Raw genomic sequence first — 72,089 nt, forward strand, 5'->3', positions numbered from 1 at the left:
ATTTTAAGGACACATTATAACATTATAAACATAAAATAGTGTATGCAAAGGAAGCCACCATCAACAGCTGTACATCAACCCAGCAACAAGAGGTATTCACAGTACTTTGTGGAACTGTGAGATCAGTCCTCGTGTGGTGGAATGGCTTTGTGTGTTTTAAAGGAAAATTACACCACCAAATTTACATGCACTCAATAATCTGATCAAAACCAGATTTATGCAGTTATGTGATCACAAACAGCCCGCTCCAGTTTCTTAGATCAGAGTAAGGTCTAGAAATCTGATTAAGAAATCCGATAAAGAGGCTGGATTTTAGCTCAGTTATCAGATTTCTTAGTGCATGTGAACTCTTACTCTGATTTCTTTCAGATTTCTCAGCGCATGTATGAAAAGTGACTGCAGTACTGGAAATAAGCAAGCAACGTTGCCATGAGACAGCAGCAAAACACTTTTGGAGCAACATGTTCATATTTTAGTGTGGGCGGAAAAAAAGCCACGTCTTCTGAGAGCTTATTAACTGGTTGCAAAGTAGAAATCCGATTATTGTCTGACGTATGTAAACCCAGAGTTTCCCCATTATCTGATTACTCAACTGCATTTAAACATGTTGATTAGATTCCTGATAAAATCTGATTTTCTGCAGTTATCGGATTATTAAGTGCATGTAAACATATTCATTGAATGAAAACAGGGATAAGGAGAGGTCAGTTGGCGTTATACAAATGTATAATGTTAAACAGCTCGTTTTCAGTTGTTAATTCGGTGAGAAGTATTCCTTTAACCAGTGTTCTCTGGGTTCCTTTCTTGAGGCCTAGCCTCACAGGGCCAGACGTCTTAATAAAATTAAACATGTGGGCTAAACAACTTCTGGTGCTGGATTGCAGCTAAACCCTCTAGTATGTGTCCCCCTCTTAACGCTACCCCCACATTGTTCTTATGTCAGGAGTACAACTGATAACACAAGCAAAGCAAGCTACCTAGTGAAAGCTCGTTAGCTAACAGCTGTTTCTCTCGTGTAGTGTTTACTACACACTTTGGAGTTTCTTGGGGGGTTTTGAGCCATGCTAACTTACATTACATCCATGGGCTAACGACAGGCTTGCTGTCATAGACTATTTCTCAGTCTTCCACAGACGTTCTCATTACAAGATCACGTTTATCCCCACACAAAACTAACTTGAACCAGCGTTATACACAATGAACTCCAGTGCACAGGTGTCTTGAACTGGATTAGAGGAAAATGTCCCACTGTCTTCAAAAATCATGAAGCAATGTGGTGAGACGAGACTCTCTGGTGATAAATTAAAGGAAATGCTCAAACAAAAATAAAGGCACACATTCTAATGCATGTCTTTCTGTGATTTGCCCATTCTGAGCTACTGTATAGAGGGACCAATAAAAAGGGAAAATTGGGTCAAGCCTTAGATAAAATAAAAAGGTGAAAAGCTTAACCATAAGATGGAACAAAACAAACAAAAAAAAAGAAAAGGCATGAAGAATGAGTTCCTTTTGCTGAACATGTTGCACTTTGTTGTTTTGTGGTGCTCTCACACAGATCAAGATTAGGTTTGCCTGAGGAGGGTTGCATGTGTGTGCATTCACTACATCAGTGTTGTCCCAAAGGTAAGAACAACTACCCACAAGCAAGCGGTCATTTACCTGCTGGGCATTTGGACATTAGAATACAACTACATAGCTTCTTACCACTTTGTACCTCACCCGACAGTCGTGGTTTTCTATAACACTTGAATTCCTCTCCCCAGTTCCCCTCCTACCAACGCAGTCTCCTTCCTTGAAAGTCAATCAAAGCCCTCTCCAACCCCGACTGATACTATGTCCACCTCACCCCAGCGTGGTCAGCTTATCAATAAGGTCATCGATGGTGTACACCATCAGCTTGATGTCGTCCTTCTCAGACATTCGGTGGTGGCCGTGTTTGCGGAGTACGACGTCCACATCGTTGCTGAGCACACGTTCAGCCACCTGCATAGAGACATGCCATGGAACATCAGCATCCTTCAGGCCGTGGATGAGGCGCACAGGGCAGGCCACTGGGATTGGGCTCTGAAGGATGCAGTGGTTCTCTGCTTCCTTTAGAAAGTCTAGGCTGAGCATGTACGAGCCTTCCTCGTTGTACCGGGTGGGGAAAGACCATGAGCCACGCTCCTCAATCTCCTTTCTCATCTGCAAGAGGGCAAAAGAGGTAACACACAAACACGAGATCAGCGTTTACTCAGCAAGACTTAGATGCCTTCACAGCTAGTTTTTAGCGTCTTCCCTGCAATTTGACACTGTGTAAAACTCGAGAAACACTAGTGAATCATTTTAGATAGAACAAGTAGCAGGATTAATGTTTAGGCACCACAGTCATAGCAGGAAATCAGCCAAAAGATTCTCATGCAGATGGGTATTATAACTCAGTTGGTAAAGAGGATTTAGGCAATTACTGGCTCCTTGTGGAAGTAATTACAACATACTGCATACAGATAATGAAACAATATAACCAAGAACTTCTGCGCAAAATCTAACTGCATTTTTTCCAAGAAAATTGTTCTGGCTTTTCAACTCCTGTCATTGCAAGCCACATTTATCCATCCATGTTGACTTTAATACAAATTTGGTCAAATAATGTTGATACGCTGAAACTGACCCCAGCACATTTAAAACGCCTTCCAGTACAACCAAAAACCCTCCAGCACTAGTAAAACTAAACTAAAAAAATCTAAAAACTAAAAAAATCCTCCCCATGCAGAAGGTCACTGAGCACAGGATTGATATCTTCCTTGCAGACAATCATGGAGGAGGCACATGGTTGTGGTCCAGACAAAATGAAATGCTTAATAGCAATATGTACAGGTCAGTATGGACACAGTAACCATCTTCAACATAGCACAGGAACAGATAAACAGTTCGTAATTGGTTGCCACTGAACACGCTGGTTTGCAAATTCTGTCCCACATAGCAATCGGATTTCAGTCCAACTAGCCAGTGATGCACTGGACTACGTGTAAATACATGTAGCTGACATCAGGAAACAATACAGATACCAGACACATGAAGTAACTAGGTGTAAACAGGGTCAGAGTGACATCAAGTGACACTTGCAGTTTTGTCCTAAAAGTACACAAAATATTCACTTGTTTACATTTGTGTAGCAGAATGTGTGGCGGGACAGTGGGACTGGAGGCTGATACACAATGCTGTGGAGGCTGGGTGGGCATGCTGTAGGCCAATGGTGCAGATTGCATATGCCAAACCCAGGCAAGTGCGGACAAGGACCACAGCCCAAATGATATGTGCAGGCTGCCATGACATAGTTGAAGAAGGTGAGTGTGATAAATAAGGGCACTAGGTTTTTGCACGCAGGTGGGTGTGGTATGTGGTTGAGTGGCATTAATAATTAAGCCTATGCAGACCTCTATAGACAATACATAAGTTCCCAGCTTATTAGGTACCTTACATTCAGACAAACAGCATAGTCCAAACGGCAGGCATCACGTGACTTGTGTGCAATGCAATCAGTTCCACATAATTCAACATTCTTACATAATGCAGCATCTTGTAGTGAAGCGCAAAGGAAATGCAAGATGGATTACTAGATGGATGTGGCTAATAAACTGCCAACTTAGTATAGTAGATGGAACTAATAAATTCCTGCATTTTAAGTTAAGTGATACTTTTTTAAGTGATACTTTTTTAATCCCACAACCGGAGAAATTACACCTCCACATTTAACCCACCCATGAAGTGAAACGCCACATACACACACACTAATGAAGACACACACTAGGGGGCAGTGAGCACACTTGCCCAGAGCGGTGGGCAGCCCTAACCACGGGGAGCAATTTGGTGTCTTGCTCAAGGACACCTCAGTCATGAACTGTCGGTGCTGGGGATCGAACTGGCAACCTTTCCAGTCACAGGGCCAGTTCCCTAACATCCAGCCCACAACTGCCCCATTTTGAGCCGTGATGAAGCCCAGGTAAGTGAGTGTCTCTTCAAACCTGTTCTCACCTCTATCGGCAAGGTGTTGAAGGCTGTCACAAAGTGATCGGCAGCTGTGGAAATGCCCACCAGGGCAGCGATCTTCTCTGGCCTTGCCAGAGCAGCCAGCAACATCAGCCAGCCTCCCATACTGGAACCTACCAGTATCTACAGTAATGAGAAAGTCACATTAGGAAGAGAAAGGGTGGACACACTGAGGACCCTATCTATTAGAGTGCTGATTTGAAATCAGGTTTTAATATAAGATTGAAAGGGTCGTGATACCCAGTCAGCATATTTCCTCAGAGATGCTTGAAAAATATGCACTTGACTTATTCTGTAGTTTACTTTTATTTTACCAGCCAAGTGTGATACAAAGTTCTAAGATGCTAAGTTCAGGTTTATGTATGTGTATGATTATTGAAGAGCATTGGCAGCTTTGGAAGCCATGGATCCAGACCACCAATCTAGCTAGTCTTCTCTCTATAGTATTTTTTGGAGACTGAGCACAATGAGTACTGAGAGTTCCAGCTTGCCTACCAACATGGCAACATGGTCTTCTTAATGTGACCTGCAGCAAGTTATGTCCAGCTCTCTACTGCACTTGCCCACCCTATATAATATGATCTCATGTACCATATATTTAGCAGCAATTAAGTAAACATGGAATCTGACTGGACTTCTGCCTGAGAGCATTTCAGGACAGCAGATCAGTGCAGCTATTTAGAAAGCTTGTTAGTAGGAGTGCTGATCTAGAGTCTGTTTTGAGGACTCAAGTCACTATAAAGAAATAAGCTGATCTGGGAGTAGAACACAGCCAGTCCAGCAAATTCAGTGAACGAACACACTCACTACCTGAGACTGTTAGTTCCTCTCTTACCTGAGGCCCTTCCACCAGCTCGTCCAGCACATACAGGACATCCTTCTTCCATGTACCGATGTTGTAATCGGTCATTTGCCCTTCAGACGCCCCACAGCCTGTGTAGTCAAACCTGAGTGGTTCCAGACACATTTATCAGACAGGCACGTATCTACCTACTGAACTTGGCTGCTTTGAATGATACGTTTCTCTAATAACAGATTAAATCCAGACCAAGGCAAGAGAAAAAAAAATATTAATTTAGTCCAGGACTGGGTGGCATGTTCTGCATAGCTGAAAGGGTTAAGATGTAAATGATGAAAATTGATGTTCTAGAGTGCCCATACCTGAGATCTACTTTTTATAGTGGACAGGTCATTTGAAACTTATTTTAATGCACTGCAGAGGCCTATATTGATATTCAGCATTACAGGGAAAACAACTGAAAAATTACACTACCACTATTGTCAGCTAGGTTTCTGACGTCTGGAGTTAATTGTTTCTGTGCATAGTTTGAAAATGCTTCCTGACATTCCCCTTCCTTCGGAAGTGCGACTCTTCTGAAAGAGTCAGTGTGGTGCTACAAGAACTGGCTATCGATAAACGAAAACTTTCTAGATTGCTAGAGAGGCAAACTCACAGCAGTTTAGGTGGGCTGTGGCGTAGTTATGGTAACAAGCAGTAAAATAAAGAGACATTGGCCACACTTCCCGTCAATTTCGGTGACCTGTCTGCCACCAGACACAAAAAAGTATTGAAATTTGATAGCCTGTAAATAAAATGGCTATATGTGTTGTAGTCATGGTGACCCCTGGTTCCCATCACCACCACTGTAAAGAAATCTGAGCCTCTAAATTCAACTATTGCACAGCAAACCCCTCTGAACAACTTGGTTTACACCTTAACTACTGAATTATGCAGAAATTTTAAAAAGCAGGTGAAATTCCCCTTGTAAGGAAGTGCTGATTTAGAAACGCAATAACAGTCTAAATTTGGTAATGAGACTGACTTACTTCAAGGGTAAAGAAAATGGTCCTATACGTCATGAACACTCAAAGAACCCTTTGATCAATTAAAGGGATTCTTCAGATGTGCTTTAGATGGTTCTATATAGCACCAAAAAGGTTCTTTCACTGTTACAAGCATGAAATCATAATAACAGAAGAACCCTTTATGGTGAAATATAAAACCTTTTTCAAAAAGGTTAGAAACATAAAACATCCATAACCATTTCATGACGCAAAGGATTCTTAGAGTGTTCATGGATCAATAAACAACTAAACAGCTCTTGAACAATCATCTTTTTAAAGTGTGTATTACTTAAGTAATACAATGTCATTTCAACATCCTGCCCTATCCAAGTTATGCAGAAGTGCAAAAGTAGAACCAACAATGAAATTTGTTGTATGAACACACACACACACATATATATATATATATATATATATATATATATATATATATATATATATATATATATATATATATATATATATGTATACACACACACACACATTAATCCTCAATCAATTGAACAGCAACAAAAACAGTAATTTAACAGAGTTAATACTGTAAATTCTGATCTAGAACGCTGACTACCTCAGGTAGGAGTGACCCAGAGACTTGCAGAACTCTTCCAGTGCTTCTGCCTTCCGACCGCCCATGTGGGAGGCAAAGCCGGGGAGGAACACCACTCCTGGACTCTTCCCCTTCAGCTTCCTGTAAGCCAGCCTGGGTAGGTCTGGACGTGTGGCATACTGGATGGTGGTTTTATGCCTGACTCCTGCACAGAGGAACCACAGTAACTTAGGGTCAGTCCATGTCTCCATGTCACTGCAGTGCCGTATTCATAATCTGTGAACAGGGTGACTGTTTAACCCAAGGCTATCTTAACCACTTGAAGAGTTGGTTCTTCATGGGTTCTTTAGTAAAGAAAATGGTCCTATATGGCACATTTTTAAAAAGACTGGAATGCTGAGACCTTGCTGCTGAAAGCCATTTGTTGGTGACCAGCTAAAAACTTATTTGCATTTAGAAATAAGCCATGAGATCACAGCATCTTTAAGATAATTAAAAAAGGGGTTCAAATGTTTGACTTCAGGGATCCTTTTCACTGTGTGAGTGTACGATACAGAAACTGGAGAAATGTACTGGATTGTTGGATAGCTTTAGTTTGCAGCACAAACTATTTCACATAAATCAGCAGGTCTATGCTCCCACTAGAGCAGACTGATTTGGGGGAAACATCAGATTGCAATTTTTCTGACCAATATTGTGCTTCAATTGCAGTAATTTTCTAGAAATTAATTTCCAGGCCTGTTTTTTTTTTGCCAAGAACACCAGAATATCCACTTTTTCTGGCATGAAGTTTAAACAGAGTGCATGAGACTACTAGTTAGTTGTGATGTCACATATACAGAACATGGGTGTTTTGTTGCTTCTGATTGGTCTGATTTATCTACAGCTAGCAGACAAGCTCTGTGTTCTTAGTTTAATTTTTATCCATGTATTATTTATTACGCAAAAAAAAAAAAAAACAGCTTATGCAGTTTGAAAATTGCAATTTCAAAATAAAAGTGATTCTTTCAACTCTACCTCCCACCCCACCACCAACAGCCTCATAAGTAGACTTTTTAGGCTAGTAAAAAATAATAGAAACCATTAAAAGTTTCTGCTGGGGAAAAAAAAAAACAGTAAGAAGACCAGTAAGAATTCCAAGCCAGCTTATCACTGTTGTTGGAAGAAAACCAAATATCATATCTCCAAAATGGTAACTTAACAGGAGAAGGAAAAAACATACTTCTTTCTGATGTCTTTCCTAGTCATTTTGGACCATTTCTTTTGATCCATTCTTCATGAAATTTACATACATTGTAAAGACCAACAGGCCTTTTCACATTATGCCAAACACTGAAAAACGAATACAGGGTTTTCTTCTGACAGCAGCGTTATGCTGGTCAGGTGCTGGTTTATCAGGTCACCCAGCATAGTCACGATAGGTGACCAGCACACCAGCAACCAAAACACAGCGTAGTGTTTTTTCTACCCAGGTATTGAACTAGATTTCCCATATTTTGGCCTTACACGGATATATACCTTCAAATTTGTGACAAAACTGTATTATATACGGATAAACACTAAGAGCTCACACTATGTGAGCTAACTAGTTAGCTAAGCTAGGTTAGCACCTTTCAGACACTCCACTGCTCCCTTACTCAACAGCTAAAGGGCTAACTTGCTCCTGGCTAAGCTGAGGCCTGTCTGGGTTCACTCACCCTCCTGCACACCTGCTCTCTCACTCCTTCGAGCAGTTAGCATGTTTTTTTTATTAATAAACTCACTGCAGCACTCCTCCTGTCTCTCTGTGTTTGTAGCGCTGAATGCTAGCTCTCAGTGATGAACCTTTCCGCTTTCCAGCGACTCTGATCAATCGGCTCAGCTCCCCAATACGAGTCGACTCTTTCGGTTCCCAAACGGGGGCGCTTTCGTGCTATTTCCCCCCCAAAATGAGCCAATTTAGCGATCATGTCGATCATTTCTTATTAATAAAACACTGCTCTACCCAATAATTTACAGAAATTGCAGCATGTTTTTAAATCACATCTAGTTTCACTGAATGAATTTCATGAGACATGGACAGACAAAACAAACAAAATGCAGGTAAATCCATCAGCTAGCCATGAATAGAGGCAGGGAAAAGTAAGAAAATTGAGTTTTGTTCTAGCGAACTTAGAAAAAAGAGAGAAAGAAATCGACTCTTCGATGCGAGTCGACTCCCAGAGTTCAAAGAGTCGACTCGTTCGCGAACGACACACTGCTGGTAGCTGATGGCTTCAGCGTGTTTCTGATCCCGTGTCAGCCGCTGGGAGATTACACTGAAAAATGGAAGGAGCGGTAAGACCGGACAGCTCATCAGCTGCTCCTGACCAAACCCAGAGAAAACGTCCAGAAAAATGGGTTTCGGCATTATAAATAATGTGAATGTGTTACTGAGGCTTGCCTGTATAGCTGGTCGTGCCCACCGAAGCTCCTTCACAGCCCTTACGCGGCTATGCTGCTGTATTCTTTCCATATTTATGTAAAACATCATTATTTACTATTATTATTATTATTATTATTTCAAACGCATCTAATGCCCGGCGTGTTGAACAGTCTGTACACCCAACACGCACTTAAATACACAGAGGTGGTTCTTCACTAAAGTCAATAGTCCTATTTCACAAACAACAGAAACAAGTGCTACTGCTGGTTCTTGATAGTTTGCTAAGCTAATGTTTCTAAAGAACCCTTTTTTTGCATGGATGAGTTCTATATAGAACCATTTCATGCTTAAATGTTACTTATATGGTGAAACGGTTCTATAACACTGGAAGGGTTCTTCTATTGTACCCTCTTAAAAATGATGGTTCTTCATGGGTTCTTCAGTAAAGAAAATAGAACCAGGAACACTCAGAGAACAGTTGTCATGAATGAATGAATGGTGAAATGGTTCTTTAGACTGATGGAGAGAGCGTTGTGTAGGGCTCTACACTGAACCTTTTCGAAAAATTGGTTCTACATAGCACAATTAAGGGTTCTGCTATTGTTATGATGTCAACTTAAATTTCTAATCACAGAAGAACCTCTTTTGGTGCGACGCAGAAGCATTTTCAATAAGGTTCTATATAGAACCATATAAAGCACATTCCCCATCAGTATGAAGAGCCATTCCACCATGCAAAAAAACAAAAACAAAAACAAAACATTTAAGCATGAAGTGGTTGCCTTTACTAAAGAACTCGTGAAGAACCATCCGCAGCCAGACTCTACTGGGTCTTTCTGGTGGTCTTTCAGAACCATTTCACAATATAGAAACCATTTAAGTATGACATGCTCCTGTGTACCACTCACAGGTCTAAAACAGAACCGCTGCCTTTAATAAAGAACCCCCGAAGAACCATCTGTTCTAAGGCTGTACCTACACCAGACTGTCTGTCTTTACCCTCTGGTTTTACTGGGTGGATCTGCAGCCCAGACCGAGATGCGCCCTTGAGTTACTCCGCCACTCCCCCCACTGACCGAGCGGAGCCCCCGGGTCTGTCCGCGTTAAACCCCCACCACTCACCGGCTGCAGAGAGCGAGCGGGCTCTGAGCATTAGGAGGCTGCAGGACTGTCGGAGCACCGCGGACGCCATGCTGCTGCTCCGCGCTCTACGGAGACACCACACCACGCCGAGGACGAGCCAGCTCTCCTCTAACGGGAGACGGTGGTGAGGTTAGTAGAGCCTCACCTGATCCTGCTGCCCTCTGCTGTGGAGGAGGAGTACTGCAGCCAAATCGCTGACAAACAGGCTGTAGTACTCGGCTCGGTATGGAGCCCTGTTGGTGACATCCCATGTAAACAAAAACAATGCGTGGTCCTATATGAATAAAAATAGTACGTGGCCACAACTTATTAAGATGTGGGAACAAGATAGTTAAGTCATGGCCATGACTTGCTGAAGCATGAGAACAAGATCCTAATGCGTAGGTAAGGTGTGGGAACGAGACCCTAATGCGTGGCCACAACTTAGTAAGGCGTGGGAACAAGATCTTAATGCGTGGCCACGAATTAGAAAGGTGTGGGAATAAAATAATTAAGTCATGCCCACGACTTAGTAACGCGTGGGCACGAGATCCTAATGCATGGGAAAGACTTAGTAAGGCACAGGTATAATTAAATCGTTGCCATGACTTGCGAAGTCATAGACCCGCATTATTTTTATTTATACAGGATGTCACCAGCAGGGCTCAACTCAGTAAGGCATGATATTGTTCCCACGCCTTCCTGAGTCGTGGCCACACATTAGGATCTCGTTCCCATGTCTTACTAATTTGTGGCCACACATTAGGGTCTTGTTCCCACGCTTTACTAAGTCGTGGCCATGGCTTAATTATTTTTTTCCCTCACCTTTCTAATTTGTGGCCACGCATTAGAATCTTTTTCCTACGCCTTACTAAGTTGAGGCCACGCATTAGGATCTTGTTCTTATGCTTCAGTAAGTCATGGCCATGACTTAACTATCTTGTTATCTATCTATTAACTATCTGTAATTATAATTGTATTAGTCCTCTGATTACTACCACAATAAATCACTCTCTCTAAACTGGTCAAGTTTCTATTGCTCTAAAAACTGCTATAATTAAACCACGGCTAAAAAAATTCTCCCTCAGCCCTGATGTCATTGGAAACTACAGGCCAATCTCAAACCTCCCTTTCCTCTCCAAGGTCTTGGAGAAAACAGTTGCAGCCTGTCTTCTGGATCATCTCAGGCATAATGATCTTTTTGAGAAGTTCCAATCAGGTTTCCGCTCTGCCCACAGCACTGAAACTGCCCTGATCAGAGTTACAAATGACCTATTAATGGCAGCAGATACTGGCTCCCCTTCACTTCTTGTCCTCCTGGATCTGTCTGCAGCATTTGACACTGTTGACCATGGCATACTTCTGAACAGGCTCTGTTGCATCATTGGCATCAAAGACACTGCATTGGACTGGTTTAAATCATATCTAATGGACAGAACAGAATTTCTTGAGCTTGGGAAAGCCAGATCTCAGACTTACTCAGTGACCTGTGGAGTTCCTCAGGGATCGGTCCTTGGCCCCATCCTTTTTATTCTGTATTTATTGCCACTGGGCAATGTTATCAGACGCTATGGAATTTCTTTTCATTGCTATGCTGATGACCTACAACTTTACCTGAAAGTTGGCTCTTCACCATCATTACTGTCATCAACTTCTCAGTCAGCAACCCCTCTCACACAACTTACTGACTGCTTGGAGGAAATAAAAGGTGTGGTTGGCTCATAATTTTCGTCAGCTGAACAGTGCAAAAACTGAGGTAATTTTGGTTGGAACCCAACAACAGATTCGGCTATCCCATGTTTCCAGAATTACACTCTTTGGACAAGACATTTCTTTATCCTCTACAGTCAACAACCTGGGTGTTAAACTGGATTCACAACTCACCTTTGATAGTCATATTAAACATATTTGTAAGACTGCCTACCATCAGCTCAGAAATACTGTCAAGTTGCGTCCTATCCTCAGTCTGTTTGATGCTGAAAGACTGTTCCAAGCTTTTGTGTCCTCAAGACTGGACTACTGTAATGCTCTTCTCTTGGGGCTCCCTAGTAAGAGTATTCAGAGATTACAATATGTTCAAAGCAGTGCTGCCAGGGTCCTGATGAAGGTACGCAAAAATGAGCACATTACACCTGTTCTTCAGCCTCTTCACTGGCTCCCTGTGACTAAGAGGATTGAATACAAGGTTCTCCTCCTTACACACAAATGTGTTCATGGCCAAGCTCCCTCTTACTTAAATGAACTGCTAGTACCACAGACACATCTACGAGCCCTTCGCTCTGTGCATCTCCACCGTCTTCTTCCAACCAGAACAAACCTTGGTACCATGGGTGACCGTGCCTTTTGTTCTGCAGCTCCACGCCTTTGGAATGCCCTGTCTGACCATCTGAGGAAGCCTCAGACAACTGATTGCTTTAAAAAGGAACTAAAGACATATCTTTTTAGGAGGACATATGGACAATAAAGTATCATATTTTATTAGTATTATTTGATTATTATCTTTTGATTAATGTTTTATACTGTGAGCACTTTGAGATTTACTATAAATGAAAAGTGCGTTATAAATCCAATGTATTATTATTATTATTATTATTATTATTATTATTATTATTTGTTCCCACATCTTAATAAGTTGTGACCACGTACTATTTTTATTTATACAGGATGTCACCAGCAGGACTCAACTTAGTAAGGCATGATCTCGTTCCCACGCCTTCCTGAGTCATGTCCACGAGTTAGTTATATCATGCCCAAGCCTTATTAAGTTGTGGCCACACATTAGGATCTCATTCCCACACCGTACTACATCATGGCCCAGACTTAATTATCTTATTTTCACGTCTTATTAAGTCATGGCCACGCATTATTTTTATTTATACAGGATGTCACCAGCAGCGCTCTGTAGCTCAGAAAGAAGTCACTTCCTTAAACGTCCTCCTGATATGGAAGTCCAGAGAAGCCGAGAGGTACACACTACAAATGATGACAAAGGTTCTATGTAGCACCAGAAAGGGTTCTTCTGTTGTTACAGGCTTGATAATCTGATAACAATAGAAGAACCCCTTTGGGTGCTGTATAAAACCCTTTTCGAAAGGTTCTATATAAAACCATCTACAGAATATTCTCTATCAATCTGAAGAACCCTTTCACAATGCAGAGAACCCTTTAATCAAAGGGTCCTTTGGGTGTTCATGTTCATCTATAGAACTATGTTTTTTCTTAAAGAACCCCTGAAAAAGCATCATTTTTAAGAGTGTAGTTATAATTTTTGGTATGGTTATTGTTATCCTGAGATCATGACTTAATTGTCTTGTGATCACAAGATACAGAAGTTGTTTCCTCAAGATCTCACAATTTATTTCCCTGCTGAAGATGACCATTTGAAACCATTAGGATTATAGCCTAATGGTTTTGCCTTCTTAATTGGCTTAATGGTGACCACTAGTTTCCTGTAGAACATCTTTAGATCCCATTAGGAAATGATCAAATGCATTTAGAGTCAGTCATTATTCACCTGTTAGACCATTAGGATCCTTTACAATGTGATATTAACCCATTAAAGCCAAAACACATTATAAAACACTCAGCGGTTTCTGGTTTCGGTTTGGTTTGCTCAGCAGGTTTGTCTTGTGATCTAAAGAATGCCGTGATCTTGAGAAAACAACTTTCGTTATCTTGAGATCACAAGAAAATTAAATAGTGGTATTGAGACAAACACTTTTGTTTTCTTGAAATCTCAGCATAAATTAGGATACGGAGAAAAAAAATTGTTATGTTGAGATCAGAACAAAAATAAGTTGTGGTACTGAGAAAAAAACTTTTGTCTTTATGAAATCACAACAAAAGTAATTTGTGGCACTGAGAACAAAATATTTTTTAATCTTGAAATCACAACAAAAATAAGTTGTAGTACTGAGAAAAAAAACTTGTTTTCTTAAAATCACAACAAAAATAAATAGTGGTACTAAGAACTTTTGTTATTTTGAGATCACAAGAAAAATAAGTTGTAATATTGAAAAAAAAAGATTGCTATTTTTAGTAATTTTTTTTTCTCAAAAACGTTTTTTCTCATAATTTGACCCCCAGGTGGATGATAAATATGAGTCCAGAGAGGCTATGAGGCAGCTATGATTTACTGGACTGTTATCTTGAGATCATGACTTTAAGCATGCAAATGGTCCTGTATAGAGCTCTTGGTTATATATATATATATGTATGTAATATACATATTTGCCTAGCTAGGATTGGGCATACCTAGTTTAAAAAGTCCCAGAGTATAACGTGATCGGTCAGCAGATGGCGCTACAACCCCAGTGGCGGGCCAGTTGGACCCTGTCGCCTGAATCAAGAGGGCATGTTGGCGGACTATGGAGCCTATTATTGTGGCAGGAGACAGCAGACAGCGATCCACAGACCATCTCCAGGTAACTGCTTCACTTTGACGACATTTAGAGTGCACTACTGCTGAGTGGACGAGTCTTTGTGTGTGGTCTGGTGACTGGATGATTGATAGACTTGCATATATGGGTAACATTGAAGCGCTGCTGATTTGGTGGCATGGCTGTGACAGGTGGCACCTTATTGAGACCAGCTCTGAAATGCAGGTTGAGCAACTTAAAGCTGGCATCTTTCCTTTGAAAGTGGCATCTGGATACCGTAATAAAACCAGGCTTCTGAAGGGTTAAAGAGTGGTTTAAAAGGAGTTTAGTAATGGTCATTAATAAGCAGTTATAAGGGGTAGTGACCTGTTGCTTGCAGGATAGTGAGCCCACATTCATCTATAGTGTTACACGTCAGATGTTGCTGGTTGCTGATCTTATTTGTCGTCTCCATCGGGCAGCATTTGACCTGACACAGTCTTCACATATCCATATTCTTCTGATATAAGAGCTGTTTGTAATTGTGAGTCATTCTATGACAGCGTCCATATTCGTGTTTACAGATATATTACACTTGAAAAGCATGTTAGGGTTACAATGTATTTATATTTTAAAACAATAAGTTATTTTAACTATTACACCTTCTTCAATTTAGCAAATAGTTTTTAAATCAATTATATAGAATTCCAAGCACCACAGAAGAGCTCCTCCTCACAGTCATGTGTAAAGGGTGAAGCCATATTTTGAGGGACAAAAACACGTTTTTATGCCATTTTAACTGCAATAATCTATACATGACTATGAAATCTATGATTTAAATGAATTGCACGTAATGGAAGGTGTTGTCCCCAGGAGTCATGTCACGGGCGTTACTGCGTAACAAAAAATCTCTTATTTTGAAATAAAAGTCACAAAACCCATCTGTGAAGTGAAACACCACATACACACTAGTGAATACACACACACTAGGGGGCAGCGAGCACACTCGCCTGGAGCGGTGGGCAGCCCTATCCACGGTGCCCGGGGAGCAATTGAGGGTGAGGTGTCTTGCTCAAGGACACCTCAGTCATGGACTGTCGGCACTGGGGATCAAACCGGCAACCTTCCGGTCACAGGGCCAGTTCCCTAACCTCCAGGCCATGACTGCACCCCCCTTTTCCTTGTTTTCTGAGGACCTGTGAAGAAAAGCACTTGGTGAGTCCACTGTGTCTTTCAGCTTTCAGACATTTTCACATTCAGCTCATGATTTCATAGAGAGCTTTTAGTTGAAGTCACTGGTGTGACCTACTTTATTCTGAGGTAGTTGTGAAAATATAGAATACAAATTAAGATCAAGATTAAATTACATGATTGACAACATGTGGCTTGATGCTCTGTAGCAGTTATTTTGTAAAATGTATTTTTCATTAAAATGCCTGTGGTGTTACCTTTCTTATGTGTAACACCAATGAGGATTGGTAACACCAGTGACTCCTATGGACAGATTGAAAAAAATGGACGTTTCCGTAGAATGACCCAGCTGCTTATTGATGTGTTATGTCGAATTATGTTGAACAGTCAATAATGATATTCTGTGTTTTCCTGATGGGTTGAAGGACTCTAATGGTTTAACAGCTCTTAAGACTGGTTCCAGATGTATTTAGTGGTTTGTTAATAGGTTTTAAAGGTGTTCTACACAAAACTAGTGGTCACTAATAGTAACTAATGAGCCAATTTCTATTAGAAAGTAAAGCAAATCAGGTTTTAATCCTAATGGTCTTTCCTCAGCAGGGATTGTAACCTGTACACATGGTTCTTCAAGGGTTCTTTAGTAAAGAAAATGGTTCTACATAGAACCATTAACACTCAATCAACCCATTTTGCAGCATGAAATCGTTCTTCAGGTTGATGGAGAATTTGCTGTAGATGGTTCTAGAAAATGGGTTCTTGACATCATACCAATAAAAGAACCCTTTTCGGTGTTATACAGAACACTTTTCAAAAAGATTCTATATAGAACCATCTATAGCACATCCTTCATCAATCTGAAGAACCATTTAACAATGCTTTAATCATGCAGAAGGTTCCTTGAGTGTTCGTGGTTCTATATAGAACCATTTTCCTTACTAAAGAACCCTTAAATAACCATAATTTTTAAGAGTGTGTGTACATTGTGACAATGAAATATTTGACAGTTGAATGTTTCAGTGCATAGGTGCTCACCTAAAAAGATGGTTTTTTAAGGGTTCTTTAATCCCATTTATAACTATGAGCTCCATATAGAAGCATTTGCATGATGAAAGGGTTCTTCAGATTGACAGAGAATGTGTTGTATATGGTTCAATATAGAATTGCACCAAAAAGGTTTGTCAAGAGAACCTTTTTGGTGCTATATAGAACCACATGCAGCACACTCTCCATGATTGACCAGGGAAACCATTTTACCATGCAAAGAACCATTATGGTTCTATATATGGGCTAAAGGCTCACTTAGAAGCAGTGATGGACAGTAACTAAGTAAATGTAATTAGTTACTGTACTTAAGTAGTTTTTTGGTATCTGTACTGAAGTTTTTCCATTTTGGGCGACTTTTTCCTTTCACTCCACTACATTTTAAAGTCTAATATCTGACTTTTTCCTCCGCTACATTTTGAGAAATCTGTTGTTCCTTTTGGTTTCTGTGTGTATAAAAACGTAACATGTCAAAACCAAAGAAGCGCAAAGCACCAATCAGGGCACAGCGGTCACTTTGTTCTGAGCTTGTTTTGACCTTTTTTTGATAAATTTGGGAGCACATACATCCTAAATGATGAACTAACCTAACTTTGTGTAAATAGACCACAATATAGAAATATGTCCACACATGCAGTCGTGACTGGCCTGTTTCTTTTTTTCTCAATTCATACAAACACTTTCATTCTATAGTACTTAGTTTCGGTTAGTTTATGTTTATGAACACAGGCCTACAGATCAACACAGTAAAGGAAAACTCAGTTCTCCCTGCTGGAAACTGTTTACCTTCATTGTTTTGGGCTTATGATCATTTTAATAGACGTCAGCGTCACTAATTAATGATGTTCTATTAAAAGACTGGTTTACCAAGAGAGACGCCGGAGGACTTTCACCTGAAATGAGTTCATGAAGCCAGTCTTGTTATAAAAATGATAACAGGACCAGATCAGAGCCAGAATTACTCTTTTAGTACTTTTACATTCAATACTTAAGTACATTTGAAGGTAAATACTTTTGTACTTTTACTCAAGTGGAGGTCTAAAGGGAGGAACTTCTACTTTTACTGGAGTAATATTTGACCTTGGGGATCTCTACTTTAACTCAAGTACATGATTTGTGTACTTCGTCCACCGCTGCCTAGAAGGACCATCTTGTTCTAAGTGTGTGGTGTTAAGGTGGCGCTGAGCGCAGATGGATTTAATGATAAAACTTTTCAGTGAAAGTTAGTGAGCGGGGAGATGCGTGTGCTGAGGGGTGGTCCCCTCTAGGGGGCGCGCTGCACTGGTCAGAAGGTTTAAAAAGCGCACAAGGTGCACGTTTTCGGCCTCTTTGCAGAACCTGCACCTCCGGTAGGTTTATACCGATCCTGGAGCGTAGTTTGGTTGGTAGTCGCTGCGCTGTAAGAGAAATGAACCACATGAGCCTTAAAAACCCAGCGTCTCACACTGTTGTGCAGCCACGTCGTCCCTGTTTGTGAGCTGAGAGCACAGAGCTGCGCTGCTCCTCCTCACTTCCAGCACGGTTCCTCGTTATGACATCCCTGTAAAAGGCTGCCAGAGAGGTCCCTCACCTCGACGCTAAACTCACACTGATGAATGCAGCCCCCACGCTGGAGGAGGAGAGGGAAAAAAGGCCAACAGTTGAGCAATTTCTGCAGCTTGTGTCAGGGCTCATGACTAATTCCCGTATTTAAATGTGAACGGCAGAAAGCTGCGCCCATTTGGCTGCAGCCAAGCGCATTTGATGGCTTCAGAAAGACTTCAATGGCGCCGAGGGAGCAGAGGTGATCGGGATTGTTTAACTGCGCAGAGCTCAGTCAGAGCGGCAGGGCTGGGAGCTGCGCCGGTCGGCTCGGCCTACGGCGGCATTAGGAAACTTACCACTCGAGAGCGAAGTGCTCGGCGCTTTGTTTCTAAGTCAGCAGAGTTCATTATTCCGCGACCTCTTGACATCGCAGGTGCAGCGCTCAGATAGCTGCGGATCCTCTCTCTCCCTCTCTCGGCCTGAGCGTCAGACTGCATGGAGTTAATTATCAGCGCCGCACGCGGAATTTCTTTGTGCTCTTATAATATTTCAGCTGTCTGTGTTATACATGCCAGACTACCTGCTCTCATCGCAGCAACCATGGAAAGTCTGATATGTGGCCCATGTATAGAAATATATCATTAAGGGCCAGATATATTAGAAAAAATATGTGGTCATTATGATAGCACATATATATATATATATATATATATATATATATATATATAAAACACACAAATATATATATATATTCTCTCTCTCTCTCTCTCTCTCTCTCTCTCTCTCTCTCTCTCTCTATATATATATATATATATATATATATATATATATATATATATAGTGTGTGTGTGTGTGTCTATGCGTGTATAAATAGATCCATCTATCTATCTGTCTATATCTATAGATAGATATACATACTTCAGAAATAATGGAATATCTTACTCCTATATATATAAGCATGTTAGCTTGTGTAGGTTTTAATGCACATTATACACATTATGCATCCAATATCTAGTTATATATATATATATATATATATATATATATATATATATATATATATAGTTATATATATATATATATATATATATATATATATATATATATATATATATATATATAGTTTATGTTACTAGATATACATAAACACACACACACACACACACACATATATATATATAGGTATATATACACACATATACTGCTATTATATGATGATATAATATCATATATGATATGACATGAAATTCCATGCATATATTCCATATATTCTTGCATATATGCCATACATAAACCATGTTAAATAGTCATATTAAAAGTCATGCTCATATATACGCCAATACACGTCATATACTTGAAATCCATGCATCGACAAAGATCAGGGACATAGAATGGGACGTTGATTTAGAGTTGATAGGGAGGGAGAAGGGGGGGGGGGTCGGTGTGTGTGTGGGGGGGTGGGGGGTGGGGGGTGTAATGCACTTGCAAGGTCACGATCAATGCCTGTCCCGTCGTGATGGATTTCCTGGCTGGATGCATCGCCACAATCAGGGCTGTATCCGCACTGACCTCGCCACCAGTCCGAAAGCTTTTTTATTTATTTATTTATTTTTGTTTATTGGGACTGGTAGCGAGTTTCTTTGCGAGCCAAAACCAGCGAGATGGAAGGGGATCCCATTAAAGAGTGTCCAAACTGGAGTCCAACAGGTTTCCCACCCTCTCCCAAAAAGGTTTAGGAACTAATTCCGCTTCAATAACGAGCGCAGTCCGCATCAAATCCTGTTTAAATGTTACGACAACAACAACAACAACAATAACAACAACAACAAAGCCACCTCGTGCTTCTTTAACAGTTCTGTCCACCGGGAGCGACTAAAGTGAGTCATGAAGTGCAAAAATGACAGAATCATAAACGAGCGTGCACGTAAATACTGCACGTTTCACGTGTCCAAAGCACTGCAGCAGTTTCCACCTTCCCAAAGCTCGCTTTGTTGTTTGTTTGTTTGTTTTTACCACACAAATAGAGCTTGAAACAAAAAACAAACAACGACAAAGTGTTCTCTTGCTTGTGAAACAACATTTGAGCACAGAAGTGTGAACGTTTCAACACCGGGGACAGCAAAAAGGGGGCTCAGCGCTCGACACCGGACCCCGCTTGTGCTGCGTAAACGTTTAATTTAGTTTAAAAAGTAAACACGGCTGTTTATATATTGTACATGAAGTGTACGAAGTCGCTCAGATCAAGGTTGGGAGGATAAAACGCGTCCCTGGAGGAGAGCAAAATAAAGTTTAAGAGCGCGCCAGGGGCTGAGAGAGCCACGCGAGTTTGGAGCAGCCCTTATTGAGAGGCCACGTGTCCGTTTCCAAAGCCTCTCCAACTTAACCACCTCCATTGTGCGCCTCAGCCACATCGGCAGCGTCCCTCCACATAAAGGGATTTGCAATTTCAAGATATTCCAGCTTAAATGTTTTTGACAGTTCCCTCGCTTTGGCCTCGGCCTGTTCATTTTAACTGTGCCAAATGGGTCACCTTGGGTAGCTGTCTGCGCGCGCAAAGGGGCTTTTGCGCGCATTCAGCTCGGCTCTTTTTTTTTTCTTCCTCCCCAACTTACTTTCCTTGACGGGGAAACCAGCTGCTGGTCGTGAAAAGACGGCTTATTAATTGTCCTTTGTCATGCAGAATTGCTTGATTTCTAAAGAAACGTACAAAGGCTCCTTCTTTTTTCTCCAGGATTCGAGTATTTTGTTTCGTGCGCGCTTTCCAAGCCCCATCGACTCAGCTGCAGCGCCGCCGCACCGTCTACCAGACTCAGGTACCGGGCAGGCCCCTGCCCCTTTTGTCCTCTTTGAAATGCTCTTGTAAAATCGGGCAGACTGATTTGTTACGAGCTGCTCTTTTAATCTGATAGATAAGAGACAAGTCTGAGAAAAGGCCGTCAATGAAAAATTAGTCGAGGGCCAGGCTGCTGCGGGATGGCTGGGGGCCTGTTGACTCAAGCGCTCCGCTCTCAGGGTCACGTCAACAATTCGCCTTTCTTCTCGCCAGAAAGACACTGTAGCCCCCTTTTCTGGCTTCAATGAATTGATCGGCACAAAATTAAGAATAAATAAATTGAGCATTGGCCCGGGCGGGGTAGAAGGGGGGGGCTTCTAAAGCTCCCCCAGGGCGCGTAGCACAGCCTCGAGCGTGGCTGAATGGAGCAAAAAGGACGCAAAAAAAGAGAAAGAAGAAGAAGAAGAAAAAAGTAGAAGAAAAAAAGAGAACCGCGGGTCTCTATAGCGCAATTAACAAAATGCTCTAATCCCATATCTTAACAAATGCAAATATTGGCAGTTTTGTTAAAATGTTTAAGTGAAGAATTGAAGAGAGAGTTTACAAGAGCAGCCCCCCAGCATCCCCTAAGGGGCACAATGGCCGGAATAATTTAGTAAATGTGCAGCGAGCTCACTGGAGCCTTTGTGCGGGACGCTGGAAGAAACTAAATACCATTTAAGTCCGTTTTTAATGGGTTAAATGAAGTTTTAGTGCCGCGCCAGGAAAGCAGGATGCGCCGCGCTGACGCACCGGCAAGCGCGCAAAGATGTGGAGCGAAAAGCGCGTCGCAGCAAAAGGCATCATTCCTGCAATAAAATATGTGTAAATACATGCATACTGGGCTTTAATCGAGCCATTATTCCCAAAAACTCACCAGCTCCAGCTCCAGCTCCAGCGTTGGATGCACTGAGCGCTTTATTATTGTTGTTATTATTATCACTAATGCTTTTATGACATTTGCATTACCTTTGCACATTTCTCCACCATATATACTTCATTTTTTAAAGAGGAGCACTCAGCACCTCACGTGAACACCCTTTTTTAATAAACGAGAAAAATTAAAGAGGGGGCAAAAAGATGCGCGCGTGCAAAGAAGGAGGCTCGCCAAGCGCGCGCTCGCTTCAATCCCTTTAAATAAATTTAAATATCAACATCGCTTCATCTGCCCCATTGACTCCCATATTTTATTCATTTGCTTATTATCGTGTCCACGCATGAATATCCTCACTGGGACTCTTTCTTTCTCCTTCTTTCTTTCTCTCTCTTTTTTTATGAACTCGCTGCGCGCTCTGAGCCGCGTCCCCGGGGAAAAGCCACGGAGGAGCCGATTAACGCGCTTCTTCTCCTCGCGCGCTTCTCGATGCAGATTATCTGTCCTGTTGCTGCGCGCTCAGCGCAGACCGCGGAGCCCAGTGACTGTGGATGGTCACAAACTGAACATTTACAAACGAATTACACACAATACAGAAAGACCGGTGTGGAAACCGAGGACTGCGAGTCCTGTTTAAGCCCCCTGTCACTGTCGGAGCCCTCCTGCTCCCCGCGCACCTGCCTCGCTCCGCTCATCAGCTCATCACGCCCTTCAGCAGGTTGAAAAGGTGGCAGAAAAGCAGTAAACGTGTGTAGAGTGGGAGAAAGAAGTGGTAAGACTGGAGTGACGATCGTCCAGCACTTCACATCTCCTGGAGGCTCTTTTACACAAAATAACTTTTAGTAAAGTCACTCCAACGTTTTTTTAAAAAATGTGCATAATTAAAGTGTTAAGATGTAAACAGAGTCGTTCAGAGTGATTTGGTGTGGAATGTTCTGTTCCAGAGAAACTTACAGAGTCAGGACTGTTCACAGTGGTGGTGATAGGAACCGGACGTCCACCTCCAAAAGCAAACACACACACATTATATACATATACATTACGCACGCACACACACACACACACACATATATATAGGTATATATATATATATATATATATATATATATATATATATATATATATAGATAGATAGATAGATAGATAGATAGATAGATAGATAGATAGATAGATAGATACAGTGTTTCCATTTAAAAACTCGTAGGTTCACTGGTGGTTATGATAGTATAGAAAATTGTATGGTGGAGGGATACATAATATACAGGACGTTGTGAGGCAAAATAGTCCCCAAAATAACATTATTTTTCCCATTTTTTCCCATCGCCAACATTCCACATAAAACTCAGAAGACCATGTAGGTTCACTTGTAGTTTTGATAGCGAATGAGATGTCTATATTTGTGTTGTAGTCATGGTAACCCCTGGTTCCTTTCACCACCACTGTAAAGAAATCTGAACCGTTTAAATTATGCTTAAATAAAATGGGTGGAATTGCCCTTTAATTCAGCTTGCAGACACGCGCACACTGCACTATTAAAAGCTGATATAGGCCTTTTCTGTTCTGTGGTCCACGGTGTAGGTCAGATCCCATTAATATCTGTGTGTCTCTTTGCTGGAGCTTTACGTGCAGATGACTTTCTCATTGATTCTCCATGAACGCGTAGCGCGCGCTGAGCTGCAAGAAGAGAAATAATAAAACCAATTTCTGCTGTTTGAATTCGCTTCTCGGCCCCAAACACTGCGCACGATATACTTATGCTGTAAATACGCCAACAGTTCAGCCAACACGGCAGATCTGCCGCGCGCAACAGCGCGATCTGCTCTTTTTAAAAGCCTGGAGAACGTTTAGAGATGAAGAAGAGCACCTGCTGCATGGTCAGCAGCTTTAATGTGTGGAAACACTGAATGCCCCGCAAGATATAGAAAGAAAAAGAAATACATTTACAAGACTTGCTGCTCTGCCCGTTGCGTAAAGGCAGTTATATTGTTTGGAGCAGCTTAATTGAGTTTTATGCGCAACCGAAGCGCAATGCAGGACACAAGGCGCAGTTTCACTAAGAAATAGTCTTTATTTCCAGTAATAAGTTTGTTTTTTAAATAAATAAATATTCTCAGTACATTGAGCATACAATAACAGGCTTCTGTAGTGGAAGTGATGTCTGGAGAACGCGCGTTCGTCACGAACACAGCTGCTCCATTTCAGGCCGTTCCGTTTCCCAAACAGCAACAAAAGCAACAACAACGATATCAACATCAACATCATCAGCATCATCAACGCCCATCCAGACTGAGATGCACGTACAGAACAGTCAGCCTAGGGTAGTTTATATCTTTCTGTTTGGAATGTTGGCAATATTTGCATATGCAAATATCACCAAACTCGTTTTGGTGACGTTGGAAGGTGTTTGGAGACGGAACCGTAATCTGTTCTCAGAAAGAAAAAGAAAACTAACATCGTACAACATGTATACAATTATACAACAGTTTTTAATATAAAACCTCTATTCTCTCTCTCTCTCTCTCTCTCTCTCTCTCTCTTTATATACATATATTTACAGGTGAGACGGCGCGCGCGCAGGTGTGTTCCATAGACCAGATAACTTACGCCAAAAGTCAAGACACTTCAGACTTAAGTTGCATGGCATACACTTAAAAAGAAAGTTCCCCAGCGGTTCTTTAGTAAAAGCAATGGTTCTATTTAGCACCATGAGGTCTGCGTGCGTGGTTCTTTGCATGGTGATATGTTTCCTCAGATTGATGGAGAATGTCTTGTGTACGGAACCAAAAAGGGTTCTGTTTTTCTATACAAGCTAGACGTCCTAACTACAGCAGAACCTTTTTTGGTTCTAAACAGAACCACACACAACTCAGTGGTTATATATGAAAAAGGTGCAATAAAGTACTAAACAAAGTTCTGCTTTTGTATACACGCGTGACGTCGTCACAAAAGCAGAACCTATTTGTGGTGCAATATAGAACCAAACACATTCTCCTTCAATCTGAAGAACCATTTCAACATGTATAAAACCATTTACGCACGCAGGGGTTCTATACAGAACTCATGGTTCTGTGTAAAACTATTACCTTTGCTTAAGAACCCTAGTAGAACCATATTTTTTAGGTGTGTAGCCACCGCCTGTTTGTTTGTTTGTTTGTTTTAGCTGCTCTGTAAAGTCTCTGCGTGCGTCGAGACGCGTTTCACGGACTGACGGACAGATCTGCGTCCTCTTTCCCCGAAGATGAAGGTGACCCCGGCGCGTCCTCCTCTTCCTCGGAGCAGCGCGCGGACGACAGGGACGACGAGCACGTGCAGGCGCGCTGCTGCTGCTGGTGCTGGTGCTGGGCGCCGGCGCGGTGCGCGCCCCCGCCCTTTCCCTCCTTCTTGTGCTTGACGCGGCGGTTCTGGAACCAGATTTTCACCTGCTTCTCGGACAGGTTCAGGTAGGTGGCGATCTCGATGCGCCGCAGCCTCGACAGGTACATGTTGGAGGTGAACTCGCGCTCCAGCTCCAGAAGCTGCGTGCTCGTGAACGCCGTGCGCATGCGCTTGCTGCTCTGCAACTGGCTGCTGCTGTTGTCTGGAAAACAAAACAATAAGAAAACAAATCCATCAGTTGGGAACTTTGGCTGTTTGGACCGCTTTAATGGGCGCGCGCAAAAGTGCGTTGGACCGACTGGGTTTTGGTGACTGTGGTCAGAGTTAAATGCTTAGTAAGTGACCTCTGGGCTCTTTTTTAGGTCCAGCACGCTTTGACTGCGCAAAATGCGCCAGATCATCATAACTGTCAAACTGGTGGCTGCGTATAGGTCCAATTACGCACGAGATTTAAAGGCGTTTGCGCCGTCATAACTTCTCTAAAGTTCTTGATTCTCTAAAGTTCTAGATCTGGTCCATCCTAATCTGGCTTCAGAGCGTTGAAAAGACAGTGTTCACTTACCGATGGATATGCAGTGGAACTGACGCGGGTCCGGCAGCGGGTAGGAGGTCTGGTACAAGCTCGGTCCGTGTCCCAGGCTGACGCCGGCCGAGGGCGCGTGCTGGCGGGACAGAGCGAGCGCGGCAGAGTGGCAGTACTGCGAGCTCAGGGCGGCCGGGAGCGCCCCCTTCAGGAGAGGCAGAGCCGCGGGGGGCGACGGGTGCAGCTGAGGCGCCGGAGCCGCCGTCACGCAGAGCGGGCAGAAGCACAGCAAGCCCCCCTGAGCCTTCCGCGCGTGGCATGACCCCGCCGCCGCCGCCGAGAGGCCGTGAAGCGGATGGGAGGGATGGTGGACGGAGTAAGAGGGGAAGAGCGGGGGGCTGTTCGCGCGACCCTTCTCTCCTCCGCCGCCTGCCTCTCTCAGAATCAGCGAGTCCACAAGAAACGACCTCGGCATGCTGTCGGTCACGAGCCCCGGATTCACCTCGCGAGGAAAGACGATAAGAATAGTAATGAAGATGATGATGATATAACAACAAAGGCGCAAACTTTGCCAGGAGCGTGCTCGGTCTCGTCGCTGTGCGCGTGCAGGAGTGATGCAGGAGCGAAAACCCAGCGGCTGTTTAAATAGTTGGAGACCCACTTCATCCATGTGACCAGCTCTCTCTCTCTCTCTCTCTCTCTCTCTCTCTCTCTCTCTCTCTCTCTCTCAATAGGGGTTTTGTGCCTTTTCTCTGCGCATTCACACTGCACGCTTCCCCATTATTTCAGTTGTTAACTAAATGAACTGCATAATGTAGTCTATTCTTGTCAGCCCCACCCACGCCGCAAGAGGCAGCACTGCCCCCTTTTCTCTTTTCTCTCTTCCCCCTCGGTCTCGTTTCTTTTTGCGCTATATAGCTCTTTAGTGTCATTTTAAAGTTGATTATTTTTTTTCTATCTCTCTCTCTCTTCATTGGTCGCATGGACACTATTGCTCTTTGTAATTGGACTCGTTCACCTTCGTCGTTCGGAGCTCGTGCGTTGGGAGGGGGGGCTAATAGGGGTGGGTCAGGGGGCATGAGACGCATCAGAAGTTGAGCGATGACGGGAGAGAGTGCACCTGCACTTTATTCCAATTATTCACCAATAAAACCAACACAAGGCTGTTTAGAGCTGCTTAGAGAAGCTGAGCAGGCTGATCTGAAAAAGAGTCAGAAACCTGCGCGAGATCTCACGCACAGCTCGAGCCTGAGATGATGATGATGATGATGATGATGGTGATGATGGTGATGGTGATATGAACCACACTGGAGGTCTGAGAGAAAACTATGATTAAATAAATCAAGTCTTCGGATGTAAGGCTTAAAGACATTTGTGCTATTTAAAATAAAACCCAGTCACATTTACACACACACACACACACACACACACACACACACACACACACACACACACACACACACACACACACATATATATGTGATGGTTCTTCAAGGGTTCAATATAAAGGCAATGGTTCTATTGAGAACTGTGAGTTCTATATAGAACCATTCCATCTTTATATGGTGATATGGTGAAAAGGTTCTTCAGATTGATGGAGAATGTGTTGTATATGATTCTATATAGTACCTTTTTAAAAATCTCTCTATGTAGCACCAAAAAAGGTTCTTTTATTTTACACAAGTTTGACTTCATAACAATAGCAAACCCTTTTTGGTGCTATATAGAACCATTTTCAAAAAGGTTCCATATAGAACTGTGTACAACACATAGGCAAAAAACCTATTTTGGTGCTATATGAAATGAAACAATTGGCAAAAGTGGTTCATGCTTCTGTACACACACACACACACACACACATATACATACATAGTTACAGTGAATGTGCTAAGTAGGTTAAGAACACAGTTCCACACATTTTAATACACAATTACTATTTTTTTACTGAGTTTAACATGTTGGCAGAAAAATAAAACCTGAATGTGGGCTGTGCAAAAGTTATGGCACATTTGATATTGTGCAGAAGTGTGTTCTCTGTACAGGATGTGTTCACTTATTTAAAACCATCACAACATTGAACTTGCCTGGAGTGGTTCAAACTCTCTCTCTCTCTCTCTCTCACACACACACACACACACACACACACACACACATAGATTTATATCTCTGTATATATATATATATATATATATATATATATATATATATATATATATATATATATGTATATCCCTAGTTGTGGGGCAGTTTGGTTAAATCCCCGGTGATTAATTCCTTCTTGCGGGCCCCCTAGCTGGGGTCCTGGAAAGAATATATAAAAAAATAACCAGGTTTTTCACTCCACTCGCCTCAGCCCGTATTGAATGTCATTGTGGGGAGTGGTGAATGCAAGAGAAAAAGGCTCGCATTAAAGTGTGTGACAGCGGAGGAGAGAGGAGCACAAAGGCAGACCCCCACCGGCTTGCCCTGCTTCAATTAAGTAATAGGAAAACATTTTCTTTCACTTTAGAGCCACTAAACAAGACCTTCAAAGAGAGTGAGGGAGAGACACAGAGAGAGAGAGAGAGAGAGAGAGAGAGAGAGAGAGAGATGGGACTAAACGTGTGAGGAATGTCAGACTGATAGCTTTTACTTCCCCCCAAAAGTTTTCCAAACTTCTATTTTCCAAAATTGTTTTAAACAGCAACATTTAAACACCCAGAATGGAGACTAGTGACTAAGCTCTACATAAAACCTTCTCTTTTTTTCCTCAGACTAATTTCATGGTCAGCACTCTTGCTAACAACAGAGTGAATGAGCAACAGAAGTAATTCTATTAAGAGTGCAGCATCTGAATATGAGAGCCAAAAAGAAAAACGACAAAAAATGTTAATGCAGGCCTTTGTTAATTGGTCATTAGTTTAGTGCAGAATTGTTCCGTTTGATGTCTTTAGCTGAAGGTGTAAAAGTTTTACATTTTTGAAATAAATGGGCAGTTCAGCACCATTCTTTACGCCCATCGCCTCAGAGGTCATGCTTTAATGCTGATTTAAGACCAGAAAGCTTCGGGACACTTTAACTTTAAAACCTTGCACCACGTGCCTGGAGCAAACCCAGCTTACACTGAGCTGCGGCAGCAGACCCTGAGCTTCTGTGTTCTGTTTCTCTAAAGTCAGTGATCAGCTTGAAGTCCTACGTTTCTCTTTCTCTTTTTCTTCTCTTCTCTTTTTTTGTCTGCTGTCTACTCATGATGTTTGTGTCATATGCACCATAAAAACCTGATTAATTTCTATGTGACCTCTCTTCATTCCTTAGAAAGAAACAGTCTGCTTTTTTCACTGTGCTGTTAAGACTGATGTGTGTGAATGAGCTCTGTTCTGATTGCATGCCTTTGGCTAAAAAGCAGTCCAGTCTGAGACACTCCTTGTAACCTCTGTGTGAGTGGGCAGCTCATCCGAGAACAGGCAGATTCAGATGTTTTGTCTGTATATGTGTGTGTATGTGTGTGAGTGTGTGAAAGAGCTCTGTTTTGATTGGCTACCTTCATCCAAAAAGGAGTCTGGGATGAAACTCCTTATAAATTCTGTGTGACTGGGCAGGGCTAAACTGTGGTAGAGTGCCTCCTGCAAATAGAATGTAATATAAAATATATAAAGTCTAAAATGTGGTATAATGTTTGCACAAGCCACATTATATATATATATATATATATATATATATATATATATATATATATATATATATATGTATACACACATACATTATATGTACAATTATGTTGTATACACAAATATTTACACAAATCTATATATGTATGTATGTACAAGTGTACAATATATACACACACAAATACACACACAAACACACACACACACACACACACACACACACACACACACACACACATATATATATATATATATATATAATTTGAAAGAGATATATATATATATATATACTCACATGTATGTACATACATACCTATACATATGTAGATATATAATTGTGTAAGTATTTCAATCTAAAAATATATATTAAAATTTAAATCTTATTCATTATGCTGAATTCAGCAAATAGACAGTAATTGTGCAGTAAAAGTATGTTCTCTGTTGTACTTGTTGTAGATGAGTTGTACTTTTGTTTTTCATGCAGCAAATCAACAAAACATGCAGTTTGACCAGGCGTACACAAACTGTTGTGTACGACTGCATGTAGAAGCATTGTCTTTTGTGACATCACAAAGACAATTGGTTCAAAGAGGGCTGTTTAGTTTCCATAGATTGAGGCGGGGTGAACATTTCTTTCTGAAACTTTAACAGTACTTCATAAACTCTGATGTAGAACATGACAGGGGCCTTTTAAAGTGTTTTGCCTGGAACTCCAGTCGTAATCTGACCTACACTGTATCTGAGTATCTAAGCATCTCAGTAGACTTGACCAAAGAGAAAAAGAGATAAAGGTCTGAATGGTTCTGTATACCGGCCTGTATCAGAGTAGAGTGGCTAAAGCAGAGGTGTGTAGTGTCAGTGCTTGTTGTAATGGGCTTTAGTGACTGAAAGCTTTCTGTAAATGGACGTGCACCACAGTGAGAGATGCAGCCCAAATCACGCGCGTGCTCGTGGCCGGATGTGCCTCAGAAACACGAGCACGCCCCTCAGCCTGGCAGCTATGGGCTGTGAACGCTGTTAAAATCGATCAGCGGTGCCACCGCTGCTCCTTTACAAGCGTGACAATTACAGCCATGCTCAGGCTTTTCAGTCCAGAACTGCACCATGTCCACTAATGGCTCTTGAGTCCAGAACCGAGCCTTGAGCAGGTAATGGACTGCGGGATAGGATGCAGTCATTTGTTTTATTCGCTCAAAATGACCAGAGAACCCCCACACCCCTTGCCCCCCCCCCCATCTGTCCATCCATCCGTCCGTCCATCCACGTGTCCATCACTCTGCGGGAATCACCACTCGACTGGCATAAAGGGAGCAATTTGGTCGCAACTTTGCAGCATCGTAATAGCAGCAGGTCTTTACAGCGCAAATTAGGAGCAATTAAACCCTCCAACAAACGGCAGGTACAGAGGCATACAGACAAGAGGCTGTTAGAGAGAGGGAGAGAGAGGGAGTGAGAGAGTGAGAGAGAGAGAGAGAGAGAGAGAGAGAAAAGAGAGGGGGTGGAGAGAGAGAGAGAAAAGAGAGAGAAAGAGACATGAGAGAGAGAGGAGAGAGGAGGGAGGGAGGAAGAAAGAGGAGAGAGAAGAGATGGACGAGGGATAGAGAAAGAGGAGAGAGAAGAGAGAGAGAGAAAATAGAGAGAGGAGGGAGGGAGAGAGAGAAAAGATGGAAGAGGGAGAGAGAGAAAGAGAGAAAAGAGAGAGAGAGGAAGGAGAGACAGAGAAAGAGAGAAGAGAGAGAGAGAGAAGAGAGAGTGAGAGAGAGGACAAAAAGAGAGAAAAACAGTGAGAGAGAGACAGAGCATAAAGAGAGAGGGGGAATGAGAAGTGAGAGAAAGAGGGAGAGGAAAGAAAAAGAGTAAGTGAGAGAGAGAGGAAGAAAGAGAGAGATAGAAGGGAGAGACAGAGAGAGAGAGAGAGAGGAGAAACAGGAAAGAGAAAGAGTAGGGGAGAGAGAGAGAGGAAGAAAGAGAGATAGAAAGGAGAGAGAGTGAGAGAAAGACAGTGTGAGAGTGGCAGAGGAGAAAGAGAGAGAAAGACAGAGAGAGAGAGAAAAAAAGAGAGAGAAAGAGGGGGAGAATGAAAGGCAGAGAAAGATAGAGAGAGAGAGTGACAAAGAGAATGTGAAAGAGAAAGGAAAGAAAAACCGAAAGAGCAATAAATATTAAAAGTGAGAGAAAAGGGGCAGATTAAAAGAGCGAGAGAGTGAAGGAGAGATAGATGTGGAGAGAGATAATGAAAGAGAGAGCGTATTTAAGCCTTTCCTTCAGCTCTAATGGTCAGTGTTTCCTCTCGCTCGCCCACGCAGCCCCTTGAGCCCCGTTTTATTCTAAACCCATAATTACAGAACGGCTCCATGATGCTGTTATAATGTAACAAAGATTTAATTTCAGTGCATTTTACCATATTTTGCCCACATCGATTAAAGCCATTAGCATCTCCTGGGGGCTTTGTTGAGGTGGGACAGCACGGGGCTGATTGAATGAAACAAGTCTTTGTGAGCTTTTAATCAGGATGATTCACACCACCAAGACAAAGTCAAATAAAACTGCTCCGGATTTTAATTAAATATGTTACAAATGCTTTCTGCGTTCAGAGCCCCAGAACACTGACTCTTATAACCTGAGACCATTACTGACCGCTTACTCACTCTGCTCTGACCACTTAAACAAAGGGTGAGGCACCTGTGGAGAGAAAGAGGGAGAGAAAGGACTTTAATAATGCATTTATTGGTACAATGGCTGCCACATTCTCAAAAATAAATCTTTATTTGTTTAATAAAAAAACCTATTCAGGATTAGATCCATCACATTAACCATCACACAGTGTAATCTATGAGTCTATGAACCCTCTTATGATGAAATTTAATGCTAACATATCTGATATATATATATATATATATATATATATATATATATATACCTTTATTATACATTCATATATGTATACATGTGTATATAAATATATACATGTACTAATACATATGTGCGTATAAACATATATACATACACATATATATTCATTGCTGTTGTCTGAAGAAAACCTTGTATCTCCATTTTTGATGTTTTAAATTTTTTTGACATTTGAACACACGTGTTACGCTTTACGTCGTGTGTAAATGTGTGCGTGTGTGTGTGTGTGTGTAATAAAGTGTGATGTTGCTTGTAAAAGTCTTTATCACTACAGTGAAATGTTAACACACTAAACATACTAATTTGATTTTAAGAGTTTCATATTTTCTATAGAGTAATTAAGAGGTTATGAACTCGACAGATTCCAGATTCGGACGCCCCCAGCCGCTCTACCGATTCACTCGATCCCACCAGCAGAACACCTGACGTCATTAATTAAGTACTGATTAGATCATTGAGCTGCATTGAGGAGACAATTGGAAACAGTTAAACACACTGACATACACACTGTAACAAGATGACACATCTGGACTGGTCCACAGGGAATGGTTCTATTTAGAACCCTGAATTCTGTATATAACCAATTCATGCTTCACACTGATGGAGAATGTGTTGTGTATGCTTCTATATAGCACCAAAAAGGGTTCTGTTATAGTTACAATGTTAAGATTTGAATGATAGCAGAACTTGTTTTGATGCTGTATAGAACCATCTACAGCATTTCACAGTGCAAAGAACAATTTAAGCATGAAATGATACTGTATAGAACTTATGGTTCTAAATAGAACCATTGCCTTTAGTAAAGAACCCATGAAGAACCATCTTTTTAAGTGTTTGCATAAAATCACTGCTCGTTATATTAATGTTGTTTGTATTAATTCTCACATTAGTAATACTCTCACTGACCAGATAAAGAACTTTAGAAAAGGTGTGTGCGTAGAAAGTGTGTGCGTGTGTGTGTGTGTGTGTGTGTGTGTGTGTGTAGTGGCCTCTACTCCAGGAAGCTCATCCTCATTTGTCCTCCCAACTGGAGATCGACAAATAGCTTTGACCTTCACTAAGGCGATGGACACTCTGCCCTCTAGAGGCGCAGTTCTAAAGTGCAGCTCATTGGCTGGGATTGACTGTGAAAGAGGACAGTTCACACTTTAACCTTTAACCCTCTGCAGTGAGGCTGACACCACACCAGAGTTCTGATTTCGATACTGATACCAAGCAGCCCCACAAAGCTTTATGCCAAGTGATACTACAAAAATGAGTAAAACTCTTTTATTCACCAAATCTTTTGGTATATGTTTAACACTGAACCCAGAAAAATGTTCTTCTTGCTGCTAATTTACTTTTTATCTTTTTTTTTCAATCTCAATTTTAATCGATACAGAACCTTTTAAATGCGTGTAAAATGCAATGTCAACCAGGCTCTCTTACACTCTTAAAAAGATGGTTCTTCAAGGGTTCTTTAGTAAAGGCAAAGGTAATAATAATAAAAATAATAGTAATAATAAAAATATTTACATTAGCACTCAGTGTTAAGCTTGTAACAACAGAAGAACCCTTTTTGGTGCGACATAGAATCTTTTTGAATGCTTCTGTACAGAACCTTGTACAATACATTCTCCATCCGTCCGGAGAACCATGTTACAAAGAAAAAAAACATTTAAACACGAAATGGTTCTACAGAGAACTCATGAAGAACCGTCTTTTGAAGTGTGCACTAGTGTAATTATTATTATTATTATTATTATTATTATTATTGTGCATGGATAAGAATGATGTAAAGTATAACAGATACACCTGGAGAGCTCATACATGATAGAAAAACTGATATTAATGTCCAGCGGTGCAAATGTGGTCAGACAAATGGGACAGAGCCAGTGTCAGGAGGTGACATACAGCAATTCAAATGCAAAACTAATTGAAAAAGTGGCTAAAGTAAAAGTTTTCATATTGATATTTAATGCTTTACATGCAATTATTAAAACACAAAAAACAAAGAATAACACTGATCCCCTTAAATCTCAGGCTTATTACATACTAAGACTTATTATTCAGTAACTAAAGGGACTTCAGTGCAAACTGGCTGAGCTATTCTTAGGTTATAGGAGTGTGTAATAGAACATTGGGCCTGCCAGCAGGACTGTGGTCATGTAAGAGGGTAATAATTCATCATACAACAAACAGGGGACACATCCTCCTGGACCCTTCAGCCCCCCCAGCCCCCTCTGAATTTGAAGCATCGTTGGTGTCAGTACTTTCTAGGGTCAGGATTCAGAATCACTGGTGCACTGTTAGGAGATACATTCTAACAGAGAACATCTGAAGTTAATTTAAATTGCAATTTTATTATACAGCATTTACAAATTATGTGTTATCTCTAACTGTAACTATATATTATTCAGTAACTTATGTGAATTATATAGTATATGACCCATGTACTAAAATTAAATAAACCTCAGTGAATTGTATAGTCATTACTATGAGTTATTGAATAACTACAATCAATTATATTGTGATTACTATGAATTAGTCAGAAACTACTTTAAACAACATATTATTTACATACTATTATTATTTAATAACTGCTATGAACTATTCAGTGTCTATCATAAATTATACAGTGATTATCATTAATTATTTAGTATCTATTATGAATTACTAGGTAATAACTATCTATGATACAGTAATTGCTATTAGTTAGTCAGTAACTACTTTAAATTATATATTATATATTATTTAGTAACTGCTTTGAATTATTCAGTATCTGTTATAAATTATATAGTAATTATTATGGATTATTCAGTAAACACTATGTATTTCATAGAAATTACTATGAATTAATGGCTGGTAAGATTTATTGTGTATCTATAATGAATTATATAATAATTATTATAAATTAATCTGTATATATTATAAATTATTTGCTAATTATTTTTGCAATATTCAGTATCTATTTAGAAAAGAGTCACTAACTGCTATGAATTACACAGTAATAACTATGAATTGATCAGTAACTACAAATCATGTAAAACTTTTGATGCTATGTATTATTCAGTAATTACTGTGGAACTAATATGTAAGTTCTCTGCTTGTGACAGAATTAAAATGTGGACCTCCATACAAACCCTTTAAGGACTTTAAGAAGTTAAATAAATGAAGATATTTGAAAACAAATAGAAGCCAAAAAGGATGTGAATGTAAATTTACAATATGCCGTTTCTATTTCTATTTTATTTGCAGTCAGAATGTGAAGGCAAGCATTTTCTGAAGTTTTCCGATATTATATAATCCATAAACCACATTCAGTTTGATTGTTGCATAACTAAATGAATGATTGGATAAAAAAATTAAGCGATGCTCTGAAGACCAACGACACAGTTCAGTCCACGCTGATGTAAATAAACATGAAAACCCCTTCACGGCAACAAAAGCATTGTTTTTATTCATGGTAAACAAGCTTAGATAATGCACTAAATGCAGTGCTATAGGCTGCATACATTATCACGCCACCTCCACCTGCTATGTAAATCGAGCCGGCCATAGTGACACATCAACAAGCTCACTTTTCAGAATTATTTTCTATTTCCGCGCCTCACGACTTTAAATCAAACTCGTATAATGACGCCATCAGTGCGAGTTGAGACAGGACGGCCTGACTAAAGTGCAGATAATCAAAAATAATAAAGCCACTCGGCTGCCCGAGTCATGGGTGGACTTTTTCTTTCTCTCTCTTCTTTTTTTTTATTGTTCTGAAACGGTTGCAGCTGCCTGATTCAGCAGACTCCCCTCTTTTTTCACGCCGTTTGTTTCGCCCCACTCATATGTGGGTAATAAAATCAAATTAAGTGAACACTATGTTCATTGGGTTTGGGGGTCAATGGCTTCCGTATGGTGTAAATTATTCATGGTTGGAGACTCTATGGCTTTGAGACAGGTTGACGTGCACACTAGTGGCTTTGCCCCGCATGGCTGTATGGAGGGATCTGTTGTGGGCTGACAGTGTAACGGGATTTAAGGTCCCACTGGGGTTTGACTGGGTGTCTATGGGTCCCCCCTCCTAATCCTACCCCGGGGGCAACGGCACAGACTGCAGGTTCCCTCTCTTTTATGAGGATCGGCGTTGAATAGGTCTGATTATCTTTCATAAGCTGCACAACCACCAGGCTCGGCAGATGACACTGTTAAAACCGTTGTGAGCGAAGAGAGCGCTGATGTATTAAGTGTTAAGTGTGTGTGTGTGTGTGTGTGCGTGTGCTTCTGGAGGGGGTATTAAAGGTTTAAGTGCTTTACAGATTTTATTTAACTGGATTAAAGATGGGAAAATAGGCTGTTAGGCCTATGAAATCACTCTTTTGGCATATTTAGAGATAGCCTGGGCCTACTTGTTGGTAATAAAAGAGCCTAAAAGCCCCCTCTCTGAGGAAATCTGTTGCTTTGTTTCGCCTCTTTTCCTCTTCACACTGACAAATTCTAACCCTACGGTGAGAGACAGAAGTTATGCATGATAGTTATCACTATTTTATTGAATTAATGGATTATATTAACTTGTAATGTGGCATCTATCATGCCATTGAGTTTTTTCATTTATATGGAGTACATGGACTGAGCGCTCACCTGTGAATGAAGGGTAAAGGTCACAGTTATCCAGGCACCGGTCACATTCATGTTTATCTGTATTCTAATGCAGACACAGCTGTGCAAAAGTCAAAGACCCCTGTTTCTTTTATTTAATTTTGTCGAATCAGACAATCAAGTGCAAATTAGTCATTTTCAGTGTCAGAAAATCACACAAAAGCCTCAGCAGCTACATCTAATATCAGCTGTTGGAGTGTTCAGTGTGTCAGTCTTCATCTTTATTACAGCTTCCAGTCTTTTGAGGAGGCTAACTTTCAGTTTCGCAAAGAAAACTGCAGGCACACCTCCAAAGTTCAGTCTCAGGCTCCTGCCAAACCAAGTAATCACAAACACTCAAAAAACGTAGGACTGACTCTTTGAATGTGTTATAAAAACAACTAAAAGAAAATTACAAGGAAATTAATAAAAATAGAAGAAACCAACTTGATCTTAATTGTTTGGGTCCTTTTTAAATAGAACTGAATAAAGTATTAGTGCTGAAAAATAATACTGTTGTCAATAAAGAATTTTTTTTTTTCATTTTTCAGTTTTTGACATAATGTGAAAATGCCTGTTGTTCTTTACATAGTATACAAATTTCATGAAGAATGGACTAAAAGAAACAGCCCAGAATGACCTGGAGAAAAGTCTGGTTCCACTGACTTACATTGAAAGTAAGGTAGGTTTTTTGCTTTTCCTGTAAAGTTACCATTTTCGAGATACAGGGTTTTCTTCCAACCACAGCAATAAGTATCCTAAACATTAAATCAGCCAATGTCAGTCAAGTCAAAAAAAAGAGAATCATTTATTTTCCAAGTGTGATGGGCTTTCCACCATTCATCAAGAGACTCATATGTGAATGAGTTAAATCTGTTGTAGTTATATAGGATATTTATCCCATTTTACTCAACACTTTTCTGATGATTTTTTAATATTCAGAGAATTAATTAGCTTCTGACTCCATCTGGAAGTGTCTTACCCTTTGCTTTACTTATAATCACTGTGTTGTCTTTCCTTCTACACTGTTAGACATAAAGGTTCTGTGCAGGTACATTTATCATTCATTAAGGTGCAAATCCTCAAAGGTACAGCAGTGGTTTTAAGGTCTAATTGTGCACCTTAAGTAAGTAATTCCAACTTTTTAAATGCATTTTTCATAGCTAATATTTTAAAACAGAACAGTAAAATTGAAAGCCTGGAGATGAGACGGGGTGGGTTTGTGGAGTCAGTACAACTTAATATCATTTCAGTGGATTGTGGTACAGTTATGTTCCCTGACTAAAGGTACTGAGATGTACCCTTGAGAGTACCACCCCAGTGACAAGAGTGACAGTTTAGTACCTTTATTCCTGAGAGTGTAGGCTATTAGCTGTATGTTTATCTTCTCCAATTAGGTTATTTACCTAACTTCATTAATTTTACCCTCATCTCACTCTTATTGCTCTTTACTACTCTTTTATAAAAGATGGTTTAAACGTAGCTACTTTGAAATAAACGACTGAACTCTTATACTCTGTGTATGTACACTAAACTTTTAAGTGCTATTTGTTGGGGTTGTTTCAAATGACTGAAGAAGTTTGGCTAATTTTTCTACATGTATTACTTCAGTTGTAGCTCTGAAGGTGACCCCAGCTGTAGCTGTCTTGTCTAAATTGTATTGATGATAAGTTTAGCCACATTAAGTAAATTACATCACCTTATTTTAAAAGACAGATATTTATCTGGAGAAAATACTTTACATAATTCCATTAAGTTCTCTGACCTTACTGTGCATGCTGTCCATGGTACCATGGTACATTAACCCTCTATTGCATGAATTATTACATAAACATGATAAAAAAATGTTTGAATGTGTTTTTATTGTTTAAAATTGCTTAAATAATGGAAATATTTGAAATTTTTAAACATGGTAATTAGTAAATTGTTTCCATATGACAACAATGCACAGTTATGGAAAGTGCCATGAAATCAAAATTTTATCTAAAAAATATATTTTTATTGATTTGGTGAACTGTGTAACCCAGTATTTATACAGTTAAATGAATAGACTTTCAATTTATGATAATAATAACATCTTGATAAAAGACGTGTGCAGTGCAACTTAACGTATTATTTGGACTAAACATCACATTGTATTTGCCACCTGTAAAGCATCCACAATATATCTTCTAGGAAGAAAATATTACTGTTTAAACTGTATTATCTTATTGGCTTATTGACCAGAAATGTACACAAAAGTGAGCCATCATAAAATTTGGGTGCAATTTTGCAATTCCTCCTTTTTCAACTATGATTTCCAGTGGTGTAGTTTATAATCCAGATAACAAATTACAGGTATATAACGTCTGTAATCACAAAATATAAATAAAAATGTTTTTTTTTTTACTTTTAAATATAATCAAAAGTTTTGAACATGGTCTCACAATGAACTAGTACTATGTAAGTTACAGTCCATTAGGCTGAATGCACGCAGATCATTTCCATATTTGCATACAGTTGTCATATGGCAACAAATTCATTTGAACATTTTACAAAAACTCACATCTAAACTGGTTTTAATGATGGATTTTGCCTAAATACTAAACAAATAGTCAATTTTAGGACCCCTCAGGTCCTTCCCTTCTTGGTCATGTGAAATCATTAATTATTTATTTCAAAGCATTTTTGAGTTCTGCTCAAAATGAGCTGAAATTGTCACTATGAAATACATTTTTCTGCAACTTTTTTGTGTTATAATCACAAAAATGATTTTATTTGCACAGCCGTTCAAAGTTGTGTTTGCTAATCATGTACTGGCTGTGTTTTCTAATTCTGTCCAAATGAACTAAAATTGTCACCACCGAAACAGTCACTCCTGAACCGTTTTGTGCCATGAATACTTTGCTAGTGACAAACTGGAATGTTTAATCATTTATTTTAAGAAAATGAACATGATTAAAGTACAGTGTCACTCAAAGCAAAGGGATTTTAGTCTAAAGTCTAAAATCAGTTAAAATTCCCAAATGAGTTTCAGCTCTGACTTTGAACCAGTTCAGTCAAATCATCCATATCAGTCTAAAAGTCATAGTAACTAATACAGCCTGTTTAATCCTAAGGGATAAAGAGAGGTTGGAAAATAGCAGAGTGAGTTATGATGTCATGTATTATACAGCAAAAATGCCCAAAAGGGAAATTCTAGGCTAGTGACTAGTTTCTCTTTCAAGAACGCTCTATTAAACCTGGCCATTGTACTTCAGAGCAGCCAATTCATCCCTAACAAGAAGCACTCACCCAGCCCTGCTATCAGAGGAGAAATGAATCTAATGTGACCCCCATTAATGGCATGACTGCTAATTTGAATGTGACCTCTAATTAATGGCTATAGCTATGAGGCTGCTAATATTGTTCTCGAGAAGAGTTTAAACATTTAAACGTTTTGCAGCTGTCCTTTAGTAAACTGCATCATGCTAATGAACAGTGTTGGATGTACTCGTCAATGCAATAAAGCAGATTTGCCTGATTCTTTAAAATCCCTCTCTCTCTCTCTGTCTCTCTCTCTCTCTCTCTCTCTGAGGTCTCTGGACATGTTCTAGATTTGTACATATCTTCTGAAATTCTCATTTAAAGTTCTCTTCATATAACATGATACTCATATGTTTCATATCAAAATACTCTGTTATCTTCATCACTACTTTTCAAAACTTCAGCAGCTGTAAACTCTCTGCACACCATTTCATGTGTGTCTCCGATGTGGACTGAATGAAAAAGAAGCGTTCATGGCATGATGGGTCAGTCCTTAGTGATTTGTGTCAGTTGTTCAGTTTCATACAAAATGTAGATGGACACACTAATCCACCAGTTCTACACTGTGTGAGGCAAATGACATGTATCTCAGCCCCTCTTCATAGGCTCATAACTCTGGATGTGAGTCATGTATGATCTTATGATAAGATGGAATGGAAAGGGCGACTACAGATTCAGGAAATGTTTGAACCGCTGCAAAGATATAGAAACTGATGTAGAAACACTGGATTTGATGCATGGGCGAGTTTGTGGACACTAGAGGGTTAAATGAACTAACAAAGTGTTCTGACTTCAAGAACTTACAGGAACAAATACAGAGCAGCACTCAGTGAGTGCATTTCAGTAGTCCGATCAGAAGCAAATTCTACAATTATCCAAATCATGTCATGTAATCTGATTACTGTCTGACTTATGTAGACCGAAAATTTCCCCATTATCTGATTACTTAAGTGTATGTAAATGTGTTGATCGGACTACTGACAAAATCTGATTTTCTGCAGTTATCAGATTTTTAAGGGCATGCAAACGCACTCAGTGAATGTGTTTACATGCACTCAATAATCCACGCATAATTGGATTTATGTAGTTATCTGAGTTATCAAATGGTCACGTAAATACCATACTCTGATCTAGAAATCCAATTAAGAAATCCAATAAAGAGAGTTGGGTTGTATCTCAGTAATCAGATTTCTCAGTGCATGTAAACTCTTATTCTGATTTCTTTCAGATTTCTCAGTCGGCTTATTTGCAAAACCAGACAACTGTACTGGAAATAAGCAAGATGTGTTGCTGCGAGTTGCAGCAAAACACTTCTAGAACGACGATGAAACCAACTACATGCTACATGCTGCAATTATCAGATTATTAAGAGCATGTAATATATTGCAATATATTGTGCTCCACTTGTATATCATATTTTATTGAATTGCACTGTGTATTGTAGTTTACTTTATTGTTGAATGCACTGTGTATTGTAGTTTATTGTATTGTATTGTATTGCATGGCGCTGCATGGCACAGAGTTCTGTGTTCAACTCTGTTCCTTTTTCTCTCGGTATCTACAGTGACTTTATTTCTAGCAGTGTCTGAGCTCAGGACTGTCTTTCTCTCTAACCTATTGGTAACTAGCAAAGATACTTTCTCTAGATAGACAAAGCACTTCTTGTAAGTCGCTCTGGATAAGAGCATCTGCTAAATACTGTAAATGTAAAATGTAAATGTAAATGTTAATGCACTCAGTGGCTGTACACTGCTGCACTTTTATTATTTCTGTATGAATGAGATCAATTACATGAACACCATATGTCTTTCAGTTTACCTACAGCTCTGTGCAGAAATAAGAGACACTCCATTTCTGTAATATGCATTCAAAATGCAGATTAAGTACAAGCTGTTAATTTTTCAGGGTAAGTACAAAAAGCAGAAAATATATTGATCAGAAAATCTACGCACAACAACTACATGTAATATCAGCTGTTTGAGTGTTCAGTCTGTCACTCTTTAACCTTTATTACAGTTTCCACTTTTTTCAGAAGACTCACTTTCAGTTTTTCAAGTAAATCTGCAGATATGCCTCCAGTTCAGTCTTACAAGTTAGCTTATTATTTTTTGAAGTAATCAAACCCATTCAGTGATGTTGAGGTCTGGACACTGGGGTGGTCAGTCCATTGTTCAGCTTCTTGTTTGATGTGTCCGTCTCTTTTTCTCAGTGAGGTTCTTCTTGACAGCTACACGCCCTTTCAGACCCACAGCAATGAGTCGTCTTCTCACAGTTAAGGATGGACAGAAACACCTGTGGATGTTTTCAGATCTGAAGCAGCTTGATTTTCTCCCCTCTCTCAAAGACAAAAGCTTTAAGTGCTGTTTATCTGATGTGGGCAGTTTTGGTGTCTACCAGGTCTTCCAGGTGGTTGTTAGGAGCCCTGTTTTCTCTGTAGCTTTGTTTTTCTCACTCTTTTTACTTTGACTTTCTTCTTTCTTGTGTAAGTGGATTATTTAATATCTCATCTCTTCAGAAATATTTATTGAGTGTATGTATTTGTACGTAATGGCTGAGATATTAAATACTCGGTTTGCCCAACCAGGTTTGCTTCTTGTTCCATGATGTGTACACTCTTAAAAACGAAAGAAGGTTCTTTAAAAAAGATAGAACCATGAACACTCAAAGAACCCTTTGCATGATTGAAGGGTTCTTTACGTCATGAAAGCGTACTTCAGATTGCTGGAGAACTTTTTCTGAAAAAAGTGGTTCTATATAGCACCCAAAATGGTTCTTCTACTTTTACAATGTCAAGGTAGTAAAAACAGAAGAATCCTTTATGGTGCAACATAGAACCTTTTTGAATGCTTCTGTACAGAACCTTGTATGCATTCTCCATCAGTCTGAAAAACAATTTCACCATGCAAAGAACCACTGAAGCATGAAATGGGTCTATATAGAACCCAGCGTTCTTCAGATTGCTAGAAAAAGTGTTGTAGATGGTTCTATGTGGAACCTTTTTTAAATGGTTCTATGCAGCACCCTAAAGAGTTCTTGTATTGTTACAATGTCAAGTTTGTAACAACAAGAGAACACTTTTTGGTGTGAGATAGAACCTTTTTGAATGCTTCTGTATAGAACCTCGTCCATCACTCCAAAGAACCATTTCATCATGCAAAGAACCATCTAAGGATGAAATGGTTCTATATATAGAACACAGTGTTCTAGAGATTGATGAAAAAATGTGCTGTAGACGGACCTATGTGGAACCTTTTTGAATATGGTTCTATATAGCACCCAAAAGAGTTCTTCTATTGTCACAATGTCAAGCTTGTGACAACAGAAGAATACTTTTTGGTGCAACAGAGAACCTTTTTAAATATGCTTCTGTACAGAACCTTATAGAACACATTCTGCATCACTCCGAAGAACCATTTCACCATGCAAGGAACCATCTAAGCATGAAACGGTTCTTCACTTGACTTGATTTGACAATATAAAGTCCAGCGTTCTTCATATTGATGGAGAATAAGCTGTTGATGGTTCTATGTGGTTAAGCTTGTAACGATAGAAGAACCTTTCTGAATGCTATGCAGAATGCTTTTGAAAAAGGTTCTATATAGAATCATCTACGGCACATTTTCCATCTATCTGAAGAACATTTTCATGATGAAAAGAACACTTTAATTATGCAAAGGGTTTGTTGAGTGTTCATGGTTTTATATATAACCATTTTCCTCACTAAAGAACCCTTGAGGAATCATTGTTTTTAAGAGCTGCTCATTTTTAAAAGAATTCTCTGCTTCTACAGAATGAATGCATTTTATACGAGAACCTCTTTGCAAAAGTCAAGATGTTCTAGAATGAGATGAGCTTTGGAAACTGAGCCACGACTTCTTTCAAGTGCCACTACTTTCCTGCCCCTTTTAAAGTCTGTGTAAAGGATTTCCACCCCACTTTAGGGTTCTTATGCTGCCTTTAGCTAGTACTGAAGATGCAGCCTCCAGTGTCAGCAAGCTTGGCGCTCCCTTTCTCATAAAAAAGTGCTGAATATAAGCATCTGATAGATGAGGAACCGAGTGCTTAATATCATATTGTGCGTGTGAATTGCCTTTTGATGTGAATCCATTGGTTATGGTACAGAAGCGACTGAGAAGTGGTCCTTTTTCTCCCCATTTTGCCATAAAAGCTTTGACATACGCCTCAAAAGGGGTTTGTCTTCCTCTATGGAAGTTAGTTTCCAATTCAGTGGACTCTGTGCTCTTTCAGAGATGCTGGGTCAAACTAATGAATTTAATGAACTCTGCCTGACACAAAGGAGCGTTTTGGCATTTGAACTTTCCCAAAAGCAGACGGGCAGGTCAGCTAACTCTTTCATGCCGTTTGTACACAAATGTGACAGAACGTTTAGAATGCGTCCCCTCTTCAGCGTCCCCCTACTGACAAGAGCGCTCAGAGTGTCCGGGCCTGCGGCCGCCGCTCTCTCGCCCATTGTCCAGCTTTTCTCAGCCAGTTCCTCTCTCACTCCCCAACACACTCCCTAACAACAACGACAGGAGAAGAATGTGAGCACAACTTTCACACACACACACACACACACACACACACACACACACACACACACACACACACACACACACACACACACACACACAGACTGACAAGTACACACACAAAAACACATATACAGTTGTATGCAAAAGTTTGTGCACCCTGGTCAGATTCCATGTTGTTCATGTTCTGAGTGTGAATAAATAAACACACCCCTACAGAAACACTTCAATGTGTTTTAATACAGAAATTATTGTTTATTTACGGCAGAAATATGTTAACATAAGAATGTTCATCTCTCTCTCTCTCTCTCTCTCTCTCTCTTTCTTTCCATTCTCTCTCTCCATTTTATCTGTCTTTTTTTCTTCCTCTCTTTATCTCTTTACTCTTCACATTCTGTCTCTCTCTCTCTCCCTCTCTCTCTCTTTCCCTCACCCACTCTCTCCCTATCTCTCTCTCTATTCCTCTGTCTCCTCTCTCTTTTTGTTTCTCTATCTCTTTATATGTCTTTATATATCTTTTTTATTTTTAAGTTCACATTCTCTCTCTTTATTTCTCTCTCTCCCCCTCTCTCTCTCTTCATCGTTCTCTCTTTATCTTTCTCCTTGTCTGTCTCTCTCACTTAATATTTCAATCTCTCTTTCTCTCCCCCCCCCCTTCTATCTGTCCATCAATGCTGACTCCTCATCTAGTTCAGCTCTCTATGGTCTGACCACCATGACCAATGTGCGTTTCTTCCCTCAGACTTTGATTTGTTTTCTCTCTCTGTCTCTCTCTCTCTCTCTCTCTCTCTCCGTTCCTGCCTGTAGTAGCGGAGGGGCGGAGAGAGGGATGAAAAGCTGAGGGACAGAAGACAGGAAGAGGGAGGGATGGAGGGAGAGAGGCTGGAGCACCTGCTGTCTGACGCTTTGGCTTTAATGAATCAATTTCACTCTCCAGTTCCAAAGAAACACTGTGTCAGAAATTAGCTCCTCCCAGCAAGACTCTGTCAGTGCGTCTCCTCCATCCTTCTGCTTTAATGAACTCCGTCAATTTGCTTAAGAAAAGCAGACAATTAAAAGGTTCATCTCTCTGTGTGGAGGATCACAGACAGCCTGCAGCGCTGACTGAGGAGACAATGACTGTATTTAAACACTGATTCTGTTTTATTCTTATTTCTGTGCTTAATTTAGGAAACATTGGTGATTTGTTTGTTTTCATTTTTGAGCATGATGACTGAGTACTTATAAATAAATAATAAATAAATACATTAAATTAATAAATAGATTTCTTTTTTTGGCTTTATTTATTGGTGAAAAGTGAGATTTTGTCCAAAAAAGACAAAACAATATACAGTGAGATGAAAAGTTTGTAATAAGTCTGAATAAGTGAACACATCCTCCACAGAGACACACTTACAGATGGTGTTTTTCTACTCATTTTTATTTTAATTTGTATTTATTTGTTGATTTTAAAGAAATCATACAATATAAATGTTTCAGTTTTTCCCCAGTATGTTCAACTCAGTAGATAAACAGTAAGAGTGTCTCTGTTGAGGGTGTGTTCACTTATTCACACTCCGAATATCAACACCAACATGAAATCTGACCAGGGTGCACAAACTTTTGCATCGTACTGTACAAAATTACAGTTCACAATATTTAAAGATGGCAGGTTTGAAACCTTGAAAGTTTTTGCAAATGCACAGGATAATATGACAAATTTATAAGGAAAATATTGGATATAAATTGAACTGAATTTAATGAGTTATACAGAGTGTAAAACTATGTTTTGCTCTGTCATTGGGTAAGGAGGGTGGGGGTAGGGTAACTTTCTGGTGGGCCAAATCTTCAGGGGCCTCACTTTGGGCAGCTCTGAAAAAAAGAAAGTATTTCAAAGTACATTTGACCATCAATACATTTTTTTACTTATTCCGAAACATACTGTACCAATATTTTGTGTGTATAACACAGTCGAATAAAAACCTCATATTTTTCAGTTTTTGACATAATTTGAACATGCCTGTTGCCCTTTACATTGTGTGTAAATTTCATGATGAATGGACCAAAATAAACAGCCCAAAATGACTTGGAAAAAAGTCTGGATCCATTGATTTACATTACAAGTAAAGCATTCTGGAGATACGAAGTCTGGAGATAGACGTTGTCCAAAGGAAAACAACTTTACAGTTTCTACTACTCTAAATCTCTTAATGTAGAGAGATTTTATTCCACGAAATTTATGGTTTTAGAGCCTTTCTTTCTGTTGGTATATTCATCTTGAGTTTTTCACACAACATAAAGGACAGCTAGTGTGTTAAAGTAATGTAAAAAAAATCAGTAAAACTGGAGACACATGGTTTTATTTGGACAGCATTGGCAGTTGTCAGAACAAAACCTTGTATCTCCAAAACAGTAACTTTACAGGAGAGGGAAAAACATACTTTACTTTTAATGTAAGTCAATGGAACCAGATGTTTTTCCAAGTCATTTTGGGTTGTTTCTTTTGGTTCATTCATCATGAATTTTGAAGAGCAACAGGCTTTTTCAAATTATGTCAAAACTGAAAAATGGAGATATTACATTCGTCTAACCCTAACCTACCCTCATGAAAGAGGTGTTTCTCAGAGGGTTCTTTAGTAATCACAGTGGTTCTATTTACAACTGTAAGTTGTAGAACTGTTCACCTGCCTAAAGTTTCTACGCATGGTGAAAGGATTCTTCAGATTGATGGATGATGTATTATATGATTCTTTATTGTCATCAATGGTTCTTCTGTTGTTAACATCTTCACAATGTAAGAAATCTTTTGGTGGTATATATAACCCTTTTCAGACTAATTCTATACAGAACATTGTACAAGCAAGACTCTGTCAGTCTGAAGAACCCTTTCATGATGCAGAGATACAAAGGGGTTCTTTGAGTGTTCATGGTTCTCTATAGAACTATTTTCTTTGTTAAAGAACCTTCTTTTTTAAGAGTGTATATGAGACACATTCTTCACCATTTTGAAGAACATTTCACCATAGAAAGATCCACATAAATATGCAATGGTTCTTTGAGTGGTTCTATATAGAGCCATTGCCTTTTTGAAGTGTGCACACCTAACCCTTATCCTGGTCCTGATCCTAACGCCATTGAGATCCTCTGTAGAACAACTGTAGACAGATGTGGTTCTGTAAGTGTTCACAGAGTTTTATCCACTAAGCTGAGTTTGTTCTATCAGCTTGAACTTTAACAGAAATGGAGCAAAGATTCATGCCCGGCTTTCAGGTCTCTGGCGTTCAAGTCGCAATTAATGAAGATTAATGAGTCTCTGCAAACAGCATTTTAATTCAAAGCACTTTAATTCAGCTTGTAACCGCATTAGCAGTTAGCCCTCATCTGCCTGTCCGTGTGTGAGTGGGGGTGGTCCGGTGGGCTCTGGCGTGAGAGACTGTACTGGAACAGTGCAGAGAAAAGCAGCGCTGTCACGCTGAGAAATACACACGCAGGGTAATGAATAAGAAATCCCCCCCAAAAAAGAAAAAGCCCATTTGCATGTGCAAGAAAAGCCCCCTGAATCATTTTCATAACCCAATATCCCCTTTTCTTCCCAAATCTCTATGGAGCGCTTTGTGTTTTGGAGCTGCCTTTTGTTTAACTTTTCGTTTGATTTTTTTTTCACTCATTCATTCTTTCGTCTGACTTTTCTTCACCACCCCACCCTCATCCTAATGACCGGGGGTGACCATTCTCACTCATTCTTACTCTCTCTGGGCTCTGACTCTTTGTGCATGTGTGTGTGTGTGTGTGTGTGTGTGTGTGTGTGTGTGTGTGTGTGTGTGTGTGTGTGTGCGCATGTGTTTGTGTATTTAGATCTTTATGGGGACCTTGATGACAAAAAATAAAATTAGGGGGGGGCACCGGTTATGAATTATGAGTTATGTTTTTGTCATTTCTGGCACTTTCTATAAGTCAATGACACATAAATAACATTATTTGCCATTTGGGCCAAACTGGCATTTTAAAGTCTTTACAAAAAGTTATGAATGTCAATAACATTTATATAAATATATATTTGTATAAATACATCTATATACATCTGTTTTATGCAATAATTCATATATAGTTATGCTACTCTCATTTCAGAGCATCATAGCAGCAGCATTCGATTACAGCTGTGACACAGATTGTTCATTAAAATCAATAAAAACTAAAACTAATAGGAAATAATGATGCATTGATGCTGATTGAATGTTAGGAGCAAAATCTGACCCCTAATTTTAATGATACCGGGGTTTATTAGACCAACAATGTGTAGATTATTAAACAAAAACAATCATTTTGAGACCCAAGAAAAAAAATATATTATCGAAAAATCTTTTTGTATTTTTATGTTTTCATAGAATTTCATGTGTCAAAATTTCAAGGTGAATGGAGTGAATAAATGGTCTAAAATTATTTGTATCTTTTGTTCCATTAACTGCTATTCAAAGTTAAGTTTTTGATTCTCCTATAAACATTTCACTTTGCAGATACAAGGTTTTGTCCTGATAATAAACTGCATATAGCAAATAATATATGGAACCCAAGATGCAAATCTGTTTTCCATGTTTCTTCCAATTGAATCTACTTCAAAAAGAGCAAAGTATTAAAAACATTCATATTGACATTTTTGAGTTAATTAGGTTGAGGTCAGAGTTTGATTGAGGTTGAGTTCACATGCCATTAATCGGCATTCCTACAGCACTAGTCAATGTAAATACCCCACGAGGATACTTATACATGACTGTATGACTGCGTGTGTGTGTGTGTGGTGACGTCAGTCGGCGGAGGGCCTGCGCTCGGGGTGTAAAATTTGTTGGGTGTGTTTTTGTGCAGCAGAGTGCTGGACGGGTCACTGGGCATTAGTGTGGGCTCCCAGCCTTTCTGCAGATGCGGTCTATTGAGACGGACGACACGCGGCGGGACACAGCCCAGAGGAAGGACCGCTGACGCCCCCCCCTACACAAACCACACACACACCCTGGAAACCAGCTTTCAGCCTAGAGGAAAATGGAATGTGTAGTAATATGTTGTCAATATGTTTCAAAATGTAAGGACATCGCTGATGTCATATCAAAGCAAAATAAAAAAAAAAATTTTATTCTGGAAAATGTCATTTAAAAAAAAAGAGCCAACTAACCTTTACATGGTGTAAGCATTTAATGACAAGTGGAACAGAACGACTTTCTAAAGTATTAAAATACATTACATTTGCTTTGTCTGTGAAACTGCCATGACTGTAATATTCTCTAATATGATGTTTTCATATATTTTGGATGAATTTTCAACATATTCCTAATTTTATTGGGCACAATCAACAGGCGCGAAGGACACCCGACCCAGAAACCCGAGCGGGCCGAATAATGCCCCATTTGTACCCAGTTTGTCTGACATAACAAGAGCCGCCGGCTTTGCTGCTGACAGCCTGTCACCAGGGACGACGGGTTTTTATAAACGAGTGCAGCGCCCTGCGGGTGCCACTCCCACGCACAGACCACAGCAGAGAGAAAGAAAACACAACAGTGACCACAGAGCGAGAGTATAGAACTCTGAGAAAGAGAAACAGCTAAAAGACTTAAAAAGACTACGGAAATAGTGCAGACAAAAGCGACAATAGTAAATGAGACATTGTATACTCTCTGAAAATGAACGCATTGTGCAGGCCTGCTTTTTCAAACAGTAATGATGTTTTAAAACAAAATCGCTTCACTGCTTTCATTCTTTTTAAAGAATGCTAAGATACAATGATATCAAACTAGTTAATGGTGATTTTTTAAAGGGATGTCAGTCGCTTAAAGAGACTTCTTTTTTTATACAGCTCATGGATGCTAACACCACCTAGACAAGCTAAAAACAGACACAAACTGTAACGAAAGTGATGTGTTTGGCAATGCACTCCATCATATTAGCTGTTGAATGCTGTAACATTGGGTTTGAAAGTGCGCTGTACGGTTTAAGATCTAGACAAGGTGAGGAACTGAAGGCCAGAGTCCTGCACAGTTTAACTATCTCCCTGCCACACAAAGCTGCTAATTAACTGGTGATTTGAATTTCGTATGCTTAAGCAGGAGAACCACAGGGATTTGGTTCTCCATAACTGGAGTTCTCAATATCTACTCTAATCCTAACCTAATCCTAACCTGAACCGCTAAACCTAACACTCACTCTAACCTTCAGATTAATCTCGATTTAAAACCTAAACCTTCAAACCATCAAAGGTCTAAATGAGTTAATATTTTTCATAAAATAATAAAATGTCTCCCGTGGCCCTGAGGGAGAAGCGGCTTAGAAAATTGATGGATGGATGGATAAAATGTCTCATTTTCAGCATCTGATATGTGTTCTTTGTTCTATTGTGAATAAAATATGGGTCTATGAGATTTGAAAATCATTGCATTCTGTTTTTATTTACATTTATATACTTTTTACACAGCGTCACAACTTTTTTGGAATTGAGGTTGTACTTCTGCGCTTGGAATCAAACAGAGAGCATGCTAAAAGCTAGGCTGTGATGCTGGTAATGTTAGCAAATGTTCTCAACAAGTGAAAGACTTGCACAGTCCACACAAGAGAAACTGTATAGACAGAAATGGTACTCTCTGATGGCACCGCTTGATGTGAAATTGAACTAACTTAGAGATTTTTCAAAGAAATCCACTTTATTCATTCTGAATTCAGTGCATTTAAGAAATCAGGACTCGGGTTATATTCAATATGAACTTGATGAATAGGTCATTAGAAGCGAGCTGTCACTTTTTTTTTTTTTTCTTTTTTTTTTTAATTCCCAGGCCAACATTCCTTGGCCACACCACCACCCCCCCTTTTCCAGGGGACATATTATTTCTTTTTCACTTCAAGGAAACCTGATCACAGTTTTTACAATATATCGATAGCTGATTTCTCTCTCCAAACTCATCAGGATAGGGTTTAAACCCCTACATAGGATTTGATAACTACTCATGTTATGATTACAAAAGGGGGCATTACTGCTTTTTGTTTTGTTAAGTTTTTGTGTTTGTCTGTCCTGTATGTCCGATTTGTCCATTGTTAAGTGTTATTGTTATTCTTCTTCTCATGCTTATTACTATTATTGTTATTTCATCCTCTCTATTTACTTCTTCTTTTTTGTCTGTTTTGTTTTTTGTTTTGCTCAAATCAGGGGGTGGGTGAGGGTGGGGGGGCGTGTGGTGGTGTTTGGAGGGGTGTTGGGTGGTTGTGGTGCCACATCACCTTATATCTGTATGATCATTAATAAATGATGAGCTGTGACTTTAATAACAAAGCTGTCACAGTTTTAGGGAATGTTCTGCCATTTGGACACCTCTCCGCGCGGTGCTAATGGTTTTCTGGCACCACGTTAACTCTTTTTCAGCTTCAGTCAGTGGCTCATCCTGTTGAGACTCAAGACACACTGCCTTATCAGAAATACCTTCCCACATTTAAAATAGGGATAGTAATAGAGAGAATTCTTCAACCTTGTAAGACCTCGAAGTTGCAAAAGTGCCATTTCGTCACTTTCCATATTTTCTGGTAGCTAACTTACACTAGCTCTAAAAACACAGCAGTCCAGTCCATGCAGTTTCCCCTCTGGCCCCACCTCCAGACCTGTAGATCATTGCATTGCCCCTCCCAACATGTCCCTCCCATTTTTGAGCATTTTTCAAAGCTGAGTCAAGGGTGGAGTTACAACCCCAATTCCAATGAAGTTGGGATGTTGTGTAAAACATAAATAAAAACAGAATACGGTGATTTGCAAATCCTTTTCAACCAATATTCAATTGAATACACTACAAAGACAATATATTTAATGTTCAAACGGATAAACTTTATTGTTTTTGGCAAATATTCACTCATTTTGAATTTGATGCCTGCAACACGTTCCAAAGAAGTTGGGACAGGGGCAAGAAAAGACTGGGAAAGTTGAGGAATGCTCAAAAAACTCCTGTTTGGAACATTCCACAGGTGAACAGGTTAATTGGAAACAGGTGAGTGTCATGATTGGGTATAAAGGGAGCATCTCTAAAAGGCTCAGTCGTTCACAAGCAAGGATGGGGCGACGTTCACCACTTTGTGAACAACTGCATGAGCAAATAGTCCGACAGTTTAAGAACAACGTTTCTCAACGTGCAATTGCAAGGAATTTAGTGATTTCATCATCTACAGTCCATAATATCATCAAAAGATTCAGAGAATCTGGAGAAATCTCTGCAAGTAAGCGGCAAGGCAGAAAACCAACACTGAATGCCCGTGACCTTCGATCCGTCAGGCGGCACTGCATTAAAAACCGACATCATTCTGTAACAGATATTCCCACATGGGCTCAGGAACACTTCAGAAAACCACTGTCAGTGAACACAGTTCGTTGCTCCATCTATAAGTGCAAGTTAAAACTCTGCCATGCAAAGTGAAAGCCATATATCAACAACACCCAGAAACGCCGCCGGCTTCTCTGGGCACAAGCTCATCTGAGATGGACTGACACAAAGTGGAAAAGTGTCCTGTGGTCTGACGAGTCCACATTTCAAACTGTTTTTGGAAATCATGGATGTTGTGTCTTCCGGGCCAAAGAGGAAAAGGACTGTCCAGATTGTTATCAGCTCAAAGTTCAAAAGCCAGCATCTCTGATGGTGTGGGGGGTGTGTTAGTGCCCATGGCAAGGGTAACTTACACATCTGTGAAGGCACCATTAATGCTGAAAGGTACATACAGGTATTGGAGCAACATATGCTGCCATCAAAGCAGCGTCTTTTTCAGCAAGACAATGCCAAGCCACATTCTGCACATGTTACAACAGCGTGGCTTCATAGTAAAAGAGTGCGGGTACTAGACCGGCCTGCCTGCAGTCCAGACCTGTCTCCCATTGAAAATGTGTGGCACATTATAAAGCGCAAAATACGACAATGGAGACCCCGGACTGTTGAGCAACTGAAGTTGTACATCAAGCAAGAATAGGAAAGAATTCCACCTACAAAGCTTCAACAATTAGTGTCCTCAGTTCCCAAAAAAATTTTATCAAAAGTGTCTGAAAGCACTTTGTTTTAAGTCAATACTTCAAATTAGAATGACATTCAAGGCCTCAACTTCTCATACAGGCCCAGAAATGCCCACAAAAACCATAGCAACCAGTATTGCTTAATACAGCCAAGTCCTTTAACTCCGACTGTCAGACTAAATCTACCCTTTAAATGGTGGCTGTCATGGGCTGGAGGTTAGGGAACCAGCCCTGTGACCGGAAGGTCACAGGTTGAATTCCCAGAGCCAAAAGTATCTGACTGAACTGTCCTTGAGCAAGGCACCTAAGTCCCAACTGCTCCCTGGGTGCTGCGGATAGGGCTTAAGAGATCTTAAATCTGAGAATAGAAAGACTCTCTTGACTTTAATGTAAAACCCCATTTGCAAAAAAGATGGGATGCTGTGCAGAATGTAAATAAAAATAGAATGCAATGATATGCATATCATATATACCAAACTTTTAAAGGAAAATAGTACAAAATAATCAAATAAAGATTAAAAATAATCAAGGCCTTCCCTGAAAAAGATGTCATCTGCATGGCAACATATGTTCCCAAACATGTATACAGTACTGTGCGAAAGACTTAGGCACCCAAGACACATTTTCATTTTTATTTTCTGAGAAATGTGTTAATATTTGAATAAACACAATTTATAGAATATTAATTAATAATGAGATATTAACAAGTTGCTGTGGTTGCTGTGAAGGTGTCAAAGAAAAATATGGAAGCAAGAAATTCTTGTTACTTTTTATTGTTTTTATGTTTATTTGAATTATGAATATGACTTTATTCTAATGTATATTGTGATAAAGTCACTGCTGAGGTAAATTGTTTAAAACCTTCGCACAATACTGTATATCTTTCAGCATTAATGGTGCCTTCATAAATGTGCATGTCACCCATGCCATGTGCACTAATGCACCCCTATACCATCATCAATTCTGGCTTTTGAACTGTACACTGGTAACAAACTGAGTGGTCTTTAGCCCAGAGGACACAGTGTCCATGATTTTCAAAAAGAATTTCAAATGCTGATTTGTCAGACCACGGAACACTTTTCCACTTCACCCAAGTCCATTTTAAATGAGCTCAGGCCCAGTGAAAGTGGCTTTGTAGATTTTCAGAAGTGTTTTTGAACCCATGCAGTGATTTCCACTACAGAATCATGTCTGTTTTTAATGCAGTGCTGAGGGCCCAAAGATCACAGCCAGCAAATACTGCTTTTGGCTTTCGATTTAGCTTTCAACTTTTAATGCCATTATGTACCATGGATGATGAACAGCAAAAGTTTTTTGCTATTTAACATTGAGAAACGTTATTCTTGAACTGTTGCAGTCTTTCACAGGGTGGTGAAACCCTCCTCATCTTTACTTCTGAAAAACTATACCCAGTCATGTTACTGACCTGTTGCCAATTTTATTGTACGTCAATGGAACCAGACTTTTCCCAAGTAATTTTGGACCTTTTTTTTGGTCAATTCATCACAAAATTTATACACAATGTACAGGAAAATTAGTCAAATCTAAAGTGTGCAAGTGTTACACTTCAAGTCAACACAAACGTGGAATTTGACTTTTTAGTAATGGCAATACATATATATCTATGTATATATGGATATACATAGTTATAGATATCTAGATATGTGGATATACAGTCAATTTGTATGTATTACCTGTGTAAGGACCCGCCACAGGCTGAGAGGTCACAGAATCTCACACACATACACACACACACAGACACACACACACACGCTCGGCGGCGGGCAGGTGCAGCCCCTGGAAGTGCGGGGTGGAGGCCCCTCAGTGTTCCCACCTCTTCACGCTGTTCAAGCACAGAATAAGAGGGGTGTGAAAGAGTGCACTCAAAACAGCCCCATCACCTGCTCTCCCTCCCTCACACACACACATATACACACACACACACACCCCTCACATACACAAACACACTGTCCACAAACACACATACACACACACACTAGTCACACATGCACATAAACACACACACACACACACACACACACACACAAATAAACACGTACACACACATACACACACTTTACACATACATACTCACACACAGTATACACACTCACGCCACACATACACACACACACACACGCATAGATACTCACATACACAAACACACATTCAAACACTCTCACACACATACACACAATGTAAACATTCATACACTCACACATACACACATAAACACACATATGCACAGACACACATGATGTACACATGCACACTATTCATACATGCACAGACACACACACACAGACACACACACACAATCACACACAAACAAGCATACAATCACACACACACATACACAACACAGAGAGAGAGAGAGAGTGAGAGTGAAAGAGAGAGAGAGAGAGAGAGAGAGAGAGAGAGGAAGAGAGAGAGAGAGAGAGAGAGAGAGAGAGAGAGAGGTAGAGAGAGAGAGAGAGAGAGAGAGAGAGAGAGAGAGAGAGAGAGAGAGAGACAGAGACAGAGACAGAGACAGAGAGAGAGAACAAATCAAAGTCTGAGGGAAGAAACATACATTGGTCATGGTGGTCAGACCATAGAGAGCTGAACCAGATGAGGAGTCAGCATTGATGGACAGATAGAACAGAGCGAGCGAGAGAGAGAGAGAGAGAGAGAGAGAGAGAGAGAGAGAGACTGAGAGAGACAGCGTGAGAGAGATGAGAAAGAAATGAGTGGTAAAGTGAAATTAGAGAGAGAGAGATGAGAAAGAAACCGGAAGGTATGAGAGAAAGAGAAATGAGTGGTAAAGTGAAATTAAAGAGAGAGAGAGAGAGAGAGAGAGAGAGAGAGAGAGAGAGAGAGAGAGAGATATGGAGAGAGAGAGAGAGAGAGAGAGAGAGAGAGAGAGAGATGAGAAAGAAACTGGAAGGTATGAGAGAAAGAGAAATGAGTTGTAAAGTGAAATTAAAGAGAGAGAGAGAGAGAGAGAGAGAGAGAGAGAGAGGAAGGCTGTGTTTGGACTCCATTGTGTTTGGGTGTGTGAGTGGAGGAATGTATCCCTCCGTCCTCCTGATGGATGAGGTCTTGTTGTGCACTCCTCCGCCCCTCCCTCTGAATGCCTCTTTCTCTCTTTCAGCTGTGAGAAGCTTTCATCCCATCCTTTTATACCCGCACCAATAAAAGTCACCCATCCTTCACTCTGTTTTGTGTGAGTGTGTTTGTTGTGTGTCGCAGATGAGAGAGAGGGTGTGAAAGGGAGAAGGGAGTGTGTGGAGTGTGTATATGTGGATGGACAGACACACACAAACAATGAGGAAAGTTTGAAGTCTGTAAAAAAAATTACACAAAATGTTTTCTAAAACGATTATTATTTGTCAGTCACTGAACTCAGAGCCATTAAAGACAAACAGGAAACAGTAAATATCCAACCAAGTGTGTGTGTTGATGGAGAAGCAGACAAAACAAAACAAAACAAAACAAAAAACAAACTAAAAAATTTTTTAACAAAAACCAAAAAACCCAAAAATCTGTGAATTATATATTTTGACAGTTTTTGTCAGATTCTCAGCTCTGAGTTTATAGACAGGCTTTTAGTTAACAGTAAATGCCTCACACACACACACACACAAACACACACACACACACACACACACACACACACACAAAGAAGCTTTTAAATATAATCTTTTAGGCATTTATATGTAACATAAAATGCAAATATGTAAAGGGGAATTCCAGTTTCAAAATTTCCGCATAACTCATCATGTCTTTACAGTGGTGTTGATAGAAACCAGGTGTTGCCATGACAACACAAATATAGATATTTTATTGACTATCCAAAACCACAAGTGAACCTATGCATAAGAGTTCTATGTAGGATATTGATGATGGGAATATAGTGGAAATTCTGAAATAATATGTTTTCTTTGAGGACTATTTCGCCTCACAACACCATGCATGTTATGTATGTTTAAGCCCACAACCTTTTCAAAACTATTGTAAAACAAAACCTCAGACACTAGGCAGTGAATTCATAACCATTTCATGTAATACCTTTATGTGCGGGAGCTTTTAGAGGTGGATGTCTAGTTCCTGTCACCACCACTTTGAACAGTTCTGAGTCAAGTTTTTCTAGAACGGAACATTTTGCACCAAACCACTCTGAATGACTGAAACGAATGAAAAAACAGTGTTGATGTCAAATTCTGTGTTTGCCTGCATTTACTGTATGGGCTGCTGTTTATAACCCACAGATATGGAAAAAGGAGCTCACAGAACAATTTTTTATTTGATGCATCTCTTACAAACCAATGGGCTAATCCCAAAACTGGCAAGCACCGCTAAACATGTTATCTATTTCAAGAACATACACAAAGCAAACTTTTGTGTAAACTGTAAAAAATATCTGCACAATTCTAACAGTTTTTCAGTATGTTTTAATGGCCAAAACCTCAAAGAAATACATACACAAAACATTTTACCTCCAAAAAATAAAGGTGCCACGAAGGGTGCTATAGAAGAACGATTTTGAAAATGAGATATGTATGTGTGAGGAACCTTTCAAATGTACAAAGAACCTTCACGTAGTGTGAAGGTTCTTTACCAATTTAAGATTCCTTCTTATAAGCTTTACGTAATGTTGAGGATTTGAAAACTTTTAAAAAGTTCCTCATGCTCACAGATCTCATTTACAAAAATGGTTCTCTAATGATCCATCCTTTGAGAGATTTTTAGGGAACTAAAATGGTTCTCCTATAACACCATACAAATAACTTTTTCTGGCACCTCTAAAACCCCTTAAATTCTGTGGGCCTGTATGTGAACCCATGTAAATCCTCACTTGTGCATTCATTTTGAAGAAGATACAGATACATTCAAAGTTGATATTGATTAATTCATAGAAGATGGTGAATAATTCATAGTAGATATTGAATAATTCGTAGAAGATACTGAAAAAGTTATAGTAGGTACTGAATAACTCATAATAGTTACTGAATAGTTCATAGTAGATATTGAACAATGCATAGAAGACACAGAATAATACATAGTAGATATTGAACAATTCATACTAGATACAGAATAATTCATAGTAGGTACTGAATAATTCCCAGTAGATACTGATTGATTAATAGTAAATAATGAGTAATTCCCAGTAGATACTGAAAGATTCATTGTACATATAATGAATAATTCATGAAAAAATAAAAAACCTGCAAACATAACCAAGACGATGACGTTAACCATTAACCATTAACCATTCCATTAACCATCAACCACAATTTTAAAAACACAGTAAACACTTAAAGCCAAAAATTGCCCTGGAATATGGTACATTTCCATTTCCTAATTGAAGTACCAAAAGCGTGTCCTTTAGGGTATCACCCCATTTAAAGTAGCATATCACAGTATTTATATTTAAAAAAGCACAGTTTAGTATTTTTTCAAATCTGAAGCACCTCATGGACCTGGCTTGTAAACCACTCACTCACTCATGTTTAGCAGGTCAAATGTTCTCCACAAGGGGGAGCTGTTAGCACTCAGATAATTTTGATGCTTTGTGTCAATGTGTCCTTGTTACTGAGAGTACAGGATAAATGTTGTCCAGGATATTTTATAAATGAGGACCCCTGTCTTTTAAAAACACACTGATGTGAAATCATTGATGTAAAATTGCAGAGATGGTGATGTGAAGAGTTTTCACCTGGCTGGCAAACACCCAGAACGTCCACCTGAGCATCGCTTTAATGCGCTATGAGTGAAGGCCTGCGCTTCCAAATGCAGTTTTATAGGCCCATCCATTCCGCTGTGTTCACCAAGAGCCCTGATGAGAAGTTTAGAGAGGGCTGTTTAAAAACTATTATTAGAGAACAGTTACACAACGCGCTGTTAACAGTGGCAAAATCTTCCCACCTGTGTCAAACACTCAGCTCAGTGAGTCATTGTAGGCAAATACGCTTGCGGAGTGGAAATATCAACACACACATACACATGTGGTAACTTCTGAAAGTGATAATGTAGAAGGATGGAGCTTAAAGTCCACTGATCCCTTCCAGCATTGCACAAATGTACAGGTCAAAACAGCCATTAAGTAGAAGTTAATCATGTTTTCATTCATTTTATATTTCTGAAGCGGTTTGGATGTACAATAATCCACTGATATTAAGAAAGAGAAAGTCAAAATAAAAAAAAATGTGACTTTCCAAAACTGGAGTTCAAAAAAGTGATTAAAATCTACAGAAAATAATGGGCCTCCTAACAACCACCTGGAAGACCTGGCAGACACCAAAACTGCCCACATCAGATAAACAGCTCTTAAAGCTTTTATCTTTGGGAGAGAGAAGAAAATCAAGCTGCTTCAGATCTGAAAACATCCACAGGTGTGTTCTATATAGCACCAAAAAGCATTCTCATATTGTTACGATGTCAAGATTGTAACAATAAAGAATGTTTGTAGAAATCTTCAGATTACCAAAAAAGTGCTGTACATGGTTCCTTTTTAAAATAATTCTATCTAGCACCCAAAACAGTTCTTGTGTTACAATGCCAAGTTTGTAATATCAGTAGAACCCTTTTTTCGTGCAACACAGAACCTTTTTGAATGCTTCTGTAAAGAACCTTGTAAATATTCTGCATCACTCCGAAGAACTATTTCACCATGCAAAGAACCATTTAAGCATAAAATAAAAAAAGAGTTATTCAGATTGATGTAAAATGTGCTGTAGAGTTGTGGAACCTTTTTGAGAACTATTTCAACATGCCAAGAACCATTTAAGCATGAAATAGTTCTATATAGAACCCAGGGTTCTTCAGATTGATGGAGAATAAGCTATAGATGATTCTGTGTGGTTAAGCTTCTAACAACAGAAGAACTTTTTTGAGTGCTATACAGAACCCTTTTCAAAAAAGTCTCTACATAGAACCATGTACAGCACATTCATGCACATTTTCCATCAATCTGAAGAACCATCTCCTAATGCAAAGAACCATTTAATCATGGAAAGGGTTCTTGAGTATTCATTGTTCTATACAGAACCATTTGCTTTACTAAAGAACCTTTGACGAACCATCTTTAAGACAGTGTACAATAGACGAGCACCTTTTGGTGCTATGTAGAACAGTTTTCAAAGAAGGCTCTTTATAGAACCATATACAACACATTCTTCATCTGAAGAACCATGTCACCGTTCAAAGAACAATTTAAGGGTGAAATGGTTCTATAAAGAGCTCATGGTTCCAAACAGAAGGGCCATCTTTTTAAATTGTGTACTTGGTCTGAAAGGATGTGTAGCTGATCAAGAGGAATTTCACTGAGAAAAGGAGACGGACACATCAAACAAAGAAGCTGAACAACGGACTGACCGCCCCAGAGTCCAGGCCTTAAACCTCACTCAATGGGTTTGATTACTTCAGAAAATGATCAACCAGCTTCTAAGACTGAACTTTGTCTGTCTGCAGATTTACTTGAGGAACTGAAAGTGAGTCTCCTGAAAAGAATGGAAGCTGGAATAAAGGTAAAGAGTGACACACTGAACACTCAAACAGCTGCTATTAGAGGTAGTTGAGTAATTTTTTGGTAAAATACATATTTTCTGCTTCTCCCTGGTGCTGAAAAATGATTAATGTGTACGTAAAGACCATTCATGATAAGTTAAGTACAGACTGACTGTGTAATTAAAATTTTGCCAGTGAATGCAATCTGATATATCAATACATTACATGTACATTTTGAATACATGTCCATGAAAAGGTCAGAAATTACTTTGGGAAAAATGATAATAGAAACGAAGCTTCCGGTAGCAGTATCTGTGAGTAGCGCTCCTATCTGCGTCACGTTCTCTTAGATATAATCTATATTTAAAACCATGCTATGTGTAATTTAGTCATAAATGTCAAGTGATCTTCATTTGCGAGAGCAATCGCAGTAAAATATTCCACCTGGAGGAGCGGGGAGAGAAAGAGCAGGTGGAGTAGGCTCAAGTAATATTCTACATTTTAAATCTACATTACACATCCATTTAAACTAGAACAGATCTAAAATATAACTTGTAGTTAATCGGCTCCTTTTTGAAACACAGTAAGGCTCACGCAGCCACAGTAGCATCCCCCAGAATTCAACTTACTGGTTCTGAAGAAGTGAACTAAAAACTGCATCATGAAGTATATGAGATTTAATCAGTCATATATGTGTGTGTGTGTGTGTGTGTGTGTGTGTGTGTGTGTGTGTGTGTACATTGTTGTTGGAACAAAACCTTTTATCTCTAAAATGGTAACTTTACAGGAGGAAAAACAACATCTTTATTTTCAAGGTAAGTCAATGGAACCAGACTTTTTTCCAAGTAATTTGGGCTCATTTCTGTTGGTCCACTCATCATGAAATTCATACACAATGTAAAGGACAATATGCATTTTCAAATTATGCCAGAAACTGAAAAATGACAAAATTGGATATACAAGGTTTTGCCGTTTTTATTTTTTAGGTTGAATAAAACTAGTTCAACTGCTTGTGGCTACATGAGGTCATTTTATGCGGATCTGACAAGCAATTTTTACAGTGTATATATATATATATATATATATATATATATATATATGTAAAACATAACCATGTAGTAACAAGCAATTGAACTACTTTTATTTAACTCACAACATTACAGTGATTAAAAAAATTGTTCATTCAAAGCATTTGTTTAGGTTGAATAAAATAGTTAATTTAATAGTATTTTATACATATTTTTTTTTCATTTTTCAGTTTTGACATTATTAGAAAATTCAATATTGTGTGTTAATTTCACAATGAATGGACCAAAGGAAACAGCCTGAAATTCTGGTTCCACTGACTTACATTAAAAGTAGAGTTCCTATATGTATATTTAAACTATATACATAGTTTAAATTCAGTAAATATAGAGTAATTGAGCAATAAAATTTGTGCACATTATTGCTCAATTACTATTTGTATACTCTTTTTATGGCAAATACTCGCTGATTGCCAAGATAAATATTTGAGAACAATTTCTTTGCAAAATACTGTATACAGTCACATAAAGTTTGTACACTGTGCAGATTATTTACAGATCACGCTGAACAACTGTTTATTTATTTATTATTTTAATTTGAGCCTGAAAATGAACAACAGAATATTAAATTAAAACATTAAAACAACAACTACAACAAGTAAAATAAAGATTTGGATTTAAGCACATTTGTTCATTATAATTAACACACATGTATAATGCATATACACACATATATCACTATATATTTGTGCAGTAAAGTACTGTATTTATATTTTATTGTAAATATAATAATGTAAATGTAATCACAGCATTATGGGATATGATAGTGACTGAGAGGTGAAAAGGTGTGAACAATTAATAAAAACATTTGAAGTTTTTATTCTTACAATTCAGGTTTTGATGTTTTAAATAAAAAATTATTTTTTCTTGTTTAAATGTTGTTTATTGATATGTCTTTGCAAATTGTAAGCAGTTAGAATTTCTGTGAAATGTGTATTCGTATTTTAAAAATGCATATTTGAGATACTCTGTGGTTTTTATGATCATATTTACAGGTTTTTTTAAATGCATAGTCACTTTTACAGTAAATTTACAGTACATTACTGGGTGCTGATTTGTTATGTAAAAATACAGGAGATTACAAGATTTCAATAACAACTACAGTGAAAGAGTGTTTGTTTATTTATATATTTATTTTTTATTCCTTCCTCTGGATTTGATCTGCTCATGAGACTTGTTGAGTCCAGCTCAAGTGCATGCTGTCAATAAAGCAAAAGGGCACATCCAACCAAATACTGAGAAATTCTAAAATTCATGTTCATGATTTTCTTCTCATTCAAATGACTGTATATTCTGTAGTGTAAAACTTTGTATTAAATTAGAAAATAATGCACAGTGCAGAAGTGGTCTCAGACTTTTGGACCCACTATATATATTTTAACAGATTGTAATGTAATTTCAGGCAAACACACACACGCTACCCACATATAATTTAAAATAATTCTCTTTCCAGGCTTGAGTGTTTAACCAGTACTGCATAGTGAGTGAACCCGCTGTGCTGAAAATCCTGCCTCCCCTCAGCAGCGTGCTCTCCACACAGCCCAGTTCAGCTCTTCATTGTTGTGAATGCGCCGCGGCTGCCCCCGGGGTGCCACCGCTGCTGGCTCCCACTCCTACAGTGCATAATGAACAGGCAGTTAATTAGATAATTAGCACTATTACGATCTGCATTAAGATTCAATGGTGGGGCAATTAGACCAATTAAGCTGCTCATGGAAACATGTTATGTTTTGCATGTTGCATTGATAATACGGTGATTATGGTTTTGGCACAAAGCTCACTTTATGCAAAGTGAAATGACTAAAGGACAGAGGTTAAAGATAATAACGCAAGATTGCACACTGTCTGATCAATTATGAGCACAAATCAGCAACAAACTCCTGCCTTTTAACTCCTTCTGAGTCATTTCATCCAGAAAAATTGGCACTGAAAATATATGAAGAGAGAAATTCTGCTTTAAAAAAAAAACTGCTTTAATATAATTTAAGCGTTCAACAAATATACTTTCAACACGAGTCGAACCTACAATATAAAAAGGCCGCTGAGGAGCTACTATATGGAATAAGCTTACTGGGAACACAACAGATGGCTCTTCGAAGGTTCTTTAGCAAAGGGAATGGTTCTATTTAGAACCCTGAGTTTTATATAAAATCACATCATGCTGAAATGGTTCTTTGTGTGGTGAAATTGTTCTTCAGATTGATGGAGAATGTGTTGAAAATGGTTCTAATTCACAGCTAAAAGCGTTCCTCTGTTGTTACAATGTCACACTTTTTTTTGCTTTACAGAACCCTTTAAAAAAAGATTCCTTATAGAACCATATACAACGCATTCTCTATCAATTTGAAGACTCAGACATTTAAAGTGATGGATCTTTAAGGGTTCTTTAATAAGGGGAATTGTTCTGTTTAGAACTCTGAGTTCTTTAAAATCCATTTCATTCTTTGCGTGGTGAAATGGTTCTTCAGACTGATGAAGACTGTGTTGAAAATCGTTCTATATCACACCAAAAAGGGTTCTGCTATTGTTACAATGTCAGGCAACCATGTAACAATGGTTGAGCATTGGTGCTATACAGAACCATTTTTAAAAGTTCCATACAGAACCACATACAACACATTCTCCATCAATCTGAAGAACCACACACTTAAAAGTTCTTTTGTGAAGAAAGTGCTTCCAAATAGAACCACGAATATTCAAAGAACCCTTTCCATGATTAAAGTGAAATGGTTCTTCAGATTGATGGAGAATGCGCTGCAGATGGTTCTATATAGAACCTTTTTGAGAAGGATTCTAGATAGTACCAAAAAAGGGTTCTGCTATTGCTACAACATCAGGCTTGTTTCTCCGTCAATCTGGAGAACTGTTTCACAATGCAAAGAAGCATCTACTCAGGCAAAGGGTTCTTTGAGAGTTCATGGTTCTATATACAGAACCATTTTATTTACTAAAGAATCATTGAGGAATCATTATTCTTACCATAGAAAGGACATTTAAGCATGAAATGGTTCTATATTGAATTCATAGTTCTAAAGAGAACCATTTCCTTTACTAAAGAACACTTGAAGGACCATCTTTTGTGTGAAACAACTTGTGAACCAAAACGAGAGCATACAAAGGAGAACCAATTACATTTATACTGTTGTTATGTTTGTCATTTTTGCTGTATTCATGTTTATGCACATTTATTCTGAAGTTATACAAGCAAAAACAGCAACTAAACAGGTTTAAAGATTCTTTAGCAGGCCTAGGAGTGCACTCTTAAAGGTGGTTAAAGAATAAAAGTGCTAACAAGAAACTGAACTGCTTTTACTGGACTCGGGTCCAAAGCCTGAAAGAAATAACACAAAACAGAATTTTAGTTGAGATGAAAATTCTGTGTCAGTTCAAATCTCAAATGCCCCTCAACTGCCCTTCTGCCCTCTTATACTTTCACTTTTACAGTGTAAGGTCCTAAGACCAGAGTGAGGCCGCATCCAAAGCCATGTACTGCTGTTCTAATGGGGTGTGCACTTTTATTCACACTATTTAAGATGATGGTAAATGGAAAAGAGTCATTGTGTTGAATGTACTTGATTCAAAAATGTGCAACAGTTCAACATGAAGGAAATGCATTACATCAACACAGTGCTTGCCAAAGTGAGTAGAATGAGTGAGAGAGTCTTGTTGTTATGCATTTCATTCTTGAGGAACCAATTTGATTAAAAGAACATTCAAAGAAACCCTGAGTCCTTTCAGTGTTTCAGAACAGTCAGAGCCTCTACTGTACTTTTCAGTCAGTATTGCGTTAAAAATAAAAATGTACCTTATCATATTTTACAAACAAGACTTAAGAATTGGATCAAACTTCCTCTAACTGTAGTTGTGCACGCTGTCAGTGTCTTTCACCCTTAAAAAGACGTAGTAGTGTTGAAGTGCTGCCCCCTATTGGCACAAAATAGAACAGAAATTAGAAATGAGTGCATTTGCACTGAAAATAACTGACTACACACACACACACACACACACACACACACACACACACACACACACACACATATATATATATATATATATATATATATGTACATATATTGCTGCTGTTGAAAGAAAACATTGTCTCTCCAAAATGGTAACTTTCTTTACATTTTACATACTTTACTTTTAACCTACTTTACGTTTCTTTTGGTCCATTCATCATGAAATTTACAAACAGTGTAAAGAGCAACAGGTATTTTCAAATCATGTGAAAAACTGTCACAAAAACTTTCTTCCGACAGCAGCAAGTTTCAGAATTTCAGTAATTGTAGGATAAAATAAGTCTATTGCCTATTATTCATTTTTTGTCCTTTATAGTAGACAGCAGGACATTTGATGGTCTCATTTTTCTTGTTTCCTATAATGCATCAGACCAATACCCTCCTGCAACATCAGCAACAACTTAAAAAAGCAGTCTTCAAAGTCCTGATCATTAATGTACAGCTCAAAGTAATTGAGCTCAAGGAGGATGCTGGAGGCAGGGTTCAGGGTTGCAGCAGCCATATCTTTACTTCATCCAAATAAACACACAAAAACAAAACAAACCCAACCAAAGGTAGGCTGGCCACTTTTCCGTGGCTTAATCTCAACTAGACCTTTCAGTCTCTTACTCGAGCTTTTCAGTTCTTCAGTCCTTTGCTGCTGCAGCTTAGGCTGCAACATAAAAGTGTCTCCCCCAACTCCCCATTACCAACCTGCCAGACCAATCACACTCAAACACAGTCTAATGTGTTGTGTGAAACTGTCCACTGTGGTGGTATGTGAAGCCTTGTATTAACAGACTTGGACTTCTAGATTGGAAGCCATAGGGGGCGTGGCCTTATTTCCTTTTGGGGTGTGTCTTTGTTTTTATTGAGGGAGTTAGGTTATGTTTTTGTATTTTTGTTTCTTTTGTTTTGTGTAGGTAGTTGGCTGATTTGGGGAGGCATACGTTTTTTTTGTTGTTCTTTTGGCTGAGACCACTCCTGAAGCTTAAGCTTCCACATTCTATAGTAAAAAAACTAGTACTATGGGTTTGAGTGTGATTGGTCTTGGGGGGGTGGTAATGGGAAGTTGGGGGAGCCACTTTTATGTTGCAGCCTACCCTAGGTGGGTCCAAATCATGCTAATTTATTGCCTCAAATAAGCAAGTAAATAAAGAAATAAACAGGCTGAAGCTTAAATAACCTTAAATCTAAGTTATGGCCACACTGTAAAACATGACTCATCAGATCTACCTAAAAATGACTTTATGTGGTAACAAGTAAATTAACTAGTTTTATTCAACATAAATGAATATTTTGAATGAACAATTCTTTCAGTGTTTTTTTTAGATGAATAAAACTAGTTCATAGCCATTTTGTTCCTACTTTATTAAGTGTCTGTTATAACTGTGTAGTTACATGTTAACAACATATTCAACAACACTGTAACTACTAATGATTTAAGATAAGATAAGATAAGATAATCTATTAGTCCCACAGTGGGGGAATTTACAGTATTACAGCAGCAGCAGAGTAACAGGAGTAAGGCACTCAGTAATAGAAACGGGAAACATTATAAACATTATCAACATTATAAATAATAAAAAATTAAAGCTAAATCTCTAGACTATTTACAACAAAATAAGGATAATAATAAAATAAAAGTTGCATAAAATCTGTATTGCACTTAGGAACTGTTTGCATTCTGAATGTGTGTATATTGTGTGTGTATATATCGTGTGCGTGTGTGGTCTACTGGGATTTAGTCACTGTTTCAGATGGATTACAGAAATACACCTTATGTAATTACACAAGTGTTTGTTCACCCCAGCAGTAAAAGGAAATATGTAATAACAGATATTAAGACACTGTATCTGCTTTCCTAACATTTCGCTAGCATTTATGTTGGTAGTGCTGTGACACTGTAACCAGTTTCAGCTTTAAACCGTTCTGTAAAGTGACAGGACAGCAGACGTCCTCTTATCTTAACATGTAACTTTTATGAAATTCATTAAAGGTGTAATCTCTGAAGAAGTTACACTTGTGTAATTACATGAGGTGAAACTGAAGTTGATACCCATGTGTAATTACATAGGCAGTAGTTCTGTAATCCATCTGTAACAGTGGGTAGCAGGGGGGTATGGCTCAGTGCTAGAACATTTGACTGCAGATCAAAAGCTCCCCAGTTCAAATCTGGGTGCCCCCTTGCCTGAAAACCTTCGATTTTATGTGGTTGGTGTAGTGTAGTGGGTAACACCTCTGCCTTCTATGCTGTAGGCTGGGGTTCACTCTCTGCCTGGGTAAGCACCCTACACTATACCAATAAGAGTCCTTGGGCAAGACTCCTAACACTGCCTTTGCCCACCTGTGTAAAACGATCAAATTGTAAGTTGCGTCTGTCAAAATGCCATAACAGTGCCTAAATCATCAATAGTTACAGTGTTGTTGCATATGCTGTTCATGTATAACTACATAGTTATTAAAGACACTTAATACAAAGTGTGAGCACAATTTTTTTATAGGTGGATCTGACCAGCCACTTTTTACAGTGTACTTTCTAATGTTCAGTGATCCACACCTGTGCAGTGAGTCAGGTGAACTCAAACAAACCAGTCAGTGTAAATGGTGTCCACTGAGTGGTCAGTGCTCTACTCTTACAAGTTCTGATGATTATAGAATTAGTCAGGTTAACTTTATTCAAATACTCTTCCTTATAAAATGTATTGGTATCGGTTAAAACAGCTTCATTAGATGGACTGTTATGTGCTGTACTGATAACACGGCTAGAATCGTCATTTCTCAGCTTCACGCTGTTTTCTAGTCTGTTAGTGTTCATGGCCCCAACTGACCTGATAAACCTCAACACTAAACTCCAACATGGTGAGAATAAGAAACATGTAAGATGCAAACTTCACATTGAACATGAGAATAGTGGTCAGCACGCTCTTAAAAAAGATGGTTCTCCAAGAGTTCTTTAGTAAAGGAATGGTTCTGTTTAGTTTGCATGATTAAATGGTTCTTTGCATGATGATTCTATATAGCACCCAAAAGTGTTCTTCAATTGATACATGCCAAGCTTAAGAGTACACTCTTTAAAAACTGGGTTCTATACTACATAAAACCTTAAACACTCAAAGAACCAGGTGCATGCTTAATGGGCTCTTTGCAAGATGATTGATGGAGAATGTGTTGTATACGGTTCTATATAGCACCAAAAAGCAATCTTCAGTTGTTACAGTGTGAAGCTTGTACACAGCAGCAGAACCTTTGTTGGTGCTATATGGAATCATTTTCAAAAAGGTTCTACATAGAACCATACAACACACTCTCCATCAATCTGGAGAATGATTTCACAATGCAAAGCACTTAAGCCTGCAAATGGTTCTGTACAGAACTCATGGTTCTAAATAGAACCACTGCTTTTACTAAGAAACCCTTTGTAAAACCATATGTATGAGTGTATGACATAAAAATAACATTTTGCATAGAGGTTCATATTTATCAATTAGAAAAACGAGTTGTTTAACAGAAGCTAACAAAAAACACTGGGAATGCTAGGAAGCTTTTTCGGCACAAGACCCTTCAGTTTGTAGAACTTTACCGGATTTACTTATCTTAGCCAGATTTTCCTGGATAGCTAAGAATTAGATGAGAAAAAGAAATGAAAACTAGATTTGTACGCATACTTTTAACAAGCTAGTAAAGCAAGAAAAAAATTTTTGTGAACATACTTTTTATTTTTAATACTGAACAGAAAACAAGATTAACCATTTTGGGTAGTGGATCATTCTCAGCATGGCAATGACACCGATGTGGTGGTGGTGTGTTAGTATGTGTTGTGCTGGTGTGAGTGGATCAGACGCAGCAGTGCTGCTGGAGTTTTTAAACACTGTGTCCACTCTCTTTCCGCTCTATTAGACACTCCTACCTTGTTGATCCTTGTAGATGTAAAGTCAGAGACGATAGCTCATCTGCTGCTGCACAGTTTGTGTTGGTCATCCTCCTTCATGGTCACAGGATGGTCCTCCTTCATGGTCACACTCTAGCAGCACTGCTGTGTCTGATCCACTTGCATTAGCGCAGCACACACTAACATACCAGTGCCACATCAGTGTTACTGTAGTGCTGAGAATGATCCACCACCCTAATAGTACCTGCTCTGTGGGGGTCCTGACCCCTGAAGAAGAGGGTAACAAAGTATACAGAGAAACAGATGGACTACAATCCATAACTGTAGAACTACTAGAACAGTGGAGCTGATAAAACGGGCAATCAGTGTAGAATCAAGGAAACAAGGAGGTGTTAAAAAAAACAAGGTGAAAAAAGTGTGTATGTGTGTGTGGATTGATAGACTCATATGTTAAGCAGTTCAGGCCATGTTTTCTCTTGTTTTGAAGTTAGTTTAATTGATTTGTGTTACAGTGCACAGACAGATGTGCAGCTATGGACAAAGAAATGAACATCTGTTTATGTGTATCTGTGTCAGCATGCACATTACAATCTGTAGGCCCATGTTAGTGTGCGTGAGCGCGCGCTTGTGTGCCTTGCATGAGTGTACAAGCATGCATAATGTGTGTGTTTTTACTCCGTCAGCCGGCCGGTAAGTTTAGTCCTCGTGTAGGCACTTGAAGCGGAGAGAAATGGGCTTCAGGTATTAGAAACATAAAAAGGAAAAAAGGGCAGTAATGAATTTGGGGGAAAATGAGCATTAATGGCACTGGCATTACTCATGGTCCACATAACAAATTATTGGAAATTTGACAAGCACACCAATTTATCTCTTCATGTCCGCCGGGAGCGCGGTGGAGTCCCCTTCTGCTCGCCACGGCAACGACAATTTCAGCTCATTTTCCTATTTATAACAATAGAACCAGCCATTAAGACAAATTAATGTCATTATCAAGTCTCCATGAAAATGACAACTACCAGCTTTTCGAGCAGGCTTTAGTGGCTATTCACGATAATGAAATCCGCTGTACAGCAACTGAAAAGAAACACTCCAAGTAATTATTTTCTAGTAGCTTGTTTGTCTGCCGGCCGTTCGTTTGCTTTCAGCCCAATTATCGGTGCGGCGGTGGCGTGGAGGCGCGGGGAGCGCGGAGCAGGGCGCAGAGCGACAGGCCTAATTGGGCAATTACCGGCCCGTTCCAGGGCTTTTAGCTCCAGCAGAGTGGAGAGATAGATAGGAGAGAGAGAGAGAGAGAGAGAGAGAGAGCAAGAGAGCAAGAGAGCGAGAGAGTGAGAGAGAGAGAGAGAGAGAGAGAGAGAGAGAGAGAGAGAGAGAGAGAGAGAGAGAGAGAGGGAGCGAGAGGGGGAGAGAGGGAGAGATACTCACTGCCAAGAGCGTTCTACAGATCTACACACACCGGATATATGTACGCACACACACATAGCAGTAAGACACACACACACGCATAGCAACGCTGCAGAAGTGGACCAATGTGAACATCACTACACAAACTCAAAAAAACAGGAGTAATGCAACACTATAAAGTCACAGCAAATGACAACACCGTACACATGCACTAATGACAACACCATACACATATGGTAATGACAACATCGTACACATGCAGTAATGACAACACCGTACACATGCACTAATGACAACACCGTACACATATGGTAATGACAACACCGTACACATGCAGTAATGACAACACCGTACACATGCAGTAATGACAACACCGTACACATGCACTAATGACAACACCATACACATATGGTAATGACAACATCATACACATGCAGTAATGACAACACCATACACATGCAGTAATGACAACACCATACACATATGGTAATGACAACATCGTACACATGCACTAATGACAACACCATACACATATGGTAATGACAACATCGTACACATGCAGTAATGACAACACCATACACATGCAGTAATGACAACACC

At 39.3% G+C, this 72,089-nt stretch overlaps 2 protein-coding genes across 2 annotated transcripts; both read right to left on the reverse strand.

Moving 5' to 3' along the window:
* Positions 1-399: 399 nt before the first annotated feature.
* On the reverse strand, positions 400-10,096 carry abhd10a (abhydrolase domain containing 10, depalmitoylase a). The gene is made up of 5 exons (XM_017702876.2): positions 9,948-10,096; positions 6,443-6,626; positions 4,865-4,976; positions 4,015-4,152; positions 400-2,184 (listed from the first exon to the last, which is right to left on the reverse strand). The coding sequence occupies exons 1-5, from the start codon at positions 10,015-10,017 to the stop codon at positions 1,843-1,845; spliced, it is 846 nt and encodes a 281-aa protein (XP_017558365.1). The 5' UTR covers positions 10,018-10,096; the 3' UTR covers positions 400-1,842.
* Positions 10,097-23,795: 13,699 nt separating this feature from the next.
* Positions 23,796-26,304, reverse strand: gsx1 (GS homeobox 1). The gene is made up of 2 exons (XM_017702877.2): positions 25,685-26,304; positions 23,796-25,324 (listed from the first exon to the last, which is right to left on the reverse strand). The coding sequence occupies exons 1-2, from the start codon at positions 26,118-26,120 to the stop codon at positions 24,945-24,947; spliced, it is 816 nt and encodes a 271-aa protein (XP_017558366.1). The 5' UTR covers positions 26,121-26,304; the 3' UTR covers positions 23,796-24,944.
* Between the last annotated feature and the right edge of the window lie 45,785 nt (positions 26,305-72,089).

Source organism: Pygocentrus nattereri, chromosome 23 (genome assembly GCF_015220715.1).
Source record: "Pygocentrus nattereri isolate fPygNat1 chromosome 23, fPygNat1.pri, whole genome shotgun sequence".
NCBI lineage: Eukaryota > Metazoa > Chordata > Actinopteri > Characiformes > Serrasalmidae > Pygocentrus > Pygocentrus nattereri.

Coding starts and splice junctions, on each gene's coding strand:
- abhd10a (XM_017702876.2), bottom strand. CDS start 10,017: ATGGCGTCCGCGGTGCTCCGACAGTCCTGCAGCCTCCTAATGCTCAGA. Junction 4,153..4,864: donor AGCTGGTGGAAGGGCCTCAG/GTAAGAGAGGAA, acceptor TCATTACTGTAG/ATACTGGTAGGTTCCAGTAT. Junction 2,185..4,014: donor TCAACACCTTGCCGATAGAG/GTGAGAACAGGT, acceptor GCCCTCTTGCAG/ATGAGAAAGGAGATTGAGGA.
- gsx1 (XM_017702877.2), bottom strand. CDS start 26,120: ATGCCGAGGTCGTTTCTTGTGGACTCGCTGATTCTGAGAGAGGCAGGC. Junction 25,325..25,684: donor GTTCCACTGCATATCCATCG/GTAAGTGAACAC, acceptor TTTGTTTTCCAG/ACAACAGCAGCAGCCAGTTG.